At 34.8% G+C, this 72,089-nt stretch overlaps 2 protein-coding genes and 2 pseudogenes across 2 annotated transcripts; all 4 read left to right on the forward strand.

The window, feature by feature from the left end:
* Positions 1-8,589: 8,589 nt before the first annotated feature.
* On the forward strand, positions 8,590-9,502 carry LOC124225265 (putative olfactory receptor 8G3; annotated as a pseudogene).
* Positions 9,503-21,764: 12,262 nt separating this feature from the next.
* On the forward strand, positions 21,765-22,697 carry LOC124225185 (olfactory receptor 8G1-like). Its single transcript, XM_046637676.1, has one exon. It carries the CDS (start codon positions 21,765-21,767, stop codon positions 22,695-22,697), a length of 933 nt encoding a protein of 310 aa, XP_046493632.1.
* Positions 22,698-46,860: 24,163 nt separating this feature from the next.
* Positions 46,861-47,819, forward strand: LOC124225168 (olfactory receptor 8G1-like). Its single transcript, XM_046637653.1, has 2 exons — positions 46,861-47,282; positions 47,315-47,819. The coding sequence occupies exons 1-2, from the start codon at positions 46,861-46,863 to the stop codon at positions 47,817-47,819; spliced, it is 927 nt and encodes a 308-aa protein (XP_046493609.1).
* Positions 47,820-62,050: 14,231 nt separating this feature from the next.
* On the forward strand, positions 62,051-63,820 carry LOC124225593 (putative olfactory receptor 8G3; annotated as a pseudogene).
* Positions 63,821-72,089: the final 8,269 nt, after the last annotated feature.

Here is a 72,089-nt window from a genome sequence, read left to right on the forward strand (position 1 = left end):
AGAGGTCTTTCACCTCCTTTGATAAATATATTCCTAGATATTTTATTCTTTTTGTTGTGATTGTAATTTGGATTGTATTATTGAGTTCTCTTTCTGTTACTTCATTATTAGAGTATAGAAATGCAACTGAGTTTTATAAGTTAATTTTGTACCCTGCAACTTTGCTGTAATTGTTGATTATTTCTAATAGTATTCTGACAGATTCTTTAGGGTTTTCTACATATAAAATCATGTTGTCCAGAAACAGAGAAAGTTTCACTTCTTCCTTGACATTTGGACTCCTTTTATTTCTTTTTCTTGCCTAATTGCTCTGGCCAAAACCTCCAGTACTATGTTGAGTAAAAGTGGTGAGAGTAGACACTCTTGTCTTGTTCCTGTTCTCAGAAGGATGGCTTTCCATTTTTCCCCGTTGAGTATGATGTTGCCTATTGGTTTGTAGTATATGGCCTTTATTATGTTGAGGTAATTTTTTTCTATACCCTTTTTATTCATAGTTTTATTAATAAATGGATGTTAGATCTTGTAAATGATTTCTCTGTGTCTATTGAGATAATCAAGTTGTTTTTATTCCTCATTCTATCTGTGTGATGTATCATATTGATTGGTTTGTGGATGTTGAACCATCCTGTGTCCCTGGTATAAATCCCACCTGATTGTAGTGTATGATTGTTTTAATATATTACTGTATTTGGTTTGCCAACATTTTCTGGAGGATTTTTGCATCTATGTTCATCAGCAATATTGGTCTAATTTTCCTTCTTTGAGCTGTCCTTGTCTGGCTTTGATATCAGGACAATGTTGACCTCACAGAATGTGTTAGGGAGTGTTCCATATTCCTCAATTTTTTATAGTAGTTTGAGAAGGATAGATATTAAATATCCTTTGAATGTTTGGTAGAATTCACCAGAGAAGCCATCTTGTCCCAGAATTTTAATTTTTGGGAAATTTTTGGTTACTGTTTCAATCTCTTTATTTGTGATTGATCTATTCAGATTCTCTATTTCTTCTTGGTTCAGTTTTTGGAGATTATATGAGTCTAAGACTTTATCCACGTCTTCTAGATTCTCCAATTCATTGGCATATAGATTTTTATAGCATTCTCTTATAATCCCTTGTATTTCCATGGTATCTGTTGTAATTTCTCCTCTTTCACCTCTAATTTTATTGATTTGAGCCTTCTCTCCTTTTTTGTTAGTGAGTCTGGCTAATGATTTGTCAACTTTGTTTATCTTCCCAAGGAACCAGCTCTTTGCATCATTGATCCTTTCTACTGTTTTTTTGTTTGTTTCAGTTTCATTTATTTCTGCTCTAATTTTTTATTATTTCCCTCCTTCTGCTGACTGTGGGCTTTTTTGGTTCTTCTCTTTCTAATTATGTTAGGTGTAGTTTATGATTGCTTATTTGAGGTTTTTCTTGTTTGTTGAGATGGGCCTGTATTTCTATAAATTTCCCTTTTAGAATTACATTTGCTGCATCCAATATGAGTTATTATGGTGTGTTTTCATTCTTATTTATCTCTCTCTATTTTTTGATTTCTCATTTAATTTCTTTAATTATCCATTTGTTGTTTAATATCATGTTGCTTAATCTCCACATATTTGTCACATTCCCAGCTTTTTTCTTGTAGTTGATTTCTAGTTTCATAGCATTAAGGTCAGAGAAGATACTTGATATGATTTCAATCTTCTTAAATTTGTTGAAGCTTGCCTTGTTTCTCAACATATGGTCCATGCTTGAGAATGTTCCATATGCGCTTGAGAAGAATGTATCCTCTGTGTACTTTGCTGTTTTTAGATGGAGTGTTCTATATATATATCTATTAAGTCCATATGGTCTAGGTTTTCATTTAAATCCACTATTTACTTGTTGACTTTCTGTCTGAATGATCTATCCATTGATGTAAGTGGAGCCTTAAGGTCCCCTACCCTTATTGTGTTGTTTTTAATATCTCCTTTTAGGTTTGTTAATAGTTGCTTTACGTACTTTGGTACTCCTGTTTGGGGTACATAGATATATATGTGTTATGGCTTCTTGACGGAGTGTCCCTTTTTTCATCATATACTGCTCCCTTTGTCTCTCATTACCTGTTTTGTCATGAAGTCTACTTTGTCTGATATAGGTATGGCAACACCTGCTTTTTTTTTGTTTGGCATTAGCTTGGAGTACCCTCTTCCATCCCTTCACTCTGAGCCTGTGTTTGTCTTTGGAGCTCAGATGTCTTTCTAGGAGGAAGCATATTATTTTTTAATCCATCTCACCAGTCTTAATGCTGCCGTTTTGTCGTTCCTTTTCTGGTTCTTCTGCTTGAGCTGAGTCATGCATTCAGATATGACATTAATTCATGTTATTGAGAAGTTCAACAATCTGCTATCTGCAAGTGGAGACCCAGAAAAGGCAGAAGTATAGCTCCAGTTAAGCCTGAAGGCCTGAAATCCAGTGGGACTGAAAGCCCTACATCTAACAGCAATTTAAACAATTTTAAAGTAAATTCAGTTGAAGAAATTTATGGCAGTAACTGTCTCAAAATGATACAGCATTTAAAATTTTGATTAAAAACAAATAAATTTTGATTTCCAAAAGAAGTAATCATTACATAAAACTAAAATATTATCTGTAACATATATATTTCCACTGTTCCTCAATATCCCTTTTATATAAAAAAGGAAAAAATAATATAACTTCTTGTTAGGCTTTGTATTTATTTAGAATCCTGTCTCTCAGGCCTCAGTTATGAGATAAGCTAGTAGGCTTCCAGCACAGAAATACTAGACACCTCAGCATGTTGCCTCTTACAGAGCCCTAGGGATGGTAGTGGGTTAAAAACTCTTTCTTGGTGAGTTAGAGTCCCATAGGACCTGCAAGGATAAACCAGATGATCACCAAAGCAGGGACATTTCTGTGTCCCTTGGGTAACAGCTGCAAAAATTAGGGCACCAGATGAGGTACAAGTTCCTTTCAGGGAGTTACGGGCATGCTGGAGAGAGGCAGAAGGAGAGAGCAAAGATGGTGCCCACTGGCCACAGTTCCCAGAGGGTATTTCAATAGACCCCTGAGGTGTGTTGAATTAGATGCCTGTCTCTCAATCCAATGCTTTAAGATAAGTAAATAAGCCTCTTTCACAGAAAGTCTGGGTCTTTTTAATTGATTATCTCTGCACTAGCCCTGGGGTGGATGAGTGTGTGAGTACAAGCCCTTTAAGAGCTCTTTCTCAGTTCCCCACAACCTTGTGAGTCTTGTGGATGCAGTTTTGACTTTTAAAGCTAGGTATTTTGGGGCTTATCTCTCAGGTGCAGATCTTAAAAGTTGGGGTGCCAGATGTGGACTTCAGACCCTATGCTTCTCAAGGAGAAACTTAGGGCTTTGAGTTTCCTACCAATTGTGAGTTGCCATGCTGGGGTTAAGGTTTATGGCAAAGTTATGTCCCAGCTTCTCCTACCAACTTTGATGTGTGTTTTTTCTCATTTACTCAATGTCTAGGAGTCACTCAACTAGTTTTTTTCTCTTTTTTTTTTTTTTTCAGGAAGAAGTTGTTTCATACCTGTCTGTAGATTCTGTGTGTAAATGAAAGGAAGTGAGTTCTGAATCTATCTACATCGCTCTCTTGACCTGGAACTCCTAGTATAATTTATATTTTACTACTCTAAGCGTTCAATATACAATTACAATCTAGTGAATTTTTACATTGATACGTGAGAGCAATATATGGTTAGGAAAATTTTTGTGTTTCTAAGCACTTATTTTTGTGTTAAAACTGTAAAAAAGTGTTGCGAAAGATAAAAAATATTTGAACTGTCTCTAGTGAATCTGAGAACTGGTGGGAGACATGCTATTAAAATATTAGAATGGATATCAGATAGACTGCAATGTAGAGATGGAACTCTACCACAATAAAGGGAGACAAAAGACCTTAAGGAAGGAGACCTAAAACAAATGAGGAAAAAAAAATAATACATACGTTAATATTTATTAAGCACCATTACAGAAGGATATGTGAACGAAACTGGGACCCCTCTCCCTGGTCTAACAGGTGAATCTAGCAAGCAAGCTGTAGAGGCTTAAAGTCAGTACGATGAAGTCCATGCTGTGCTTGAAGCAGCCATGAAGACCTTGTAAGTCTGTGTCTAAATGGCCTTGCAACGTTTTCTCTCACGACTGAAAACACTAGCAGGATGAATCAGTAACAGGAAGAGATAATAGTTAACTCACTCTCATATTTCCCAACTATATTTCTGAAAAATTTAAGGAAAAAGTGATGACCCATGGTCCTTGCCTCCCTCCACACATAGATAGCACCAACGCACACCTTGTGTGACATATAACCAAGAGTTCTTGTTATCCTTGAAGTGGATGAATATTCGATGTGTAAGTCCTTTCCTGCATGGACACTGCTTTATTAAAGGGTACATAAACTGCATCAGATCTGTAGACCTTGGAGCAGTCCTCAGAATACTCCATTGGACTGTTTGCCAGAACTCGAATTCCTCACCTTCATTATCAAACAAACTCCTTCGTTTAATCTTTACCTAGATTCTTTATTTTGTTGACAGATATATGTCATCAAATGTTTAAATTATTGAAAAGAGCATGATAGGGTAAATGTATTACAACTCTAGGCACTATGATCAGCTTGGATAACGTTCATTAACTTTGATACAAGCATATATTAATTTCTAAAAGAAAACAGTTCCTCTCATATAGTTAGCATTTTCAAGGAACATTAATATGCCACAAGAATGAACTTTAGACAGAATCATTTTCTAACTTCTACTTTAGTTACAATTAGCTTTGCTCTATGTCACATATACACATGCACCATGGTGCCTTAAACTAGATGACTCAGGGTTGGTACAGTAGCTCATGAGATGCATAAGCTTCTTTTAAATTATTGCTTTGTGACTACAACACATAACTTCCAATTTTTGGTTTCAGACAATGATTCCATTCCATTCTTCATCTCCATCACCCACCCATCAGAAAGAAAAATGGAGAAGGAGAGAGGAATGTCTCCAACCTTGAAGAACACTGCCTGAAAGTCACAGATCTCACCTACACCTGTTTCTCATTGATAAGGACTTAGTCATATGGCCAAACCTAGCTTTAAGAGGGGCTAAGAAATATAATGGTTATCTCTATAGCTATGTGCCATGCTAAGATTCAAGGAATTTACTATTATGGAAGAAAGGGAGGATAAAAATTAGAAATTAGTTGCAGTTTATTTAATTCTTTCAAATATTTGTATTTAGCCATAGACAACTCTATGTTCTCTCTGGAGTTTAACAGTTGAATTTAGCATTGTATCTAAGAAGAATAATAACATGAAATGTAATTAAAGTGAAACATATAATGCATAAATAGAATATATTAATATTTCATGACTTTTGATATTTCCTCTAAAGCTCTCAATGCAGATCTAACAAAACCTATTACATCATTTTTTTCATTTTATAATCTAACAAGACAATGAATCGCACCTATGTGACACTATTAAATACTTGAGAGCTTAAGGGGATAAAGGAAAATTCTAATTGTTTCTTTTCCCAAGAGGTGATACTTGTGGTATAAGATCCTAGGGGGAGGCCATTATCATGATTTTTTTCTATCAGACTCTTAGCCTCAGTAGCCAGAGTATAAAATCATCATATATCAAGCAGCCTTTTCAGAGAGCCATCAGCTTCATCAGATATCAGGATCAGTGACTCAAAATTATTGCCACAGAAACTTTTAGGCTATGACCTACTCCACATCCAGAGGTCCTGCAAGGTTAGTACTCAGAACTAGCCTCATCAGAATCATTTTTCCCTTCAGAGAAATGGAGGAGGAAAATACATATCTCTGAATTTTTGGGGAGCAAGAAGAATATCTCTGAATCCCAGTTCTTGACTTTAAAATTTTAGAGTTCTCTCTACTAGCTCCCTTCCAGTGCACTTAGAGATGCACATAGTTATCTATCGCTACCTTTTCTAACTCTAATACTTGGACTTCCTGATGAGCAAAAGTTCTCTTATCAACTCCCTGTTCTCTGTTGCATAAAATTATAACATATGCTTCTTTGTTCGCTCACTTCAACTTAAGCAGTGTGAGGTACTTTTTCACTTATATTGAGTCTATGTTAACATATCTCTAACCTTCTTTCAATAATTTAATTAAAATCACATATTTATTGAGACTTCTTGTATGAAAGACACTTTGTCTAGCACTGTATTGAGTTTTCAGTCTATACAGAAGAAAAACCCATAAATAACTCATAATAATTAATAAGGAATTAAGTATGGCTAAACATAAACATAAGAAACATATTCATGAGCATGTAAAGAATGGTTTTATTAACTGGGGCTTTCATTATTAAAGCCCTTAACTAAAGGCTTATTAAATTGATTCCGTAGGATAGAGGGGATAAGATAAGAGAAAAGCTAATGAAATATGATGAGTCAAAAATGAAAGTCTAACAAATGCCCTTTTGTGAAGTAACTAAATCGTGTGATACTTGGGAGATAAAATATATATATATGTAATCTTTTTTTGTTGCCAGATGATATAAATATTTGAATGACAAAGAATTTGGCTTGGAATTTATTTAGAGACCATGGAAAATGTCGATAATTTTAGGAGGTTAATATTCAGTAAAATATTCCAAATCTCTGTATTATTGTACATACTCATGTAGAAAGGAATAAGAAGATATGGTAAACAAAAAAGTTAAAAACTCTGGTCATTCATTACAGGAATGAAAATGTTGGTTAAATAAAAGATATATTAAAGAGAAACTCAGATTAACATTAAAACAACACTGGCATTTTATCATTTTTTACCAATAGCGAGGAATTGTGTTAAGCATCTTGTAAACATTGTTTAGCTTAATTGTAACATGAGACAGATGTTAGTGTTTTTGTTTTTCAGAGGGTTGAAGAGTGAACGTAATTATTGTCAGGTCACCAACAAGTATAGAGTTTAGTTCAGGTTTGAATGCACATCTGTCTAACATAATATCAAGACCTATTAGAATGATAAAATCATGAAATATTGAAACCAGAAGAGATGTTTAAGATAATTTAATTCAACAACTCATCAGGTGCTTGCATGCTTAAACAACATCTGCTAATAAGTAATTATTCAGGCTGTACTCAAACATTTCTGACTGAAAGTTCAAGGTATGTCTGACCATTGAATGTTCATCTTTGTTGTGAAAATGAATACTTCTCTCCATGGTTTCAAGCAGCTAGTTTTACTTCCCTCTCTTGGAGACATACACAAAGAGACCAATACCGCTTAAATAAAACAATATGTTTAACACAGAGATAACTATCATGTGCCACATGAATTTTTGCTTTGTTAGTGAAACATCCTGTTGTTTTAGCCATTCTTAAAATGACAGCTTTCTAGATCATTTTCCTGAAGTTGTCCAGTTTTTATATATCATACAAAATATCATTCCCCAAACTGAAAATACTAATCCAACTACTATTTGTAAGTAAGAATATGAATTTCCATTTTCTAGAATCTACTCATTTTCTTTGCAAATATAAACTGAAGATAAATTGGTCTTTAAAAAATGCAGCATACTGGTAACTAGTATAAATTAAATTAAAATTTGTAATTGTATTTTGCATGTGCTCTACTAATCTACGTCACCATCTTCAAATTCTATAGAGACTACATGCAAAATACACGTTTATAAGAAAAGACCAGCATAAATGATACCTAGTGTCTGTCGGCACAAACTTTTCTCTTATTTTGGGAATATGAATAGTTTTCTAACCTTCACCACTTCAAACATGAAGTCCAAATTGCACAGATCAATCATAGTCCACTGCTCCCCTGGTCACAGTGGTAGAAAAAATGAACTAAATATAGGCCATTATATTATAGCCTCTGAGATTATCCAAATTAGAATGTGGGAGGATGGGTCCTTGGTATTGGAAAAGCTGCTGAGTTATAAGCATGATGTCTGCCAGCAGTTATGGTCCTGCTTTCCAGGGTAGTAGGCCTGGGTCAAAGGAGCTGGGACAAGCAGAGCAGCCAAATCTCAGGTGGAAAAATACGTCAGTTGCTCAGTCCTGATATTTTGAGTTGGGATACTAATAAGGAAAATAGCTCAGACCAATATAACTACTCTTCACAGACTTATGAATCCTGCATTTATTAATTATAGAAAGCAGACATTACTATTGTCTATTCAGAGCAAGATGAAAATATTATCTTTTTTTACGTGCATGACATTAATATATACATATAGAATATTGGAGAAAAGAGAAAAGTCTTCAGAAATAACGGTAGTAATGTTGCCTCTGACTGACTTAAAAATGAAAAATTCGTGTTTTATCTTAAAAAATTATGAAATATCTGAATTTTAAGTTTCTTGAAGTCTCTAAGCCCTTCTCTGGTCATTGGTTGTTCCAGAGCAGCAGGAGAAAAACAAGAGATCCCTGCGTTATGAATCTCCCCTGTTGAGTGTTAAAATAATGATCTCCACAGAATTATTTTCCCCCTCACACACACATACACATGTGCATACATTCAAATACATACACCCCCACACACAAAAGTACACTAATTTACTTTTTTTTAAACTTAGAACTTGCTAAGAGGATAATGGTCCCTGGAAATCATTCCATAGTGGCAGAGTTCATCCTCGCTGGGCTAACGGAACATGCTGACCTCCAACTACCACTGTGTGGTCACAGCACTGGGGAACCTGGGCATGATCATACTGACAGGACTCAGTTCTCACCTGCACATCCCCATGTACTATTTCCTCAGCAGCTTGTCCTTCATTGATCTCTGCCATTCCACTGTCATTACTCCCAAAATGCTGGTGAACTTTGTGACAGAGAAGAACATCATTTCCTACCCTGAATGCATGACTCAGCTTTATTTCTTCCTCATTTTTGCTATTGCAGAGTGTCACATGTTGGCTGTAATGGCATATGACCGCTACGTTGCCATCTGTAGCCCCTTGCTTTACAACAACATCATGTCTTATCACACCTGCTTCTGGCTCACAATGGGAGTTTATGTTTTGGGAATTATTGGATCTACAATCCACACAGTTTTTACGTTGAGACTCTTTTTCTACAAGACAAATGTGGTTAACCATTATTTCTGTGATCTCTTTCCACTTTTGGAGCTGTCTTGTTCCAGCATCTATGTCAATGAATTATTGGTTCTAGTCTTGAGTGCATTTAACATTCTGACTCCTGCCTTAACTATCCTTGCCTCCCATATCTTCATCCTCTCTAGTATCCTCCACATTCGCTCCACTGAGGGCAGATCCAAAGCCTTTAGCACGTGCAGTTCGCACATCTCAGCTGTTGCTCTTTTCTTTGGATCTGCAGCCTTCAGGTACCTTCAGCCATCATTTGTAAGCTCCATGGACCAAGGAAAAGTGTCCTCTGTGTTTTATTCAATCATTGTACCCATGCTGAACCCCATGATCTACAGTCTGTGGAATAAGGATGTCAAATTTGCCCTGAAGAAAATTCTACACAGTAGAAAAAGTTCATGAATAGGTTCAATATCATGGTGTCATATTAGAATCAGGCCAGAATGAAACTGGACCACTATCTTACACCATACACAAAAGTTAATTCAAAATGAATTAAGACTTAAATGTAAGACCTGAAATGATAAAACTCCTAGAAGAAAACACGGTTGATAAGGTTCTTGAAATAGGTCTTGGAGATGATTCTTTTTGAATCTGACAACAAAATTAAAAGCAACAAAAGCAAAATAAAAAAGTGGGGGAGTGCATCAAACTAAAGTGCTTGTGCACAGCAAAGGAAATCATCATCAAAATGAGAAGACAATCTACTAAATGGAGAAAATATTTGCAAATCATATATTTGATAAGTGATTAATATTCAAAATATATAAAGAATTCATGCAAATCAACCACACAAAAACAAACAATGCAATTTAAAAAAATGGGCTCAAGATCTGAGCATTTTTCCAAAGAAGACGTACATACAGCCAACAAGTACATGAAAAGATAATTAACTAACCATCAGACAAATGCAAATCAAAACCACAATGATATGTCAACTCACACTTGTTAGAATGGCAATCATCAAAAAGACAAGAAATAACAAGTGTTGGCGAGGATGTGGAGAAAAAGGAACACTTGAATACTGTTGGTGGGAAGGTAAATTGTTGCAGCCACTATGGAAAACAGTATGAAGTCTTCTTATAAAATTAAAAATCTAACTACCATATGATCCAGTAATTGCACTTCTGAGTATTTATCCAAAGAAAACGAAAACACTAACTCAAAAAGATATATGCACCCCCATGTTCATTGCAGCATTTTTATAATAGCCAAGATATGGAAGCAACCTAAGTGCCCATTGACCAATGAATGTATGAAAAATTTGTAGTATATATACACAATGAAGAATTATTCAGCAATAAAAAGAATGAAATCTTGACATTTGCAACAACATGAGTAGAACTTGATGGCATTATGCTAAGTGAAACAAGTCAGACAGAGAAAGGCAAACATGTATGACCTCTATTATATGTGAAATCTAAAAAGTAAAAACAAAAACCAAGCTCACAGATACAGAAAACAGATTGGTGAATGTCAGAGACAGGGAATGAGGGGTAGGAGAAATGGGTGAACTGAGTTTCTTTTTAGTTAAACAAATAAAAACATATATCTATCATCTATCTCTCTATCTATACATATGTACCTATTTTGTAAACAAAAACAATATCTAGCTCTACTAACAGTGAGATAACTTGTCAAGATGTGCCCTGGTCCTCTAAAACTTGCAATTCACAATGTGAATCATAAACTAATAGCTCTGGGTAGGAGACTGTAAGAAATTTTGAATCTCAAAACCCACTCAGATGTACTGAATCAGAATTTACATTTTAAAAAAATCCTCAAGTGATCTTGTAAACAAATCTTTATCATTAATTGAGAAGTTCAGGATTGGCAAAGAATCCCTATTGAAGAAAAAAGTTAGACAACTGGGAAATAACCGTTATTTCTTCTTTTCCCAAAAGCTTGTTTCCTGAGAAATGGAAATCCTTGGAGAGTTTTGTCTCCATGTTCTTGGGTGCCTGGCATATTTAAGGCAAGGACAAACCTTTACAGCACAGCAATCAGAACTGCTCAGGGGACTATGAAAGGTGATGACGTACATTGAAGCTGGAGAAACACAAATTGAAGTTGAACACAACAATTGAAGAAGCTGACTTGTGATGGAGACCAGCTTCAAAAGTGGCTCAGAGACCTAGGGCTGTGCCTGCCCTCTCAACACTAAAGGTATCAGAATGTTGGGTACCTAGGACTCCCAACACCAACATTAGTCCTATTGTCCTCTGTGTCAAAGAAAGCAAGTTGCAAATAAAATTTGGCATTGAGGTTTCCAGGAAGAAGAAAGGTGAGTGTGCTCATTTCACATTTGTGATTTGAGAATATTAAGTCTGGAAGTACTCACCTTAGCAATTTAAGCAAATATTCCTTGATACTTTCATTCATTCCTTCAAATATTAATTTATTCATAAATAAGTCTTTAACTTCCTATAATGTGCCAGATGTGTACCATTTAGTTGGAATACAGAGAAGAATAAGTCTTATATAGTCTATTATCTGGCTTATAGTGTATCTTAAGTCTGAAAAAGTGCTGCTTAGAATGGTAGTTTTCTGAACATGTACTAATAAAGTCCAATCAATGACAAGAAATTGGAGAATGTTTGAATGTTTCCATGATGACATCAATTTTAAATGAGATTTGAAATGAAAAAAAAATATTTATCAGCTAACAGAGGTAAATGGAATTGGTAAGACAGTTTTTTTATGTGAAAAAGATGAACAAATAAAATTGCAAATAGCTGATAGAATGTGACATATTCTAGAAACTGAAAAGTATCTGAGTTTGAAAGATAAGTTTCTGAAACTGAAAAGAACCAAACGTGGATTAAACCTGGCGAGTGGTGAAAGGTAATAAGAAAATCCTTTCTCCTTGTTCCTGAAAGTGCATCTTCACCTGATTTATGGTTGAGTACATTCAATGATTAGAAATAAGTAGATCAGTCTATTTCTAAGTACTCAACCATTGTTAGATTATTTTCCTTATCTCTACTAAAGGGTATATTCTAAGATCTTTCAAACACCATACGTAAAATAAGTTTGTTTCCCTTTAGATTCCTTTCAGATGTATGATAATATCTGCTAACTATCCCATTGCATTCAAACATTTTCCAACTTCTCAATAGTTTTTATTTGCCCTCCTTCTTGCCAATGTCTCTTCTTAAAATGAATATCCATAACTAAACACAAAACTACAAGTGTAATTTAAGTGTACCACACAGAGCTTCCTAACTTCACACAGAAAATGGTATTATTTGTGTGATGTAACAGGGATAATGGATCAGGCTGCATGTAGCCAGTGGTGATCAGCTAGGAGCTATGGATGCCACGGGCTCAACCCCACTCCATCAAGAGCTAAGAAGACCAAGACCTCAGCACTGTTATGATCCATTCACCATATGACAGTTTTATGGAACTCTAGTTGGGAAGCTATGTTATCAATCTTAACCAATCATACTCTAGATACTCTATTGCTATAAATGCAATCTGAAACTAACTGCTTTATTAACCAGCCATTTACTTTATGGGTTTTACTGAATTAATAAAGAATTGAGTCCTCAGGGCCAGCCCCAATTGCCTAGTGGTTAAGTTCTGCGTGCTTCACTTTGGTGGTCCAGGATCGGTTTCCAAGCGTGGACCTACACCACGCATGTGTCAGTGGTCATGCTGTGGCAGGGGCTCACATACAAAAAGAGGAAGATTGGCAACAGATATTAGCTCATGGTGAATCTTCCTCAGCAAAGAAAAAAGAGTATTTATATTTTTTACATGAATTACACCCAAAAGCTATATCCAGTATGCAAAGAATTGACCTTTTAAAAGAAAATTAAAAACATATAATATTTGCCCTGCTAGATTTCAGTTTGTTTGCTTTAACCATTTTCAGTGACCATATTCATTTGTCCAGTTGTTGTTGTCCCTTGTGGTATAGGTTACAGTAACTTGAGAGATTATGTTTCAGAGTGTGCAGTATACCATGGGGGATTGGCATCTCAAAGTCCAAGCTTAACTGAGAAAACGAAAATTTCACAGAAACAGTTTGAGTCCAAACTGATATTTTCCAATTATACTCCCTCTGATCCCCTTTACAATTCAAACAAGGTCTTTACCTTTTGGTAAAGACCAGAGGAAAATGTCTTTGATGTTCGATGTTCAGTGATTTCATTTCATATTCTGATGAAAGGATTTACAGCCCCACTTCAGTGGCTATGTTTACCTAATTGCTGTTGCTATATACACTCAATTATTAATTCTCTAGATAATATATATAATAATAAGAAAACCCTTATCTTTAATTGATCTTTATGTAAATAGGGGATATTAACTTGTTTCATAAGCAAATATATTATTCAGAACCTCATAGGTGGATCCTATGGAGATTAGTTAGAACAAACAAATAAGATATTTTGAGATAAATACAAATTTCTTTGAGACAAATACAAATTTATGAGAAAACATTTTGAAATAAATGCAAATTTCAAGACATTCAGTTTCCTAGCTCTGATTCCATTAGGGAACGTATTCATTTTTTATGCCTCTGTGACTTCACTTCAACTTTACTTTCATGTTAAACTTCATTATGGTGAATATTAGCTCTCTTTGATATTAAGTCTTGAGTTTCATGAGGACAGTAACTATGTTTTTGTGATTTTTATATTCTAGCCCAGAGGTCATTGTTTGGTATGTTACCATCTCATTAAGTTTTGATAAATAATAGAGGATTGAGAGAAAGAAGGAAGGAACTAGGAGAAGAAAAATGGAAAAGAGGTAAGGTAAGAACGGAAGAAAAGAAATGAAAAGAAGGTAATAGAAAAAAAGAAAAAAAAATAGAATTTCTCCAGTTCTTCATGTGAAGCATGCCAATACACTGACTTTGTATCTCTTAATCCAATAGTCCCCAAACCTAGATAATCATCAGAACTACTTTGCTAGTTTTGTTACTTGTTTTATTTGTTTTAAGTTAGTTTGATTTTCAAAAGGTCAGATCTTTAAAACCCTTGAAGATTCTGATTCACTAATTCTGGTGTTAGGATAGGAAATCTGTAATAAAATTTTATCCTGATGAGTTGAGATAATTTGGAAAGTTGATGATTAAAAAAAATTGAAAATATTTTTAAAGTTATAGAGCAAATAAGAAAGGAATTCTTAAAAAATAAAAGTTTCAAATATTAGAGTGAAAAGGAAGCCAGTTGCAATGATTTCACTAAAGTAACTGCATATGCAATACAGTAGAAAGTTGAGATAACATTTAAAGTTGATAATTCTGGAAATACCAAGATATGTGAATTATTTAGAGCTGTGGAGGTAATTCTCAGAAGAAAGAAACAGAAACTCTTTATTAGAGCTATTCCACAGAGATTAAGATATCCCTGGATTAAACGACTAAGAGTGTAGGGAGGAAGATTCAGAAACTCTTGTTTTTCATTATAATCATGTTTACATTTTTATCATTTTTGTAAATACTGTACTCTCTCTAGGTAGCTCTGATGATCAATTGTACTGGGAAATTCCTGCATTAATAAACGTTCTTTGTGTTCCAATATGTTCTCCTACATCTGACTGTAAAGCCACCATCCCACAGAGCTCTATCTTACCCACAAGCATATTATGAAAGCCTGGGCCACTTGCGTATATGAAATGACAGAGAACTGTGTCTATGTCATGTTTATGTTGATGACTGAAATATTGGCCTGGATAAAATCTTTTTGGCCTTGATACAGGTTAGACTCTAGAAAGAAATGCATTTACTGATCCTATATGTGGACTTTAATATATGTGTTGTCAAAGTAGGCACTACATGTGGATTTTAAATGGACACAGATACAAAGAGAAATGAGTACAAAGCATGAAGCCTAGCACATTAAAATACATACCATGAATTTCCAGATTCCAATTTGTAAGCTTTTGAGGATTATACTTTCCAGGATAGGTATTCTAGCTGAGCATATGTTTTTCATAAATTCTAAGAGATCACCAAATACAGCCAAATGATCCCATCAATACTTTTAAATGTTGTCTTAAGGTATTGTTTATCTGAGTTTAGATGATATTACCAGGGCTCATTTGGAGGGAAGAAAAACCAGAGAATAGTTGAGATCTGAAATGAGGCATACCTTCCAAGTTTGAATAGTCCCTGAGTGAAAAAGGCTTATAGCAGGAAAAGGGAAAGTAGATTATGTTTTTTATGCAAATATTAAAATTATCAAATGTTGAAAGTCTAGGGAGACATGTAGATTGACTTAGAAACAAAGACTCTTGAGCTATTAGTGAATGCCCCCAGGCATCAGGCATAGCATAGGAACCAAGGAACATGGCTGTAGAGAAGAAAGAACCATGACAAAAGGAATCTAGTATTCAGCAAACCTGGCACAGGGAGTGGTGAGTTGTGAGCAAGAGCTGTGATTTAGATACAGGACTTCATTCTCAGAAAAGATTGGAGGTAAACAGGTGGTAAAAATAATAGAAGTGAAAAAAGATAATATAATTATACTGAGTTCATATCAGTGGAAGACCTTTATTTCATTAGAGTAGTGTTTTGAAAACCTCCACAGATAGTGGACAAAATATTAACTCCATCTATAAATCCAATTATTCGTGGGCCTTAGAAAACATTAACTGTCCACTTAGATCGTTTCAGCTTCCTTAAAGATAGACCTGCTTTCGGCAATGGTTTTAAGATGACAGGGTGCAAAGATTACAAGTGCTTGAAGGCATTTCTGTACAAAGTGTGGTCACAGGATGAGGAGCGTGGACACCCGTATGATTGAAAAATGATGAATAAAATTTTGAGAATATTTTTGAAGTTACAATATTTTGAAGCACCAAAGAACTAAAATACAGTATACTATCAAGTATTGGATAAGGCGAGAGGTGTTGCTACTGGTAACTCCACATGAAATATAATAAAAAGTGGAAGCAATGTCAAAGTTGATATTTCTAATAATGATAATATAGTAATATTATTACAAATAGTAATATAATTTGTAAAACTTTGTTCTTCTTCAAGATTGCCATAGCTATTTTTGGCCCCATGAATTTCACATTGAAATTCATAGCAATCCACAAAAAAATTACTGAGATTTAAATTTGGATTAGATTGAACCTATAGATGAACCTGGAAGACTTAACATTTTTATAACATTGAATCTTCTAATCCATGAATGTCACATTATCTCTCCTATTATGAAGATTTTTTGAACAAATATTATATAATATATATTATATAATTTTATTATATAGACATTGTACATATTTGTTAGATTTATTTTCAGATATTTTATGCTTAATGATTGCTATTTTAAGTAATATGATTATTTTAAAACTTGTATTTGTACTTTTTGTTTCTTCTAAAAAACACATTTTAGTAAAAGCATATAGAAAGATTAAAAGGAGGACTGAAAGTGATATGCCATCAAAGCACTAAGCAAAAAATTAACATTTTGTTCTACTAAAATCATGTATAGAAACTGTAAGCATTGTGCTGTACCAGATATTAGGGAAACACTCCATAATGATAAGAGTTCAAGTCTAATATCCATACCAGAAAGGTCTCAGAATCCTAAATCTCTATGTGACCCAAAGCATAGACCCAAATTTTTTAAAACAAAAGTATTTATGAAATCAAGAAGAAATTGACAAATCCAAAATTTGTGGGAGACTTTCATATATATGCATCTCTCAATAGCTATTAAAATAGGAGGTCAAAAAAATCTCTATGTGTATAAAAGATGAACAACATAATTAATAGACTGAACTTACTAAAATATAGATTTCCATGAGGGCATTATGCTAGCTGACATGTAAGACAGAGGAAGACAAATACTTTTTGATCTCATTTATTTGTGGAATCTAGCAAAAAAAAATGTACTCCTAGGTACAGAGAGGAGATTGGTGTTTGCCAGAGAAGGAGTAGGAGGTGGGTCAAATAGGTGAAGATAATCGAAAGATAAAAACTTCCAAGCACAAAATAGGTAAGTCATGGGGTTGTAATGTACAATATTGGGGCTATAGTTAATAACAATGTTTCGTATATTTGAACGTTGGTGAGAGAATAAATCTTAAAAGTTCTCATCACAAGGAAAACAATTTTGTAATTATGTGTGGTGATGGATGTTAACTAGACTAATTCTGGTGATCAATTCACAATATGTACACGTATTGGACCAGTATGCATACATCTGAAACTAATATAATATTATATATCAATTATACATCAATAAAAAACAAGAAATGCATAAACCACACAACTCTGCAAGGATATATAACATATTTATTCAAGTGCATTTGGAATATTTATAAAAATTTACAAAATGTATGATAAACAAAACTTCAAAAAATTTCAAAAAATTAAATTCATGGTATATTTATTGATTGCAATGAAATAAAAACAGACATTTCAAAAAAGAGATACTTTTTTTTTTTTTTTTAAAGATTTTATTTTTTCCTTTTTCTCCCCAAAGCCCCCTGGTACATAGTTGTGTATTCTTCGTTGTGGGTTCCTCCAGTTGTGGCATGTGGGACGCCGCCTCAGCGTGGTCTGACGAGCAGTGCCATGTCCGCGCCCAGGATTCGAACCGACGAAACACTGGGCCGCCTGCAGCGGAGCGCGCGAACTTAACCACTCGGCCACGGGGCCAGCCCCCAAAAAAGAGATACTTTTAAACATCCTAATTTTCTGGGAAAATAGTAAAACATTTATAAATATTCCATGGGATAAAATAATTTAAAAAATTATCATAAAACATTTAAATGAAAAATAATGCCATTTAACATAGTAAAACTTGTCAGATGCAGCTAAAGTAGTAACTGGATGGAAATTTACTCCTTAAATGTGTATATTAGAAAATAAGGATGATTGAAGATCAATGATTTAATCTTCCATTTCAAGAATTTAAGGAAAAAGAGGAAACCAAACAAATATATATATATAAATAGAATATAATAATTAAGTTATTAGAAATAAGTTACATAGAAAATGAACACAATTTCGTAAAATCAATGTAGCCAAAATATATTATTAAATTGAAGAATAAAATTGAAAAACATCTATCATGAGGGATCAAAAAGAAAGAGAAGAATCACAAATTGCTGACGTAAGGAATAAAGAAATAGAAAGGACTGCATAGCTTATAAATATATAAAAAGGTGAAAGAGAAGAGTATTAAAACCATCTGATAATTTTCAAAATGGATGAATGCCTTGAAGTTTCAATTAGGGAGAAATGAAAGGCAAGGCAAACATCTGAAAATTGATAGTTATTGAATAAATTCATTCTGTTAGTGGAAACCTGAACACAAGGAAAACAACAGTTCTAGATAATTTCACTGTTGAATACCTCTAAATGTCTAAGTTAACTTTTATGCAAACAACTCTAGTGATAGAAAGAATGGGAACATTTTCAAAATCTCTTATGAGGCCAGCATGATTTGAAACAAAATTCTGAACACACATTACAAAAAAGAAAAATTAGGGATCTGTCTCTCTTATGATCATGGAAAAATATATTAGCAGTTTAAATCCAGTCACAGACAAACATACACACACAAACACACACACCACAAACTGTATACAAAGAGAGAAAATACATTTATTTCAGATATGCGCTATTCTCACATTCTAAAATCAAATATGACCTTGCAATTTTTTCAAATATTCAACTTGACATCTATCATTTTTATTTATTTTTTTAATTTCTGAGATTTTTTTCTATATTATTTTGATTTTTCTGCCTACTCAAGCATGTCATCTGTGTATAACACTTTTATTTCTTCCTTTGCAATCTGTATCAAATTTCATTTTTTTCTTGCCTTATTGAATCTGCTAGTATCTTAGTAAAATGATGAATAGGAACATAGATAGTAAGTGAACATCTTTGTCTCCTCATTACCAGAGGAAAGATTTCCGTGTTTCACTATCAAGTTTGTTGTTTGCTATACGTGCTTTTCAAATAGCTTTAAGAACTTGCTATCTAGTCTGAGTTTTCTAAGAGGTTATTTTATTTTATTTTATTATTACTATAGAATGTTGCCTCTTTTTCTATATTTTAGGAGAAAACCTGCAAGATTGGTATGATTATTTTCTTAAATGTGAAGACAGTGAAAATATCTTGGAAGATATTGTAACTTGTGTTATGAACTAGCATATAAACAATTCTTCAATGGTTCTATGTGCCCTTAAAAGAATATGGTTTCTTTAGTTACTGTATGCCATGAGATTATATACATATATTCCAATTTATGAATCATGTTCAGATCTTCTTTATCCTTGTTAATTCTTTATTAGGTTTTCTATTTTTATATTATTATTATTTTACTTTTATATATTTTGTTGTATTAATATTTTATTGAGATTATAAAAAGATATACTTTTTTCAAGATTATATCAAGAATGAATGTACTCATTCTAAGAATAAAATCCACCTACATAAGTTTTGACAAATGCATACACTATGTGCTGGTGAAACCAACACCTTCATAATGATATGACACATTTTCATCATCCTAAAAGTTTCTCTCATCTGCTTTCCCAGTCTTTCTCCCATGTCCCATTGCAGTCAGCCACTGACATCATTTCAGTCACTATAGATTAGTTCTGCTTTTCAGAATTTTATAAATGGAATTGTACAGTGTGTACTCTTTTATGTCTGGCTCCTTTTACTCAACATGATGTTTTCAAGATAATCCGTATTGTTGTATGCATCTGTGAATTATTACTTTTTATTGGTAAGTAGTGTTCCACTCTATGCATATGCCACAATTCATTTATCTATTCATTGGTTGAATATTTGGGTTGTTTTCAGTTTTTCATTGTTAGTAACAAAGCTTACATTACATTTTTGTTCAAGTCATTGTGTAGACACATGTCTTCATTTCTTTTGGGTAAATACTGTGGAGTAAAACTGTTAGGTTATGTTGGAAACACATGGTTGACTTTCTAACAAATTTCCAGTTTTCCAAAATGGTTAGACAAGTCTACAATTCTCCTCACTGGTTGTGTATGAGAACTTCAAGTGTTCCATATCCTCTCAAAACATCGGTATTGTAAGTTTTTGTTTCTTTCTTTTTCATTCTTTCTTTTTCTTGCCATTTCAATATACATATGTAGTGGTTTGTCATTATGGTTTTAGTCTAGTTTTCATTTCCCTTATAAACAATTATTTCCATATCTTTTCATGTTCTTATTAAGTATCCAATTATGTCCATCTGTGATATATTTGTTTGAACAGTTTTCTTATTTTTTACTTTGCATGACTGTCTTCATAGCCTTGTCTTGTTGATATTATTTATATATTTTGGATGCATATCTATACTTTAATTGATGTATTCTCTGTGGCTTGTTTTTAATTTTGTACAGGCACCTTTTAAAGAGCAGATTTCATTTGGATAAAACTGAATTTATAAATATTGTATATTTAGTGTGTGTGTCATAAGAAATATTAGACTACTCCAATGTGTTGAAGATTTTCTTTAGTGTTTTCTCCAGAAGCTTAATAGTTTAGCCTTTGGGCTGAGATTTAACTTTCATTTCAAGTTCATTTTTGTTCAGCTGTGAAGTAGAAAAATTTAATTTTCTAATTATTCTGTTTTAACTTTATTGAAATGGAATTCATTTGTAACATCACTTTTATGTAGATAATGATAAAAAACTGTATATGATTTACAGAATATAAGAATACATTTATGATTCTATATCCCATACTTTTATGACTATTTTTCATACTGTCATAATTAATGAAAGATAAAAGAGATGAAAGGGAAAGTTTAAACATTACAGTTGCTGTTTCTGTATTTTGAAATATGGAATTATCCTTTAATTTTCAATTGATAGCATGATATAAATAACAAAACAGCAGCAATTATTGTTATTATTATTTTCAGAGTGCTAATCCCTGCTAATTAGATAGTGAGGTTATTTTACTCATCCAAGTTTATCAACTAGTAGATGATGGGTCAGCATATGAACGCAGGCACTTGGACTTTAAGACCTACTCACTTAGCCACTACTCATAGTTCTTCCCTCAAGTGAAAGCAGAATATTTGGTCCAGGGATGACTAATCGAATAATAGTGAGTCAGTTCAGCTGGCACATCTGCACAATGAATGTTGTTTGTCCTGTTTCATGTCAAAAATAATATTAAAAATCTGAAGATTTTATATAGAAACCCCAAAATTTTTATTTTAATTAAGAAAAATTCCAAAAGCCTAGCAATAATGTGCTTCTTTTCATCCCTATCAGAAATAAGCTGTTGGATAATGAAGATACTGCACTATCACAAGATTTATTCTCTTCACATCAACTCTCAGCCAGCTTCTCTCATTTTCAATGGCTCCTCTATGTTTTTAAGTAGGCAAATCTCACTTTAGACAAAATTGGCTTGAAAATAATTGAAATGTTCAACATTGGGAGTGATCTTCAAAGACTTATCATTATGGCTAACATAATTTTATGTGACGTACTTTATTATATTGATATTAAAGTGTAAAAGTATTTAATTAAGATAAATATTACTTCAGTAAATTGATCCAGAGTTAAAATTATTAACAGATACCAAGGGAATATTTAAAGCACTAATTTTCTATATGAGGTACAATTTATTAAATGGAGAATAACAAGGAAATGTCTCCAAAAACTGTACCTTTCTCTTTCTTCTTCAGGAACTCCCTAGAGGAAAATGGCAGCAGGAAATCATTCCACAGTGACTGAGTTCATCCTCGCTGGGCTAACAGAACAGCCAGAACTCCAGCTGCCCCTCTTCCTCCTCTTCCTAGGAATCTATGCGGTCACAGTGGTGGGGAACCTGGGCATGATCACACTGATAGGGCTCAGTTCTCACCTGCACACCCCCATGTACTATTTCCTCAGCAACTTGTCCTTCATTGATCTCTGTCAGTCCTCTGTCATTACCCCCAAAATGCTGGTGAGCTTTGTGACAGAGAAGAACATTATCTCCTACCCTGAATGCATGACTCAGCTCTATTTCTTCCTCATTTTTGGTGTTTCAGAGTGTTATATGTTAGCTGCAATGGCATATGACCGCTATGTTGCTGTCTGCAGCCCCTTGCTTTACAGTGTCATCATGTCTCATCAGGCATGTTTTTCCCTGATTTTAGGAGTGTATATTATAGGCCTGGTTTGTGCATTTGCTCATGCAGGCTGCATGTTTAGAATTCATTTCTGCAATATTGATGTGATCAGCCATTATTTCTGTGATCTTCTTCCCCTCCTAAATCTCTCCTGCTCTAGTACTTATGTCAACAAATTACTGATTCTATGTGTTGGTACACTTAACATCTTTGTCCCAAGCCTGACTATCCTTAGCTCCTACAGCTTCATCACTGCCAGCATCCTCCGCATTCACTCCACTGAGGGCAGGTCCAAAGCCTTCAGCACCTGCAGCTCCCATATGTTGGCAGTTTTGCTCTTTTTTGGATCTGCTGCTTTCACGTACCTGAAGCCATCATCAGTCACCTTCATGAATCAAGGGAAAGTGTCCTCTGTGTTTTATACTATTGTTGTGCCCATGCTGAACCCCCTGATCTACTGTATGAGGAATAAAGATGTCAATGTTGCCCTGAAGAAAATGCTAAAGAGAAGAACATTGTAGTGATCAGAAATAATATGAGCATATATTTGATCTAAGTTAAGACAATACATTGTATGAATTAATATGTTTCATTTCAGTCCATATGTCAACAGTTTTCTTCATTTAGTAGGATTCTTTTGGCGTTATTTTGAATCTCCATGCCTTTTGATGCTATTTCTCTCTGAAGTTTTCTCTCATAACTATTGTTGAGAAACAGACTGGAAGAAATACTAAAGATGACCTGGATACATGCTCAAAGTAAGGCCATCACCATCATTTCCTCTCCTTTTCTTCCATACAATTGATAAAAGCACAATCCTCAACCATAATGAAATTACCATCTTCCAACAGTAATTATCTATCTACTTTCTTCTACCCAGTCAGGAAACAACATCAATTGTAGCAATATGATGGCTATAATCTCCAGTTTTTTGCATATCTGTATCCTGGAACAGTCTTTTTCCTGTCCTGTCCTGTCTTTCATTAAAGCTCACCTATGTGACATATTTCTTCCAGCCCTTACTTCAGAATTCTAATCAGAACTTAATATCTGAGTTAGACACTCATCCATGTGCTGTGATAGTGCTCAATCCAATAGGCCTCCTACTTTGTCATTTATTGTTCTGGTTTGTAGCTGCCTGCTTATTTTCAAATCTGCACTGGACTATAATCTCCATGAAGGTAGCCCCCTATACATATATTTCACTGTTATATCTGTTATATCTCCAGGATGTAGTATAGTTTCTGCCACCTCTTTGGTCCTTGAAAAATTTCTTGTCAATTATTTCCTTTTGTAAAGTACTTATGGGAAAACCATATATATCTCACATTCTCTTCCTCCATTAATCTCTCCAATTAGCTAGACATGCTTTTTTATTATTGTTCAAACCAATTAACTTTGTGTTTGGAGAGTTCCCCAAAGATCTGCAAGATGATTGATGACATCTTGACTTATTTCTGTACCAAAATTCAGAAGTGTTAATCCTGATTTCCTTCTGTCAAACCCCAGTACAGTTGTGATAAATTGTGAATACTTGATTATGAAGTCATTAAACTCTGACAGTAACTAAGAGGTCTCGGGAGCAAGAATTTTTTTTTTTTTTACTTTCAATCACTCAGCTTTGGAAGGTTAAAAAATAAGACACATATTTGATATCTGTTGGATAAACATAGCAAATCTGGTAGTAGAGTGATATGAGGAACCAAAACCACCGATTCTAGACCACCATAATTCCCCATACCCAGAGCAGAAAATAAATTTGCCTATGCTTTCATGAGAAAATTCTTTACTATGTAGACATTGAGTGAATTTATTATGTGTAAAGTATAGTTCAATAAAATTGAGAAGAGTGAGAGCGCACTATAGAGTTAAATACGATAACCTGTATTGCTGCATCCAAAGGAAATAATTTGTCATTTTTTGGTGAGGTTAGTTAATTTACTGTGATTTTATTCCAGTTTATGCAGTCTCCTGTATGTATCTTATTTAGAGACTCCTGCTTTTCCAAACTGTAGTTTGTTCAGATCTTTAGCAGGAGGGAAAGTAGGTGAATGGGCCATAGCTCTATAGTACTGTCCACTGAGAAACTGAAAAATGAGTCTTATTCAAAAGCTTGGGACTTCCTGTCTGAGCAGTCCATCAGTCATGGTCTCTGTTAGTCTCAGCCTAGGAAGACCCTACAGTCAATCCATTAATTCCACTTTAAAATGAGTTAAAAGATTTCTCTAAGCTAAAGCAACCTATTGACTTATCATCAGTGAACCTCAGGATAATCAGTGAAAAATTTAGCCAAATATGGTTTAGAAAAATAACCCCTTAAAGTCTGTAAGGACTTGAAGTTATTTCCTCAGAAAACTCATCTTTGAAACTCCACAAAAATTACTTTTCATGTCAACCCTCTATTCTCCCTCAGAAAAACTGGCTCTTTTTCTTCTTAGTCTGAAGTGCTTGTTGTAATTATATGATACTTTGAACGCTTATTCTTTTTATTGTTCCTGCCTCAATGAAATATAAGCTCCAATAGGACAGGGTATATGCACTCAAATATTCATTCATGATTGTACCGGACATCTCTGGTTTCCCATGTCACCTTCTCTCAGACTACCTCTGATTTCAGCAGCAGATACATTAGTTAGTTCTGTGCAAGCTGAAACTGAGCTTGCACTAAGGGTAGTTCACTTCATATCTGCAATAGGATCTTTCAGTTTCACCCTGGAGCCTTCTCCAAGTCCAGGTGTTCACTTGACTTATATACAAGTCAGCCCAGAGAGTTCTTACCCTTGGGTAAACCTTATCTAATGGTACTGTATAAATGCTGCATTTCCTGCCCCTCATGGCAGCTATCTTGAGAAATACTAGGCACACTCCTCATGAAGTGCTAGTACAATTAAACCCTCATTGCCCATTACAGCACCTCACCACTACACGCCAATGTTGGCTTTTCCTTAATTCCAATTTGACTTAAATGAGTAAATACTACTTTAAAATTAAAGAAATTAAGGGGCCTACCTTGTGGTCTAGTGGTTAAATTTGGTACATTCCACTTCTGCAGGCCCAGTTCATGGGTTTGGATCTTAGGCACAGACCTACACCACTCGTCAGCCATGCTGTGGCAGCAACCCACATACAAAACAGAGGAAGATTGGCACAGATGTTAGCTCAGAGCAAATCTTCCTCATAAAAAATAAGTACATAAAAATAAAAATTAAAGCCCATATCTAACAATAATTTAAAGCTTCAGTGTAAGTTCAACTAAAGAAATGTCTTGCAATTATTGTCTTAAAATGATATAGCATTTAATATTTTAAATAAAAACAAATGATTTTGATTTCCAAACAAAATACTTTAGTTTTTCAGTAGAACTAAAATATTATCTGTAGCATATATTTCCATTGTTCCTCAACATCTCTTTTAATTTTAGAATAAAAAATATCATCATCTCTCCTTTTAAGCTTGGTAAGAACTTTTCATGGGTTTATAGAATTATCTATCAGATGCTTTCATTCAGCTCACGAAATAAAATGTTCCAAGCATTACTGCTTTATAAATATTGTAATATTTAATTACAGTTACAATGAGTCAAATAATATATTTTTCAAAGATTACATAGTGTATTAGTTCCGAAGGCTGTCACAACCAAAATATATTTTCTCAGTTCTGGAGGCTAAAGGTCTGAAATCAAGGTGTCAGCATTGTTGGTTCCTTCTGAGTGCACTGAGGAAGAATCTGTTCCCTACTTTTCTTTTCACTACTGGTGATGGCCAGCAATCCTTGGCGTTCCTTGGCTTGTAGATGCATTATTCTAATCTCCACATCTGTCTTCACATGCTGTTCTCCCTATGTGTGTCTGTGTCCAAACTTCCCTTTTGTTTTTATAAGGATACCAGTCATATTGGATTAGAACACACCCTACTGACCCCATCTTAACTTGATTATATCAGGAAAGACTCAACTTGCAAATAAGATATCATTCACATATATCGATGATGAGACTTTAATATACTTTTTGGGGAAACAATTAAAGCTACAATATATAGCACAAAATTATTTTCCCTGATTTTATATTCTTCCTTTATGAAAAACACTTCAGAAAATCTCCTTAGTCTTTGTCTTCAAAATTTCCTAAAATTTTGAATTTTTAAATGGCTGAGCATGAAACCCTCTAGAGCTATGACAATATTAGTCACATTCTCATTTCCAACCCAAAATCTTTTAAGAGGAATAAATCAGAGATATGTGACAATATTAAACACTTGAGAAATCAAAGGAGATAAAGGGAAACTCTGTTTCTTTTCCAAAAGTGCACAATGGTTCCCTTTTTTCCATTGCCCATTTTTTAATCAGATCATTTTCTTGCTATTGAGTTATGAGTTCTTTATGTATTTTGGATATTAACCACTTATATAATGAATAGCAAACATTTTCTCCTCTTTGGTAGTTTGCTTTTGCTTTTAGTGCAAATCCAAAAGATCATCACCAAGACTGATGTTAACCAGTTTATAGTCTATGTTTATTTCTAGAAATTTTATGGTTTCAGGTCTTACATTCAAGTTTTTAATCTATTTCTAGTTAGGTTTTGTCTACAATTTTAGACAGTGCTCCAGTTTGATTCTTTTTCATTTGGCTCTTCAGTTTTCCCAGCAGAATTTACTGAATAGGCTGTCCTTTCTCCACTGTATTTTCTGGCTCCTTTGTCGTAAATTGGTTGACCATATATAATCCAAGTGTCTGTTTCTATGCCAATTTAATACTGTTTTGATTACCACAGCTTTGTAATATAGTTTGACATCATAAAGCCTCCAGCCTTTTTGTTCTTTCTCAAGGTTGCTCTGGCTATTAGGGTTCTTTTCTGGTTCTGTACAAATTTTAGAATTATTTGTTCTCTTTCTGTGAAAAATGCCATTGGAATTTTGATAAAGATTGCATTGAGTCTGTATATTGCTTTGGTAACATGGACATTTTAATAATACTAATTCTTCCAATAATGAGCACAGAATACCTTTCCATTTAATTGCGTATTCTTCCATTTCTTTCACTAGTGTCACATAGTTTTCAAAGTACTGGTCTTTTATTTCATTGGTTAAATTTATTCCTGTGTATTTTATTCTTTTTGGTGAATTGTTAAAAGAATTATTTTATTAACTTTTCATTCTAATAGTTGATTATTAATGTATTGAAACACAACAAAATTTGTATATTGCTTTGTATCCTCTGATTTTACTGACTTCTTTGATTAGTTTTCGTAATATTTTTGGACGTGTCTTTAGGGTTTTCTGTATGTAATATCATGTCATCTGCCAATAATGACAATTTTACTTCTTCCTTTCTGATTTGGATGACTTTTACTTCTGTTTCTTTTCTAATTGCTCTAGCTAGGATCCAAAACTATGTTAAATAAAAGTGATGAGAGTGGGCATCCTTGCCTATCTTATAGAAAAAGCTTTTATGTTTTCACCATTAAGTATGATGCTATATATTAGATTGGCATATATGGACCTTATTATGTTGAGATACGTTCCATGTATACCTACGTTGTTGAGAGTTTTTATCATAAATGGCTGTTGAATTTGTCATATGCTCTTTCTGCATCTATTAAGATGATCATATGATTTTTAAATTTTATTGTATTAATGAGGTGTATCATCCTGATAGATTTGCAGGTGTTGAAGCATTCTTGTGTCTCTAGAATAAATCCCACTTGATCATGGTGTAGGATCCTTTTAATGTATTGTTGAATTGGGTTCACTAATATTTTGTTGAGGGTTTTTGCATCTGTTTTTATCAGGGATACTGGTTTATGATTTTCTTTTTTTGTGGCATTCTTGTCTGTTTTCGGTATCAGGTTAATGCCAGTCTTGCAAAATTAGTTTGGAAGTCATTCTTCTATTTTGTGAAAGAGTTCAAGAAGGATTGCTGTTAACAATTCTTTGAAAGTCTGGCAGAAATCATCAGTGAAGCCATCTAATCCTTTTTTTCTTTGTTGAGAGGGTTTTGATTACTGATTGAATCTCCTTACAAGTAAACCATCTCTTCTGACTGTCTATTTCTTTAAGATTTAGTCTTCGTAGGTTGTATGTTTCCAGGAATTTATCCATTTCTTTTAGGTTGTCCAAACGGTTGGCATATAATTGTTCATAGTAGTCTCTTATGATCTTCTGTATCTCTGTGGTGTCAACTGTAATGACTCCTTTTTCAGTTCTGATTTTATTTATTTGAGTCCTCTGTCTTTTTTTCTTGCTAAGTCAAGGTAAAGATTTTAAAAAGTTTGTTTATATTTTCCAGAAAACAGCTCTTAGTTTCATTGATCTTTTATATTGTATTTTTAGTCTTCATTTCATTTATTTTCACTTTAATCTTTGTTATTTCCTTTATTTTTCTAATTATGAACTTCATTTGTTCTTCTTTTTCTAGTTATTCTATTTCTATTATTTGAGATTGTTTTTGTTTCTTGATGTAGGAGTTTAATGCTGTGAACTCTCCTCCTAGAGCTGCTTTTGCTGCATTTCATCAGTTTTGGCATATTGTTTTTCCATTTTTATTTGTCTCAAGGAATTTTTTTCATTTGGTTTTTCATTTCTTCTTTTACCCATTGGTTTTTCAAGTGAGTTATTTAATCTTCACATATTTGTAAATTTTCCAGTTTTCTGCTTGTAATTGAATTCTAGTTTTACACCATTGTGGTCAGAAAAAATTATTGATATGATTTCATCTTCTTAAAATTATTGTCTTGTTTTGTGGTGTAACATATGATCTATCCTGGAGAATGTTCCATGTGAATTTGGGAGAAATGTGTACTCTGTTGTTTTTGAATGAAATGGTCTCTGATTGTCTAAGTTCATCACATATAAGGTCATTTAAGGTCCATGTTTCCTTATTTATTTTCTGTCTGGATGATCTATCTATTGGTGAAGTGGGGTATTAAAGTCCCCTACTTTATTGTATTGCTGTCTATTTTTCCGGTTAGGTTTGGTAATATTTGTCCTATACATCCAAGTGTTCCTATGTTGGGTGCATAAATATTTAAAAATGATATATTCTCTTGTTGAATTGACTCTTTTATCATTATTTACTGTCCTTTGTCTCTTATTACAGTGTTTGTTTAAAGTCTATTTTGTCTGATATAAGTTTACATGTCCCAGCTTCCTTTTGTTTTCCAATTTTATGGAGTATCTTTTTCATCCCTTCACTTTTAGTCTGTGTTTCTCCTTACATCTGAAATTACTATCTTGTAGACTGAATGTAAATAGGTCTTGTATTTATCCATTGTATGTCTTTTGATTAGAGAATTTCATCCATTTACTTAAATTAAGTAAGTTCGTCCAATTTCTTAAAGTAATTTTTGATAGGTGTGTCCTTATGCCATTTTGTTGATGTTTTTCCTCTTTTTTTTGTAGTTCCTTTTTCCCTTTTCTCTGTCCTTTCTTCTTCTCTTTCACTTTGTGATTTGATAATTTTCTGTAGTGGTATGCTTAGATTCATTCTTTATCTCTTTTATATTTACTATAGGTTTTTTCTTGATGATTATCAGAAGACTTACATAAAATAACTTACATTTATAACTGTCTCTTTTAAGTTGATAACAACTGAAGTTTGAATGCATTCTAAAGTTCTACATTTCTACTGCCCCATTTTATGTTTTTAATACCAATTTACATCTTTTGATCTTGTGCATCCCTAACAAATTATTGTAGTTATATTTGGTTTCAGTCCATTTTTCTTTTAACCTTAATACTAGCTCTATAAATGATTAACCCCCACCTTTACAACATTTGATTATTCTGAATTGTACTACACATTTAACTTTATCAGTGAGATTTATACTAACATATATTTTAGTATTATTGATTAGTCTCCTTTTTTCAGATTAAAGATGTTCTCATAATATTTCTTGTAAGGTCAGTGTAGAGGTGATAAACTCCTTTGGCTCTTACTGATCTTGAAAATGCTATCTCTCCTTCAATTCTGATTAAATTTGCTGGATAGGTTATTTGTAGTTGGGAGTTTTTTTCTTTAAGCATTTTGAATATATTGTGTCACTCACTTCTGACTTCTGAAGTTTAAGCTGAAAAATATGCTGACGGTTTTTTTGGGGTTCCTTTTTATGTAATAAGTTGTTCATCTCTGCTTTTTAAGATTCTTTAACTTTCAACTTTAACATTTGACACTTAATTATACTGTGTCTTGGCGTGACTTCCACATTTTCATCTTATTTGGAACACTCTGGGCTTCCTGGATCTAGATATCTGTTTCCTTCCCCAGCTTTGGAAAGTTTTCAGTCATTATCTATAAATCAGTTTTCTGTCCCTTTCACTCTTCTTCTCCTTCTCTTATCCCTATAATGCAAATGTTGGTTCTCTTTATGTTGTCCAGTAAATCTTTCAAGTTATTTTCTTTTTTTTATAACTTGTTTTTCTTTTTACTGCTCTGATTGGGTGAGATTCATTGCCTTGTCTTCAAGTTCACTGGTCCCTTCTTCTGCGTCACTTAGTCTACTGTTGAACCTGTCCAGTCTATTTTCCAGTTCATTTATTGTATTCTTCAGTTCTGTGACTCCTTGGGTAGTTTCTTATATTTTTTGTCTCAGCAAGAGTCTTACTTTTTCCATCCATTCTTATCCTGAACTTGTTGAACTGCTTTCACCCTGTTATTTTGAACTCTTTATCAAGTAAATCACCTACTTTCATTTCATCAGGATCTTTTCTGAGTTTTTATTTTGTCCTTTTGTTTGGAACATGTTATTTTGTGTTTTTTTTTATTGTCATTGTCTCTTTGTGTTGGTTTCTATGCATTAAATTAGAAAACCAAGACTCTCAATCTTGAGGGAGTGGCCTTGAGTTGGATATGAACCTTAACATACAACCTTGCCCTAGGTTGGTTGTCTCGCAAACCACTGTGATTCTGCAAGCAGCCTACACTTTTTATTGGCTTCCAGTACTTGAGGGTGTGCCAAGCTGTCAGTGTATCAGGGGGAATTATCTCTGTCACCTCTTAGATTTAGGGTGATTGGAAGCTAGATCCTCAGGCAGCAGATTTAAAACTATGAAGATATATACAGTCTTGTGGGACCATGAGCGTAAGTCCCGCTGGCCACCACACCAGGTAATCTAGAAGTGTCCCCTGACATCAGCTGAAAAAAATCCAGGAATCCCAAATGTATGTGCAAGTTCTTTTTCAGGAAATGCTTGTGACCTGGAGCAAGATATGGGGAGAACACAGAGATGATGTCCATCAATGTCACTTCACTGTGTCTCCAGAGGCATGTCAAACTGCAAGCATTATTCTCAGGTTGAAGCTCCAGGACCAGCAAATAGACATTCACAGATAGACTGGGGGTGTGTTTCAGTCTGCTGTTTGTGCTGTGTCATTGGGACTGTAGCCGGCCAAGAACTGTATCTCTGATTGTTAAAGTCCCATAGGACCCAGAAATGCAAGCCCCACTGGACACCAGAGGCAGGTGATCAAAGAGCATCCCTTCAACTAAAGCCACAAAGACCAGGGCAGCAGATGTAAAAATGGGACACCACATAGTCCAAAGTCTTCTCTCTGGGAGACACTGACACTCTGGAGCATAGCAGTGGGAGAGGGTGAAAAAAACACCTGCCAGCCAAGGTCTCTGGGGAGGATTACTGTTGGTCCTTAGATGTGTCTTTAACTAGAAGTGTGCCACTCAGGCCACAGCTATAAAATGAGCAAATAAGCCTCTTTCAGAGAAATATTGAGCCCCTGTCTGTTGTCTCTTGTTGTGCCCTGGAGGTAAGACCTCTTTTTTATGCTGGTTAAGGACTTTTTCTCTGTTGCTTTATTCTTATGGGAACTGCAACCTTAAGCCTAGCTGGCTAACAGAGCCAGGTGACCTAGAACTGTCCTCTGGGCAGCAGTAACAATGATTGGGGTGCCAAACGAATGCACAACAACCTTTCTGGGAGATACTTGTGAGCTGAAGGGAAGTAGATGGAGATGCTAAAATGGCATCCCCCAACCTCTATCCCCAGACAGTATTTCAAAAGTCCCTGATGTGTGTTAAATTAGATACCTGCACATCTTGCTTATGTTTTAAAATAAGTAAACAATCTTCTTTCACAGAAAGTCTGGGGGCTTTTCAGTGAACGGTTTTGAACTAGGCCCTGGAGTGGGCACTTCTGCAAATGCAAGATCTTTAAGAACCGTTTCTCAGTTCACTATAGCCTTGTGAGTCTCTTAGAAAGAAGCCTCATTGTCTAGCAAAGCTAGATGTTTTGGGGGCTCATCTCTCAGGTGCATGTCTGAGAAGTTGGTGTAACAGATATGCGGTCCAAATACTTCAGTCCTCAGAGAGAAGTGCAGGGTTCTGAGTTCTCTCCCAATTGTGGGTGGCCACACTGTGGGTGTGGTTGACAGCAAGATTGTCAACCTCTCCTATCCAATTCCACGTGGGGTTTTCTCATTTGCTTGAAGTGTAGGAGCTGCTCATGCAATTTTCTTTTCAGAAGTAATTGTTCTGTATGTAGCTGTAGTTTTGGTTTGGTCATGGGAGGAGTTCTTGTTCTTCCCTGTTGCCGTGTTGAGCCAGAACACTCATGTGTAATTTTTATTTAATGCCACTCTAAGCATTAAAAATTCAACATTGAGTAAATTTTTCACATTGATAAATGATAGATAGAAATGACTATTTATGAGAATTTTTTGTCTTTCCAAGCATTTATTTGTGTATTAAAACTGTTAGAAGGTGTTAAGAAAAAGAAATATTTGAACAGTCTCTAGTAATTCTAAGAACTGATGAAAGACATGATATTAAAATATGATAGATGTCAAATAGATTCCAAAATAGATATGGAACTCTATCACAAAAAAGAGAGATAAAGGAACTTGAAGAAGTAGACCTACTACAAATGAGTAAAAAATAACAAAGATATAGGATTTCGTAAGTACCATTACAGAAGGATATATATCAAATGTTTTAATAATTGAAAAAAGTTGATAGAGTAAATGTATTATAACCAGAGGCACCACAATGAACTTGGATGATGTTGTCATACAGAGTTTATCCTTCATTACCTCTGAAACAAGCATATATTAATTTGTAAAGAAAACAGTTTCTAAGTGTGATGTCAGCATGGTGGCAGAGGGAGTTGCTCCCTTTGTCTCTTCCCTCTAAGTTACAACCAGTCAGACATCCATTGACCAAAAATGGACTCCCTGCAGAGCACACCAGAATGCCTGAGAGATCCAGGCATCTATACATATGAAGGTGGGTAGACTGGACCTCCAGGAGTCAGTAGAACTAAGGAATGAGCCCTCCCTCTTCCCTTGACAGCAAGGATCAATAAAGTGAATCCTCACACCGACATGTGCACTAGCAAACAGAGGATGCAAGGGCAGACATGGCACTTGTGGCTTAGACCCTGTTCCCCTCCACACAGAATGGAGACAGTGATCAAGCTCCTGCACACACCCCCCAGCAGTGGTGCTGGTCTTTCCAGCAGCAGGGAAAGTTTCTAAAACATAGATTTTCCTAGCTAGGACTGAGACCCCTTACCTGATGTCTAAAGTACATGAGCATGTGCCAGTGACCAGAGCTGCATGAGCAGCAATGACACTCACTAACGGTTTAGCTCCTGCTCCCCTCCCCAACAGTGGTGGCAGGTGGAGAACACATCCCAAGGATTCAAGACACAGGGCACAGCTGGTGATCCATCCTCCTTCTCCTCCCCTGGCAGTGATGCCAGTCTTACCAGCACTGGGGACTGTATCCAAAATGCAGATTTTCCTAGTTGGAGTGTGTCACCCTGACCAAATGATTCAAAGCACACTGGCACATGCCAGCATTCACATACTACACAAACAGCAACAATACTCACTTGTGGCTTACCTCCTTCCCCCACTAGTGGTAGTGGGTAACACTGTGACATGAAGCTTCATGCAACACAGCAGAACCCATGACTCCACCCCGTGGTGTGGCATCACTGACACTGGCTCTACCAGCAGTGGGGCTGCATACAAGACCCTGGGCCTCTGGCACTGACAGAGATACCTGTGAATCTCACACCTCTGACTGTAGTGCTGCCAGAACTTTCAGACTACCTGGGAGCAGCAGCATAAGTTGTACATGACACAGCAGCACTAGACTTTTCAGAGAGTCCATGGAGAGCCAGTGGGGGCACATAACATGCAGGAGACTTCAGAAGCAGCAGAAGTGCTCACAGCCTGGTGACCCTGGTGACAACACCTGAGATTGCAGCAACATTGTAAGTGTCAAGGCAGTAGCACCTCAGAGGCTCAGGCAGTACAAAGAGGCCACTGATGATGCTGATAGCAGAGGTAGTGGAGTATGGAAAGTTCAGGCTTTCAAAGACTACCAGGGGGCTATCCTGGTGGCACAGTGGTTAAGTTTGCACATTCTGCTTCTTGGTGGTCCGGGGTCCACCAGTTTGGATCCCAGACGCAGACATGGCACCACTTGACAAAAGCCATGCTGTGGTAGGCATCCCACATATAAAGTGGAGGAATATGGGCTTGAATGTTAGCTCAGGGCCAGTCTTCCTCAGCCAAAAGAGGAAGATTGGCAGTAGTTAGCCCAGGACTAATCTACCTCAAAAAAAAAAAAAAACAGGCAAAAAAGCAAAGACAACCAGAAGCAGATCAGAGCAAAGTAACCAAAACCTTACCCAAATAAGAAAGGTGTTTACTACCACAAATGTACCAGCAGAGGGTCAACTCATTAGGTAATATAAAAAAAAAATACAGTAACATAGCAGAGCAGAAAGAAAATGATGAGTCCTCAGAAACAAAACTTCAAATAACAGAAGACTGTGATTTGACAGAGAATTCAAAACAGCTATCATGAAGAAACTCATTAAGTTACAAGAAAACTCAGAAAGACAGTTCAATGAGATCAGGAATAAAATTAATGAACAGAAGGAGTATTTTACCAAAGAGATTGAAACTCTAAAAGAAAATTCAAACATAAATTCTGGAGAAGAAAAATACAATTAATGAGATGAAAATTAAGTAGAAACCATTGAAAATAGAGCAGACCATATGGAAGACAGAATTAGTGAGCTCGAAGATAGAAATCTAGAAATGATTCAAATGGAAGAGGAAAGAGAACTAATATTTTTAAAAATGAAGAAATTCTGCAGAAATAACCCATTTGATTAGGAAAAGAAACAAAAAGATAACAGATATCCTAGAAGGAGAAGTGAAGGAGAAAGCAGCAGAGAGAGTATTTAAAAAAAATAATAGCTGAGAACTCCCCATACCTTCGGAAGGAACAGGATATACAAGTACATGAAAGTAATAGAACTCCTAATTATCTCAATGAAAAAGACCTTCTCCAAGGCATATTATATTAAAATTGTAAAAATTCGATGACAAAACAAGAATATTAAGTGCACTCAGAGGGGAGGAAATAACTTACAAAGGAACCTGCATCAGGCTACCAGTAGATTTCCCAACAGAAATTCTTCAGGCTAGGAGAGAGTGGAATGATATATTCAAAATATTGAAAGACAAAAACTATCAGCCAAGGATACCCAGTAAAGTCATCCTTCATATATGAAGGATAAATAAAAAGCTTTCCCAGACAAACAAAAGCTGAAGGAGTTCATCTCCACCAGATACGCCTTACAAGAAATGTTAAAAGGAGCTGTCCTACTGGAAACAAAAAGGCAAACATTTAGAAAGCATTCAGCAAGGTGCTAAATAGACAGACATAATCAGAATGTTGTGACTTTATGTCAGAATAAATTAATAAACACTTAAATGTAATATAAAGGCTAAAGGGATTGGGAGCATCAAAAACAACTATAATTGCATCAATTTGGTCATAAACTCACAAGACAAAAAAAGATAACTTGTGACAATAAAAACATATAAAGGGAAGAGGAAAGGGATGACACATGCATAGGCTAATAGAGATAAATTTCTATCAGCAGAAAAAGTACTAGCGCATCTGCAAGATCTTTTATACAAACCTCATGATAACCACAAAACAAAAAATTCATAAATAAAAAGTTGCAAATCATAGATAATGAGAAAACTGTGAAAAACATCACAGAAGACCACCAAACCGAAATGGTAGACAGAAATACAAGTAAAAAGATACAATGGAGATATAAAACAATGAGAAGACAAAGATTAAATACCAGTATTAAGCTCACATATATCAACAATTAATCTAAATGTGAATGTATTGAATTTACCAATTAAGACACAGAGTAGCTGGACAGATTAAAAAACAAGACCCAACAATATGCTACCTCCAGGAGAAGCATCTCAACTCTAAAGACAAACATTGGCTCAGAGTGAAGGGATGGAAGATGATACTCCAAGCAAATGGCAATACATGAAAGCATGTTTAGCTATACTAATGTCAGACAAAATGGACCACAAGCCAAGAATTTGAGACAAAGATAGATACCACATAATGATAAATAGACATTCCACCAAGAAGACATAGGATTTATTAATATATATGCACATAAGAGCACCAAGGTATATAAAGCAACAATTAACAGACCAGAACTGGGAAATTGACAGCAACCCCATAATAGTAGGGGACCTTAACGCTCCCATTGCATCAATGGCTAGATCATCCAGACAGAAAATCAATAAGAAATAGTGACCTGAAATGAAACACAGGATCAAATGGAATTAATAGATATATAGAACATTCCATTTAAAACCAGCAGAATACATGTTCTTCTTAAATGCATGTGGAACTCAAAAATAAACCATATGTTGGGAAAGAAAACAATTCTCAATAAATTTAAGAAGATTGAAATCACATCAGGCATCTTTTCCAATCACAATGATGTGAAACTAGAAATCAGCTAAATGAAGAAAACCGGACAAGTCACAAATATGTGGAGATGAAACAACATGCTACTGAGCGACTATTAGGTCAATGAAGAAATAAAAAGAGAATTGAAAAATATTTCAGACAAATGAAAGTGAAAATACAAGATACTGAAACTTGAGGAATGCTGCAAAAGTGGTAGTAAGAGGAAAGTTTATAGCAATACAGGCTTATATGAAGAAACAAGAAAAATTTCAATAAAGAAACTTTCACTATACCTAAAAGACCTAGAAAAGTAAGAACCACAACCAACAAAGCCCAAAGTCAGTAGAAGGAAGGAAATATTAAAAATCAGAGCAGAAAGAAATAAAATAGAGACTAAAAACAATTAAAAAAAACATAGAAAGGATCAATGATACTAAGACCTGCTTCTTTTAAAATATAAAGAAAATTGACAAACTTTTAGCCAGACTCACTAAGAAAACATAGTGAAGGATCAAATAAATAAAATCATAAATGAACAGGAGAAATTGCAACAGATACCACAGAAATACAAACAATTATAAGAAAATAGTATGAAAAATTATTGAATAAACAAATTGGATAACCTAGAAGAAATGCACAAATTCTTAGAATCATACAACCTCAAAAACTGAATCAAGAAGAAATAAAGAATCTGAATAGATAAATCACAAGTACAGAGATGGAAAGAGTAATCAAAAACCTCCCAAAATACAAAAGTCTAGGGCCAGATGGCTTTTCTTGTGAATTCTACCAAACATTCCAAGGTTTAGTAATTATCCCTCTAAAACCCTTCCAGAAAATCGAAGAGGACAAGACACTTCTTAACTGCGTTTAAAAGGGCAACATTACCCTGACACCAAAACCAGAGAAAGACAGCACAAAATGGAAAATTACAGGCCAATATTGCTGATGAACATAGATGCAAAACACAACATTCTGATTATGTCTGTCTATTTAGCACCTTGCTGAATGCTTTCTAAATGTTTGCCTTTTTGTTTCCAGTAGGACAGCTCCTTTTAACATTTCTTGTAAGGCGTATCTGGTGGAGATGAACTCCTTCAGCTTGAGCACTGTTAGTGAGAACGTAAATTAGTGCAGCCAGTATGTGAAATAGTATGGACGCTTCTTATAAAATTAAAAATAGAACTACCGTATGATCCTGCAATTCCACTTCTTGGTATTTATCCAAAGAAAACAAAAACACTAGCTCAAAAAAATATATGAACACCTATGTTCATTGCAGCATTATCTACAAATGCCAAGATATGGAAACAACCTAAGAGTCAATCAATGGATGAGTAGGTAAAGAAGATGTGTGTGTGTGTATATATATATACATAATGGAATATTATTCAGCCATAACAATGAAATCTTGCCATTTGCCACAATTTGGATGGAACTTGAGGGCAGGATGTTAAGTGAAATAAGTCAGACAGGGAAAGACAAATACTGTATGCCTTCTCTTACACGTAGAGTCTAAAAAAACAAAAAGAAAACAAGCTCACAGGTACACAGAATAGATTGGTAGATACCAGAGACAGGGGATGGGGGGTGGGGAAATGGGTGAACTGTTTTTCTTTTTAGTTTAAATAAGTAAAGTCTATATCTGTATCTTTATCTCTATCTATCTATATGTATCTATATATGTAATTTGCAAATAAAAAAGGAAAAGTTTTTAGCCCTATTAACAATAAGATAACTTGTCAAGATGTGCTCTGGTCTTCTAAAAACTGCTATTCACAGTGTGGACTGTAAACCAATAGCTCTGTCTACGAGCTTGTAAGAAATGCAGAATCACAAATCCCACTCAGACTTGCTGGATCAGAACCTTCATTAAAAAACAAATGATCTTCAAGTGGTCCAGGGAACAAATCTTTATCACTAACTCATAAGTTCAGGATGGACCAAGAATCCCTTTTAATGGAAAAAGTTTGAGAACTGGGAACTGTCAACTGCAATTGCCTCTTTTCTCAAGAGCTTGTTCCCTGAGCAATGGAAATCCTTGGAGAGTATTTTCCTCCATGTTATTTGGTGCCTGTAATATGTAAACTAAGGACAAACCTTCACAGCACAGCAATCAGAACCACTTGGGGGGACTGTGAAACTTGAGCATGTTTGCTACCCTGAAGGTGGAGAAACACAAACTGAATGCTTAGCAATTGAAAATGCTGACCTGTGGTGCGGACACCAGCTTCAAAAGTGGCTCTGAGACCGAGGACTGTGCCTGCCTTCTCGGCACTAAAGGTAGCAGAATGTTCGGTACCTAGGACTCCTAATACCAACATTAACACTGTTCTCCTCAGTGTCAAAGAGAGCAAGTTTCAGAAAAAAATTGGCATTGAGGTTTCCAGAAAGAAGAAAGGTGAGTGTGTTTATTTCACATGGGATTTATAATATTAAGTCTGGAACTAATCACATTGAATTCCCAATCACATTGGGAATTCAAACAAATATTCCTAAATATCTTCCTTAATTCATTTATATGCTCATTTATTCATAAGGTAATTTTTAAATTTCCTATTATGTGCCAGATGTATCCTATTTACTTAGGATACAGAGGAGATAAATCTGATACGGTTCATCATCTGGCTTATAATGGAGCTGAAGTCTGAAAATGTGCTGTTGAGAAAAGGTAGATTTCTGAGCATGTAGTAAAAAGTCCAATCAATGACAAGAAATTGGAGAATATTTTCATGATGACATTAGTTTTAAATGAAATTTGAAAAATATATATGTACCAGATAACGGAGATAAACGGGGCTGAAAGACTATCATTTCATGTGAAAAGATGAGCATATAAAAATGCAGATAGCTGAGAGAATGTGACGTATTCCAGAAACTGAATAGTTTATGAACTTGAAAGGAAAGTTTCTGAAACTGAAAGGAACCAAATGTGAACTAAATCGGGAGAGTGGCAAGAGGTATGTGGATATTCATAGTTTATCTTAAAAGCAATGAAGAAAATCCTTTCTCAGTGTCCCTGAAATTAGATCATCATCTAATTAATAGTTGAGTGTATTCTATTATTAAGAATAATTACCTCAGCCCATTTCTAAGAAGTCAAATTTTTAGAATATTATCCCTTGTATCTAGTAAAGGGTATATTCTAAGATATTTCAAACACCATACGTAAAATAACTCTTTCTCCCTTTTAGATTCCCTTCAGATATATGACGATACACGATAATTATCTTGTTACTTTCAAATATTTTCCAAGTTCTTGACAGTTTTTAGTTGTTTTCTATCTTGTCAATATCTCTTGTTGAAAAGAATATCCATAACTAAACACAAAACTGCAGATGTAATTTAAGTGTAGCACAGTGCTCCTTAACCTCATGGCAAACATGGTGATTGGAAATATTTGTGTGATGTAATAGGGATAGTGGACCAGATTGCTTGTAGCCAGCGGTGACCAGCTAGGAGTCTATGGATGCCACAGGCTCAACCTCACTCCCTCAGGGGCTGAGAAGACCAAGACCTCGGAACACTTGTGATCCATTCATGGCATTCTAGGCTTATGGAACTCAAGTTGGGAAGCTACGTTATGGATCTTGTGAGGATTATTATCAATCATACTCTAGACATGGTATTTCTATAAATGCAATCTGAAACTAATCACTTATTAAACAGTCACTTAATTTATGGGTTTTACTGAGTTAATAAAGAATTGAGCCCTTACTTTTTAAACGAATTATACCCAAAACCAATATTCATTAAGAAAATTAATGATTTTTTAAAGTTAAATTAAAAGCATTGAATCTTTGCCCCACTGAATTTCAATTTGTTTTAACTGTTTTCAGTTTCCATATTCCTTTGTCCAGTTGTTGTCAGCCCTTGTGGTCTAGGTTACAGTAACTAGGCATATTATGTTTCATTCTGAGTGTGCACTGTACCATGGAGAATTAGCATCTCAAAGTCCAATCTTAACTGAGAAAAGTAAAATTTCACAGAAACAGTTTGAGTCCAAACTGATATTTTCCAATTACACTCTCTCCCATCCCCTTTACAATTCAAATAAGCTAAAGGGCAGAAAGAAAAGCCTTTGATGTTTTTGATGTTAAGTGATCTCATTTCATATTCTGATGAAATATTCTACATCCCTACTTCAGTGGGTATGCTTACTTAATTGACATTGCTATATGTAGCCAATTCTTAATTATCTAGATTATGTATAGGAAGAAAACATTTATAATTAATTAATATTTATATAAATAGGGGATCATAACTTGTTTCAAAAGCAAATATATTATTCAGAACCTGAGAAGTGGATCTTATGGAGATTGGGGTAAAAAATAAACAATTGTGAATACATTTTGAAATACATACAAATGCCAACACATTCAGTTCCCTAGTTTTGCATTCATTAGGGTATCTATTCAATTTTTTATGAACTCTGAGTTCACTTCAACTTTGTTTTCATATTATGTTTCATTATGGTGAATATTAGCCCTCCTTAATATCAACTCTTGAGTATTATGAAGGCAGTAACTGTGTTTTTGTGATTTTTAGATTCTGCTCCAGGGCTCATTGTGTGGTGTGTTGCTCTCTCATTAACTTTTCAAAATAATAGAGAGGGGAAAAGAGGAAGGAAGGAAGGAAGGAGCTTGCAAAAGCAAGATGGAAAGAAGGAAAGGGTAGAACAGAAGAAAATAAATGGAAAGAAAGTAATAAGGAAAAAAAGAAAATAAAAAAATACAATTTCTCAAGTTCTTCATCTGAAGTGTGCCACTACACTGACTTTGTGTCTTTTAATCCAATAGTTCCCAAAGCTAGATAATCGTCAGCATTACTTTTGTAGTTTTGTTAGCTGTTTTGTTTGTTTTAAATTATTTTGATTTTCAAAAGGTCAGATCATTAAAACCGTCAAAGATTCTGATTAACTAATTCCAGTGTTAGGATCATGTAACTGTAATAAACATTTCTCCAAAGGAGTTCGGAAAATTTGAAAAGTTGATGAATAAAAAGTTTTGAAAATATTTTTAAGGTTATACTGCAACTAAGAAACGAATTTAAGAAAACAAGCATCAACTGTTAGAGTTAAAAGGTAGGCAGTGGTAATGATTTAACTAAGGTAACTGTGTCTGCAATATAGTAGAAAGCTCCAATAAAGTTCAAAGTTGATAATTCTGGAAGTACCAAGATGTGTGAATTATATAGAGCTGTGGAGGTAACTCTCAGAAGAAAGAAAACAGAAACTGTTTATCAAAGCTATTCTACAGAGATTAACTTGTCCCCTGACTAAAACACTAACAGTGTAGGGATGATTCACAAACTTTTGTTTTTCATTATAATGTTTACATTTTCACATTCATCATTTTTGTATATACTGTAATCATCCTAGGTAATGATCAATCATATTGGGAAATTCCTGAGTTAATATACACTCTTTGGTTTCCACCATGTTCTTCTACATCTGACTGTAAAGCAAGCAGCACACAGAACTCCTTCTTACCCACAAGCATATTATGAGAGCCTGTGCCACTCACCTGTATGAAATGAAGATGAACTGTATCTATGTCACATTTATGTTGATCAACTGAAATACTGGCCTTGATGTAAATTTTTTCTGCCTTCACACAGGTTGGACTCTAGAAAGGAAGGTATTTACTGATCCTATATGTGGATTTTTGTATATGTGCTGCCAAAGTGAACACTCTGTGTGGAGTTTAAATGGACAGATACAAGAAGAAAGGGGTACAGAATATGAAGCCTAGCTCATTAAAATATCTACCTTGAGTTTCCATATTTCAGTATTATGAGGTCTTGAGAATTATGCTTTCCAGGATAGGTCTTCTAGCTGAGCTGATATTATTCGTAAATTCTAAGAGATCACCAAATACAGCCCAATGATCCCTACAATATTTTTTTATGTTGCCTTAAGGTATTGATTATCTTAGTTTGGATGTTATACCTAGAGCTCTTTGGAGCCAAGAAAAAACAGAGGAAAATTGGGGACTGAAATGAGACAGACCCTCCAAGTTTGAATAGTCCCTAATGGGAAAGGATTTATAGTAGAAAAAGTAGATTGCATCTCGTTTTATACAAATCTTAAACTTAACAAATGTTGAAAGTCTAGGAAGACATATAGATTGTTTTAGAGACAAGGTATGTTGTGCTATCAGCAAATGCCCCAGGCATCAGGCAGCACATAGGAACTAAGGAGCTTGACTATAGAACAGGAAAGAAATGTGGCAACAGGAATCTGGTGTTCAGTAAACCTGGGCCAGGTTGTGGTAGTCCTGAGCAAGATCTATTATTTAGATAATAGAGAGAAGAATCATAAATTAACTTTGGGAATAAAGAAATAGAAAGCACTGCATGGCTTATCAACATAAAACAAAGTACAAGAGAAGAGAATATAAACCATCTGATAATTTTCCAAATGGACAAATGCCTTGAAATTTCAATTCTGGAGAATTGAAAGGAAAGACAAAAATCTGAATAATCGAGAGTTATTAAAGAAATTCATTCTCTTACTGAAAACCTGAACACAGAGAAAACTATAGTCTAGATAATTTCACTTGTGAATACTTTTAAACATTTAAGGTAACCTTTATGCAAATTATTCTAGTGAGAGAAAGATAGGCAATATTTTCTAAATCTCTTAAGGGGCCAGCATGTTTTGAAACAAAATTCTTAGAAAAACATTACAGAAAAGAAAAATTAGAGGTCAATCTGTCTCATAATTATGGAAAAAATATTGGCAATTTAAATCTAATTACATTCAAACATACACAAACAAATGTATTACACACACAAAAACTGTATGCAAAGAGAGAAAATAAGTTTATTTCAGATACGCACTAACATTTTCACATTCTAAAATCAAATATGATCTTGTAAATTATTTTCAAATATTCAACTTTACATCTAAGATTTTTCTTTAATTTACTTATTAATTTAAAGATTTTTATTTATGTTTCCTTGATCTTTCTACCTAGTCATTTATGTCATCTATACTAACAGTTTTATTTCTTCCTTTCCAATCTTTATTAAATTTATTTATTTTTCTTGCCTTATTGAATTGGCTAGTATTCTTAGTATAATGATGAACGGGAATGGAGATGGCAAGCAAACATCTTTGTCTCCTTCCCATTAACAGAGCAAAGTTTTCCATGTTTCACTATTAAGTTTGTTGTAAACTATATGTGCTTTTCAAACAGCTTTAAGAAGTTACTATCTATTCTGAGTTTTCCATGAGGTTGTTTTATTTTATTATTAATGTTGGATGTTCCTTCTTTATATTTTAGGATAAAACTTGTAGGATTGGTGTTATTACGTTCTTAAATGTGAAGACCAGTGAAAACATCTGGGAAGGTATTGTAGCTTGTGTTATGAACCAGCATGTAAATAATTCTGTAAAGATTCTATGCACCCTTAAAAAGAATGCGTGCTATTTAGTTTCTGTATGCCATGAGATTATATATATACATATATATATATATACTTACGTTTATGAATCTCATTCAGATCTTCTTTATCCTTTCTTTATAGATTTTTATTAGATTTTCTGTTTTAAAATTAATATTATTAATTTTATTATAAATAATAATTATTAATTTATTTTATATTTTGTTATATTACTATTTTCCTATGATTATAACAAGGTATAATTTTATCAAGGTTACATCAAGAAGGAATGTACCCACTCTAAGAATATAGTTCAACTAAATGAGTTTTGACAAATGCATACACTGTGCACTGGTGAAACCAAAACCTCATTAATGATATGACATATTTTTATCATCCTAAAGATTTCTCTCATCCCCTTTCCCAGTCATTATCCCATGTCCCACTGCAGTCAGCCACTGACCACATTTCCATCACTATAGATTAGTTCTGCTTTTCTATAATTTCAAATGAATGGAAGTGTACAATGTGTGCTCCTCGATGTCTTGCTCCTTTTATTCAATGTGAGTTTTCAAGATTATTCCATGTCATTGCATGCATCCGTGGTTTATTAATTTTTACTAAGTAATATTGCACTCTATGCATATACTACAATTCATTTATCTACTCTTCATTTCTTTTGGGAAAATACTGAGGAGTAAATTGTTGGGTTATATTTAAATACATAGTTGACTTTCTAAGGAATTGCCAGTTTTCCAAAATGCTTGGAAAATTTTATGCTGTTCCTCACCAGTCATGTGTGAGAGCTTCGGTTGCTCCATATCCTCTTAAAACATTAGTATTATAAGTTTTTGTTTTTTTCCTTTCTTTTTTTTTTGTCATTTAAATATAGTTGTGTAGTGGTTTGTCATTATGGTGTTAGTGTAGTTTTCATTTCCCTTATAAATAATGATTTTAGTATCTTTTCATGTCCTTATTAAATATTCCTTTATCTTCTTCTGTGATATATCTGTTCAAATAGTTTCCTTATATTTTTAATTTACTTGATTGTCTTCATATTATTGTCTTGTCAATATTATTTATAATTTTGGATAAAAATTCATAGTTGGATGCATGTATTGTCTGTGGCTTGCTTTTAATTTTCTACAGGTAACTTTTGAATAACAGTTTTTAATTTGGATAAAATTGCATTTATCAGTATTGTATAGTTAGTGTGTATGTCCTAAGAAATCTTAGACTACTTCAATGTATTGAAGATTTTCTTTAGTGTTTGCTCCGGAAGTTTAATAGTTTAGCCTTTATACTTAGATTTAAGTTTCATTTCAAGTTCATTTTTGTTTAACAATGGAGTAGAACATTTTAGATTTTCTTTTTCTTCTTTTTTTATTTTTATTCAAGGGGAATTCATTTTTAATTTTACTTTGATGAATGTAATGATAAAAAAAATCCCTATGTGATTAACAGAATATAGGACTACATTTACAATTCTGTATCCCCTAATTTTATGACTGTTTTTCCTACCCCCTCAGTTGATTAAAGATAAAAGAGGTGAAAAGAAAGGTTTAAACAACGTATTTGCTGTTTTTGTGTTTTGAAGTGTGTAATTATCCCTTGTTTTCCAATTGATAGTATGCTGTAAGTAATAAAAACAACAGCAATCATTATTCTTATTATTTTCAAAGTGCTAACCTCTGCTAATTTGATAATGAGGTTATTTTAATTGTCCAAGTTTATCAACTAGTAAATGATGGGTCAGCATCTGAACACAGGCACTTGAATTTTAAGGCCTATTCACTTAGCCACTACTCATAGTTCTTCCCTCAAGCAAAGGCAGAATATTTGTTCTAGAGGTCACAAATTGCCTAACAGTGGGTCAATTCAGCTATCAAAATCTGCAAAGTGAGTGTTGTTTGTAGTGATTTATTTCAATAATAATATTAAAATACTCAAAAATATAAAAACTAATTTAAAAATATTCAAAATAGTGTTAAAATCCAAAGATTTTACATTGAAACCCAAATTTTCTCATTTTTATCAAAATATTCCAAAGGCCTAGCAATAATGTGCCTCTTTCACCCCTGGCAGAAATTAGTTTCTGGATTAGAAATGATACTGCATGTAATCAGGATTTGCTCTCTGCTCCGTGATGCTCAGCCAGCTTCTCTCATTTTCAATGACTATTCTAAGTTTTCAAGTCTGCAAACCTCACTTTAGAAAAAATTGACTTCAAAATAACTGAAATGTTTAAAATGGGTAGCGGCCTCTCAAAACATGTGACATGATCACCATATGGCTAAAATAATTTTATATGTAATAATTTATTACATTAGATATTATGGTGTGAAATATTTAATTAAGATAAATAGTACTTAGGTAACTTTATCCAGACTTAATATTATTATACGGAAACCAAGAGAATATCGGAAACAGTTAATTTTCTATATGAGGTATCTTTTATCAAATGAAGAATAGCAGGGACATGTCTCCAAAAAAGGTGTCTTTCTCTCTCCCTTTTAGAAACTCCCCAGAGGAAAATGGCAGCAGGAAATCATTCCACCGTGACTGAATTCATCCTCACTGGGCTAACAGAACAGCCAGAACTCCAGCTGCCACTCTTCCTCCTCTTCCTAGGAATCTATGTGGTCACAGTGGTGGGGAACCTGGGCATGATCACACTGATAGGGCTCACTTCTCACCTGCACACCCCCATGTACTATTTCCTCAGCAGCTTGTCCTTCATTGATCTCTGCCATTCTACTGTCATTACCCCCAAAATGCTGGAGAAGTTTGTGACAGAGAAGACCATTATCTCCTACCTTGAATGCAAGACTCAGCTCTATTTCTTCCTCGTTTTTGCTATTTCAGAATGCTACATGTTAGCTGCAATGGCATATGACCGCTATGTTGCCATCTGTAGCCCCTTGCTTTACAACGTCATCATGTCCTATCAGGCCTGTTTCTCATGTCCTATCAGGCCTGTTTCTCCTTGATCTTAGGAGTGTATATTATAGGCCTGATTTGTGCATTTGCTCATACAGGCTGTATGTTGAGGCTTCTTTTCTGCAAATTTGATGTGATCAACCATTATTTCTGTGATATCCTTCCCCTTCTAAAGCTTTCCTGCTCTAGTACCCACTTCAATGAACTGCTGATTCTAATCTTTACTGTAATTAATATCCTTGGCCCAAGCCTGGCTATTCTTAGCTCCTACAGCTTCATCATTGCCAGCATCCTCCGCATTTGTTCCACTGAGGGCAGGTCCAAAGCCTTTAGCACTTGCAGCTCCCACATGTTGGCAGTTGTGGTCTTTTTTGGTTCTTTAGCATTCACGTACCTGCAGCCATCATCAGTCACCCTCAAGAATCAAGGAAAAATGTCCTCTGTGTTTCATACTATTGTTGTGCCCATGCTGAACCCGCTGATCTACAGCCTGAGGAATAAAGATGTCAATATTGCCCTGAAGAAAATACTAGAGAAAAGTATCTTCTTGTGAACAGAAATAAATGAGGATGTTTTTGTAGGTCTAAATCATTGGCTATTATATTGTATGAATTTATATATTTCAGTTTAGTCCATCTGTCAACATTTGTCCTCATTTGTTGGGACTCTTGACAATATTTCATATCTCCATGGCCTTTTTGATGCCATTTCTCTCTGGAATTTTCTCTCATATATACTATTGAGAAGCAAATTAGAAGAAATACTAAGGATGGCCCAGGCATATGGACCCAATAATGCCATCACCATCATTTCCTCCCTTTTTCTTCCATACAATTGATAAAAACACAATCTTCAACCATAAGGAAAATACCATATTCATCAGTGATTACCTACCTCCTTTCTTCTCTAGTCAAGAGACAAAATAGTTGTTTTTTGCATATGTTTACCCTGGGGCAGTCTCCTTCCTGTCCTGTCTCTCCTCATATCTCATCTATGTGACTTATTTCTTCCAGCCCTTACTTCAGAATTCTAATCAGAACTTAACCTCTGAGTTAGAGGCTCATTCATGTGCTGTGATAGCGCTCAATCCAATATACACCTCTGCTTTGACATTTATTTTTCTAACTTGTATTTGCCTGCTTATTGTCCAAATCTGCACTGTATTGTAATCTCCATGGAGGTACCCCCTTTCACCTACATTTCACTGTTATATGTCCAAGATGTAGTACAGGTCCTGCCAACTAGAAGGTCCTTGATACTTTTTCTGTTATTTCCTCTTGTAAGATAGTTTTAGGAAAACCAAATGTATCTCATACTGTCTTCATCCATTAATCAATTAGCTAAATATGATTTTTTATTATTGTTCAGGTCAATTGAGTTTATATTTGGAGAGTTCTTCAAATATCTGCAAGATAATTGGTGATATCCTGACTTATTTCTATACAAAAATTTACAAGCATTAGTCCTGCATTCCTTCTTTATCAAACTCTAGCACAGCTGTGATAATTTGTGGATACCTGATTTCTTAAGTCATTAAATTCTGTGAAGATCCAAGAAGTCTATGAAGCAAGTCTTATTCTCTTTTGATTTTCAAGTATCAGGGGGTTAAAAAATAATGTTTTTTTCATGTCTGATAGGTAAGCATAGAAAATCTGGTGGTAGAGTGATATGTGGAACCAAAATCACTAGACTAGCATACCCAGAGAAGAAAATAAATTCACCTATCCTGGCATGAGAAAATTCTTTACTATGTACACATTGACTGCATTTATTAAATGCAAAATATAGTTCAATAAAATTGAAAAAAGAGAGCCCTCTAGAGCTATATACAATAACCTGTATTGCTGCAGCCAGAGGAAATAATTTATGTTTCCTTCTTTTGGTGAGGCTGATTAAGTTACTTTGGTCAGATTTTAGCTTATACAGCCTACTGTATGTATTTTATTTACAGATTCCTGGTTTTCCAAAGTGTAGTTTGTTAACGCCCTTAGCAGGAGGGAAGGTAGGTGAATGGGCCATAACTTATTAGTACTGTCATCTGAGAAGTCAAAACTGTATCATATAGCCAAGAAGTTGGGCCTCCTTGCTTGAGCAGGTCTCAATAAATTGTGTATTCTATTAATGTGAGGCCAGGAAGACTGTACTGTCATCCATTCATCACATGGTAAATTGAGGTAAATGATTTCTCTAAGCTAAACCAAGCTATTGGCTTATTTACTGTTACCAGTGAACCGCAAAATAATAAGTGGAATGTTTACCAGAATCTGATTTAGAAAAATACTCCCTTAATGTTTATAAGGACTTGGAAGTGATTTCCTCAGAAAACTCATCTTTGAAACTCCACATAAATTACTTTTCATGGCAACTGTCTATTTTCCCTTGAGGAACTAGCTCCTTTTCTTCTTAGCGTACAGTGCTATGGTAATTATATAATACTTTAAATTCTTTTTCTTTTTTATTTCTCTCACTTCAATGGACTATAAGCTCGAGTAAGGCAGAGCATGCACACTCAAATATTCATTCATTATTGTACCAGACACCTCTGGTTTCCCATATCACATTCTCTCAGACTACCTTTGATTTGAGCAGGAGACACATTTGTAAGTTCTGTGCAAGCTGAGACTCAGCTCACATTAAAAGATAATTCACATCAAACCTGTAACATGATCTTTCGGTTTCACTCAGAAGCTTTCTCAAATCGAGATGTCCTCTTGACTTAAGTACATGTTGGCCCAGAGATCTTGCCCTTTGATAAGCCGTACTAATGTCACTGAAGACTGTATAAATGCTGCATCTTCCTGTCTCTCATGGCGACCATTTGGGGAAACACTATACACACTCCAAATAAGGGACTAGTAAAATTAAAGTTGTTGCCAATAACAGAACCTCAACATTACACTTCAAGTTTTGCTTTTCATTAGTCCAATTTTGACTCAAATGAGTAAATATTAATTTAAAAGAAGGAACTTAAAGCCCTACATCCTGCAATGATTTAAAGCTTTCCAAAGTAAGTTCAGTTAAAGAAATTTAGTGCAATTGTTTTCTTAAAAGGATACATTCAACATTTTGAATAAAAAATTAAATATAATTTTGATTTCCAGAGTAATTTAGTCTTTATATAGGGTGAAAATACTCTCAATAACACATATATTTCCATTTTTCCTAAACGTATTTTATTCTGAGACAGAAAAAAAAATATCATCTTTCCTTTCAGGCTTGGTAAGATCTCTTCCTGGATTTATAACCTTATCTATCAGATGCTTTCATTCAGCCCACAAAATAAAATATTCCAAGCATTACTGCTTTATTAATATATCCATTTAAATACAGTTAGTAGGGGGTCAATGAAAATGTCTTTCAGAGATTACACAGCTTCTTAGATTTCCAAGGCTGTCATAACAAAGTGCCACAACCAGGATGGCTTTAAACAGCCAAAATTTATTGTGTCAGTTCTCTAAGGTAGAAGTCCAAAATCAAAGTACCAGCATTGTTGGTTCCTTCTTAGTGCCCTGAGGAAGAATGTGTTCATGCTTTTCTTTCCACTTCTGGTGATGGCCAGCAATCCTTGGCATTCCTTAGCTTGTAGACCCATTATTCCAATCTCTGCATCTGTCTTCACATGCTGTTGTCCCTATGTATCTGTGTCCAAATTTCCCTCTTTTTATAAGGATACCAGTCATATTGGATTAGAACACATGCTACTGAACCCATCTTAACTTGAATACATCAACAAAGACCCAACTTGCAAAGTAGATTACAATCACACATTTGGAGGACAAGACTTCCACATATGTTTTTGGGGAAACAAGCTACAATACATAACACAAAATTATTTTCCCTGAGTTTATATTCTTTATCTATGAAAAACACTTTAGAAAATCCCCTTAGCCTATGTCTTCAAAATTTCCTGAAACTTTGAGTTTTTAAGTGATTGAGCATGACACTCTCTGGAACTCTAACAATATCAGTCACATCCTAATTTTCAAAGCATAATTTAACAAGAGAAATAAATAACAGACATGTAACAAAATTAAACACTTATGAAATCAGTGGAGACAAATGGAAACTATGATTGTTTCTCTTTTTCAGAGTGCACAATGGTTCCCTTTTTTCTAAATCCTCACCAACACTTGTTATTTCTTGTCTTTTTGATAGTAGCCATTCTAATAGGGTCAAGCGACATCTCATTTGGTTTTTATTTGTATTTTCCTGGTTATTGGTAATGTTGAGCACCGTTTTATATACTTATTGGCCATCTGTATGTCTTTTTTGGAAAATTATCAATTCAGATTGTGTCCATCTCTTAATCAGATTGTTTGTTTGTTTGTTTTTGCTATTGAGTTGTATGAGCTCTGTATGTATTTTGGATATTAAACACTTTTAAGATATATGATTTTAAAATGTTTTCTCCCATTTGGTAGGTTGTCTTTGCTTTTGGTGTCAAATCCAAAAAACCGTCACTAAGACTGATGTCAAGAACCTTACTGCCTATTTGTTCTTCTAGAAGTTTTATGGTTTCAGGTCTTATGTTCAAGTTCTTAATCCATTTTGATTTAGTTTTTGTTTATGGTATTAGATAGTGGTCCAGTTTTATTCTTGTGCATGTGGCTGTCCAATTTTCTTAACAACATTTATGGAAGAGACTGTCCTTCCTCATTGAGTATTCTGGCTCCTTTGTCCTAAATTAATTGACCATATAAATGTTGATGTATTTCTGGGCTTGTGTTATGTTCCTTTGATCTATGTGTCTGTTTTTATGCCAATAGCATACTTTTTTGATTACTACAGCTTTGTAATATAGTTTGAAATCAAACAGCATGATGCCTCTAGCTTTGTTTTCCTTTCTCAAGATGTCACTGCCATTGAGGTCTTTTTTGGCTCCGTGTAAATTTTAGGATTGTTTTTCTATTTCTGTGAAAAATGCCATTGGTTTTGAGAAAGATTACATTGAGTCTGCATATTTTTTTCATAGTGTGGATATTTTAACCACATTAATTCTTCCCATCCATTAGTACAGAATATCTTTCCATTTATTTTTGTCTTCTGCAATTTCTTTCATTAATGCCATAATTTCAATGTAAAATTCTTGCACCTCCTTGGTTAAATTTATTCCTAGGCATTTTATTCCTTTTGATGGAATTTTAAATAGTATTATTTTATTAAGTTCTCTGCCTTGTAGTTCATTATTAGTCTATAGAAACACAGCAGATTTTTGTATATTGATTTTGTATCCTGTACTTTACTGAATTATTTGATAATTTTGAACAATTGTTTATTGAGTCTTTGGGATTTTCTATATATAATATCATATGTAAAATAGTGACATTTTTACTTCTGCCTTTCTATATTAGATGACTTTTATTTCTTTTTCATGTCTAATTACTCTGGCTAGGACTTCCAATACTATGAAAAATAAAAGTGGTTAAAGCAGGCATCCTTGTCTTGTTCTTGATCTTACAGAAAAAGCTTTTATCTTTTCACCATTAAGCATGATATTATCTGTGGGCTTCTCACATATGTCCTTAATTATGTTAAGGTACATTCACCTTACACTCACTTTGTTGAGCATTTTTATCATAAATGAATGTTGAATTTGCCGTATGCTTTTCCTGCATCAATTGAGATGATCATATGAATTTTATACTTCATTGTGTTAATGTGGTATATCATATTAATTAATTTGTACATGGTGAACCATTCTTGTATACTTGGAATAAATTCCACTTGATAATAGTGTATGATCCTTTTAATATATTGTTAAATTGGGTTTGCTAATATTTTGCTGAGGAGTTTTTCATTTATGTTCATGAGGCATACTGGTTTGTAATTTTCTTTTCTTGTGATATACTTGTCTGTTTTTGGTATCAGAGTAATGCTGGCCTTGTAAAATTAGTTTTACACTTCACTTCTTCTGTTTGTTGGAAGAATTTCAGTAGGATTGGTATTAATTATTCTTTTAATGTTTGCTAGAAATCACCAGTGAAGGTTTCTGGACCTTTCTTTCTGTGTTGGGAGGTTTCTGATTACTGACTGAATCTCCTTACTAGTAAACAATCTATTCAGATTTTCTAGTTCTTCATGATTCAGTCTTGGGAAGTTGTATACTTCTAGAAATGTACCTATTTCTTCTAGGTTGTCAAATTTGTTGGCATATAATTGTGCATAGTAGTCTCTCATGATACTTTGTATTTCTGTGGTTTCAGCTGTAATGTCTCCTTTTTCATTTCTGATTTTATTTAATTGAGTTCCCCCTCGTTTTTTATTGTTGAGTCTAAGTGAGGCTTTGAAAATTTTGTTTATGTTTTCAAAAAAACATCTATTAGTTTTATTGATCTTTTCTATTGCCTTTTTAGTGTCTATGTTATTTCCACTTTCATATTTGCTATTTCCTTTCTTCGACCAGCTTTGAACTGCATTTGTTCTTCTTTTTCTAGTTATTTTAAGTGGAAAGTTAAGTTTTTTATTTGAGATTTTTCTTCTTTCTTGATGTAGTTGTTTATTGCCTTGAACTTCCCTCCTAGAACTGCTTTTGCTGCGTTTCATAAGTTTTGGAATGTTGCTTTTCCATTTTTATTTGTCTCAAGGAATTTTTTCATTTCTCTTTAGATTTCTTCATTGATCCATTGGTTGCTCAAGTGAGTTGTTTGGTCTCCACATATTTGTAAATTTTCCAGTTTTCTGCTTGTAACTGAATTCAAGTTCCATTCCATTGTGGTTAGAAAAGGTGACTAATATATATTTTTTCTTCTTAAATATGTTAGTACTTGTTTCATAGCCTAACATGTAATCTATCCTGGAAAATGTTTCATGTGCACTTGAGAAAATGGGTATTCTGTTGGTTTTGAATGAAATGTTCTCTATATATTTGTTAAGTACATCCGATATAATGTTTTTAAGGTTGATGTTTCCTTATTGATTTTCTGTCTGGATGATCTGTCCATTGGTGAATGGATATTAAAGAACCCTACTTTTATTCTATTGCTATCTATTTCTCCCTCTAGATCTGATAATGTTCACTCTATATGTTTAGGTGCTCCTATGTTGAATGCATAAATATTTACCAATTTTATATCTTCATTTTGGATAAATTCCGTTATCATTATCTACTGTCCTTCTTTGTCTCCTATTGCAGTGTTTGTTTATTTTTATTAAAGTATATTTTGTCTGATATAAGTGTAACTGCCCCAGCTACATTTGTTTTCCCATTACATGGAATATCTTTTTCTATCCCTTCACTTTCAGTTTGGGTGTTTCTTACACCTGAAGAGTGTATGTTGTAGGAATCATATAGATGGGTCTTGTTTTTATACATTGTATTTTCTTATTAAAAAATTTCATCTATTTACATTTAAAGTAACCATTGATAGATATGTCCTCAAGCTATTTTTAATTTTTTTTATGGCTGTTTTGTAGTTCCTCTCTTCCTTTCTTTTTCTATTGCTCTCTTCCTTTATGATTTGATAATTTTCTCTAGTGGTATGCTTAGATCCTTTTTCTTTATTCCTTTTGTATTTACTATAGGTTTTTGTATAGTGATTATCATGAGGCTTACATAAAACAACTTATATTTGTAACTGTCTGTTTTAATTTGGTAACAACTTAAGTTTACTTGTCTGGAAAGGTTTACCTCTCCTTCAATTCTTAATGATAATTTTGCTGGCTAGAGTATTCTTAGTTGGAAGTTTCTTTTTTTTTTTTCCTTCAGCATTTTGAATATATCATGTCACTCCCTTCTGAATTGCAAGTTTTTTGCAGAAAAATATGCTGATAGTCTTTTAGGGGTTCCTTTATATATAACAAGTTGTTTGTCTCTTGCTACTTTTAAGATTCTCTTCTTGTCATTAAATTTTGACAGTTTAATTATGTTGTATCTTGGTGAGAGTCCTCACGTTCATCTTATTTGGAACTCTCTGGGCTTCCTAGGTCTGGACGTCTGTTTCCTTCTCCAAATTAGTGAAGTTTTCATCTGTTATTTCTTAAATAAGTTTTCTGCCCCTTTCTCTCTCTTCTCCTTCTGGTATCCTGATAATGCAAATTTTGGTCCACTTCTTGTTGTTTTAGAACTCCCTTAAGCTATTTTCACTTTTTAAAATTCTTTTTTCTTTTTACTGCTCTGCTTGGGTTATTTCTACTGCCTTGTCTTTGAGTTCACTAATCCTTTCTTCTGCTTCACCTAGTCTGCTGTTGAACCTGTCTAGTGTATTTTTCAGTTGAGTTATTGTATTCTTCACTGCTATTGTATCTTTATCATTACTATTTTGAACTCTTTATCAGGTAAATCACTTACCTTCATTCCACTAGGGTCTTTTTCTGAATTTTTATCTTGTTCTCTTGTTTGGAACATGTTTCTTTCTCTCTCTCTCTCTTTTTTTTTTTTATTGTCCTTGACCATTTGTGTTGGTTTTTATGTATTAAATCAAACCTCCAAGTCCCCTAATCATGAAGGAGTGCCCTCAGGTTGGAGAAAAACCTTGTGGTACAACCCTGTCCTAGTTTGGTTGTGATTGTCCAAGTAACCTGCACTTTTTTTAGTGGCTCCTAATTATTAAGGGTGTGACAAACCTGTCAGTGTCCCAAAGGGGAAGATCTCTGTCAGCTCCTAGATTTAGGGTTATTGGAAGCTGGACCATCAAGCAGTGGATGTTAAATAATGCAAATATATATAGTCCTATGAGACAATGAATGAAAGTCTTGCTGGCCACCAAAACCAGGTGATCTAGAAGTGTCCATTGAGTGTTAGCTGCAAAAACAGGGGCACCAGATGCATGTGCAAACTCCTCTTCAAGAGATACTAGTGATCTGGAGCAAGACATGGGGAGAGTGCACAGATGGTGTCCACTGACCTCTGTCCCAGGAGAGCACCCCAGTAGGCCTCCAAAGGTGTGTCAAAATGGAAGACTGACCCTCAGACTGAAGCTGCAGGACAAGTAAATAAGATTCTTTCATAGAAATACTGGGGGTATTTTTCAGTCTTCTCTCTACACTGCACCCTGTGGGTGGAAGCCAGCCGTAATTACCTGTCTGATTGTTATATTCCTATACAATGCAGGAATGCAAGCCCCACTGAATATCAGAGCCAGGCTATCAAGGGGCATGCCTGAGTAGCAGCCTACAAAACCTAGAACACCAGACATAAAAACTTGGGCACTATATGGTCTGAAATCTGCCTCTAGAAGATACTATGCTCTGGAGCATGGTACAGGGAAAGTGCAATAATAGTGCCTCAGCCAAGGTCTCTGTAGAAGATTACAGTTGGCCCTTGGATATGTGTTTAATTAGAAGCCTGCCCCTCAGGCCACAGCTGTAAGATAAGCTGATAGACCCTTTCACAGAAATACTGGGCACCTCCTTCTGTTGTCTCTTGCTCTGCCCTGGAGGTAACAGCTGATTAAGAACTCTTTCTCTGTTGATTTAGTCCTATGGGACCTGCAGGCATAAGCCTGACTGGCTACCAGAGCCAGGAGACCTAGATGTATCCTCTGGGAAGCAGCCAAAATAATCAGGGTGTCGGAGTAGTGCAAAACCTACTTTCTTGGAGATGCCAGAGACTGGAAGGAAGACAAAGATAATACCCTGTGGCCTCTGTCCCTAGAAAATATTTAAATAGGCCCTGATGCATGTTATAGCTGAATCTCTTGTTTATGCTTTAAAATAAACAAGTAAACCTCTTTCACAGAAATTCTTGGCTTTTCAGTCAGCTGCTTTGAACCCGGCTCTGGGGTGGGTAGGTCTGCACATGCAAACTCTTTAAGAACTGTTTCTCAGTTCACTTTTGCCTTGTGGGTCTCTTGGATAGAAGCCCCATCATCTATCGAAGCTAGATGTTTTGGGGGCTAAGATCTCAGGTGCATGTCTGAAAAACCAGGGTACCAGATATGGGGTCAAAACACTTCAGTCCTCAGGGAGAAGTGCATAGTTTTGAATTCTCTCCCAATTGTGGGTTGCCACACTTTGCTTGTGGTTCTTAGTAGGATTGTTTGTCAGCCTCTCGTATCCACTTCCATGTTGTTTTTTTTCATTTGCTCGATGTATAGAAGTTGTTCATGTAAATTTTTTTTCCAGAGGTAATTGTTCCATATGTAGCTGTAGATTTGGTGTGGCCATGGGATAAAGCGAATTTTTGATTTTCCTTTGTTGCCATCTTGAACTGGAACTCTCATGTGTAATTCTTATTTTATTACTCTAGGCATTAAAAAATCAACATCTAGTAATTTTTTTCACATTGATTGGTGATAGATAAAAATGACTATTTATGAGAATTTTTTGTGTTTCCAAGCGTCTATTTGTGCATTTAAACTGCTAAGGAGTATTAAGAAGGATAAAAAATATCTGAACTGTCTATAGTGATTCTGAGAACTCGTGGAAGACATGCTATTAAAATATAATAAATATCAGATTCCAAAATGGAGAAGGAGCTCTGCCACAAATAAGAGGAACAAAATATCTTGAAGAAGGAGACCTACTACAAATGAGAAAAAAGTAACAAATACATAGGATTTCTTAAGTACCATTACAGACAAATATATATTAAGTGTTTTAGTAATTGCAAACAGCATGACAGAGTCGATGTCTTCTAACAACAGGCACTATGGTAAACTTGGGTAATGTTGTCATACAGAGTTTGTCTTTCATTAACTCTGATACAGCAGATATTGTAGTTCCTATAAGATCCCAACAATGCTGCGTTCATTCCTATGACCTTGTTTCATTTATGCTGCTTTCCCATACTGAAAGGGCATCTTGACTCCATTCTCCCTTCCAAATTTACACAACTTTCAATTTTACACAGCTACAAACACAAGTGTTTAATTTCATGCATTTATGACCATTCCAGGCTATTATTAGGCACTCTTCTGGTTCATCACACATACTATAATAATGTTTTTTGGGTATTGTTTACTGTTAATGCATACTTGTGGATATTATCTTTATCAAAATTGTCAAATTCTTGAGGACAACTATTGTGTCTTGCGTTATTCCATATTTCTTGTCCTAAGGTTTGATAAAATTGATGAGCACATTTTTCATAGAATTTATGAATTATTCTGTTCGAAGTTTTTTGCCCTTTTCACAGAAATTTGCAAATCTGCCTTTAAAAAACATTAAATTCTCATATCTAACAATCATTTAAAGCATTATAAAATATTTCTTTTAGCCAAGATATGGATAAAACCTAAATGATGTGGTATATATATGTACGATGAAATATTAAGCCATGAGAAAGAAGGAAATCCTGCCATTTGCTACAACATGGATGGACCTGGAGGGCAACAGGCTAAATGAAACAAGTCAGAAGGCTGAACTCCTAGAAACAGAGAGTAAAAAGACAGTTACCAAGTGGTTATCGGGGAATGGGTAGAAGTTAGTCAAAAGGTACAAACTTCAGTTATAAGTTCTGGGGATCTAATGTAAAGCATGATAATTATAGTTAATAATACTGTATTACATACTTCAAAGTTTCCAAGAGAGTAAATCTTAAATATTCTCATTACTGAAAAAAAATGGTACTTATGTGACATCATGGTGACAGCTAACGATAGGGTGGTAATCATTTTGCAACATGTAAGTTTATCAAATCAACATGTTGTACAGCTTAAATTTACACAATTTTATACATCAATTATATTGAAAGCAAGAAAAAATAAATAACAAGATTTATAATTATTATCTCAAAAACGATATAATATTCAATGAATACTTTGAATGATATTATTAAATGCAATTTTTGTTTCCAAACAAAATAATTTAATATTTGTGTAGAACTAAAACAATCTCTATAACACATGAATCTCTATGTTGTTCCTCAACATTCCCCTTTTAATTTTCGAGGAAAATAAAGTCATCAACTTCCTTGTTAGGCTTGTTGGAACTTCTCATAGGGTTATGGAAATATCCAGCTGATGCTTTCATTCAGCCACCAAGTTAAAATATTCCAAGAATTACTGTTTTATGAGTATATCATGGTATCTAAATACAGTTATTAGAGGTCAATGAAAATAAAAACTTTTAGATCTTACATGCAAAGGTTATTTTCCATGATTTTCTATTTACCCTGGTCAGAAATCACTTTAGAACATTCCTTTAGTGTATGTTTTAAAAATTTCCTGAAATTTTGAACTTTTAAGTCGTTTGGCATGAAATTGACTGGAGTTCTAACAAAAAATATCACATCCTTGTTTCTGATTCATAATCTAAAAGAACAATGAATCACACTTACGTGGCACTATTAAATAGTTGAGAACCAAGAGCGAAAAGGGAAATTTCAGTTGTTTCATTTCCCAAGTTTAAAGTTTCCTTTCCCAAGAGTTGATACTTCTGGGATAAGATTCTAACGGGAAGTCGTTATCATATTTGCTCCTAATCAGTTTCTTAGGGTCAATAATCAGAGTATAAAATCACGATATCATATCAACCAGCCTTCGCAGAGAATCATCGGCTTCATCAGAGATCAGGACCAGCAATTTAAAATTATTGCCTTGGAGACTTTTAGGCTATGACCCCCTCAATACCAAGGAGTCCTGCCAGGTTAGTACTAGGAACTGTTCACCAGGATCTTCATAATCAATTCCCTTCAGAGAAATGGAAGAGAAAACTACACAGTGCTGAAGTTTTAGGAAGCAAGTGGGGTTTGTCTGAATCCTAGTTCTTGACTTTTAAAATTTTAGAGTCCTCTCTTCTAGTTCCTTCCCAGTGCACTTAGAGATGCATGCAAGTTTTTATCTATCTCTTCCTGTCCTCACTCTAGCATTCATACACCTTGATAAGCAAAGTTTCCCTGATCATCTACCTTTCCCTTGCTGAATAAAATTATGATAAACACTTCTTTGTCTTCTCATTTCAACTGAGACAATGTGAGGGCTTTGTTCACTTATATCGAGTCAATGTTAACATATCACTAGGCTTCTTGCAATAACTTATTTAAAACAGATAATTATTGATACTTGTAAATAAGACTGTGTGAAGCTCTGTATTGAGTTTACAGTCTAGTATAGAAGAAAAACCAGTAAATAACTCATAATAACTAATACAGAATTAAGTATATGCTAAATGTAAACATAAGAAACATATTCATGGGTACATAAAAATGTTCTTATTAACTGGATCTTTGATTTTGCAGACTTTAACTAAAGGATCCTAACTATTAAATAAATTATATAGGACAGAGGGGGACAGAATGAAAGAAAACTAAGGGAATATGATGAGTCAAAAAAGAGAATCTACCAAATGCTCTTCTTTGAAATAGCTAAATTATGTGATACTTGTTGGAACACAAAAAAGAAAACTTTCCTTCTGCTGCTAGGTGATATAAATATTTGAATGACAAAGAAATTGGTTTGAACTTTATTTGGAGACCATAGAAAATATTAATAGTTTCAGGAAGTTAATATTTACTAAGTAATTCCAAATCTCTGTATTATTTTATGTATTCATGGGGAAAGAAGCAACAAGAACATGTACTAAGGAAAAAAAAATAAAACTCTGGCAATCATTACAGGAATAAAAATGTAGGTCAAATAAAAGTTGTATCAGAGAGTAAACCAATACGTTAAAATTAAAATAACATCTACATTTATTAAGTTCTTACCAAGATCAGGAACTGTGCTAAGCAACTTGTAGGCATCACTTAACTTAGTTTTTACAAGCAAAAGATCTTAGCATTTCTGCTTTTGAGATAGTTGGACAGTGAACAAAGTTATTCCAAGGTCACACAGCAAGTATGGGGTTGAGTTGAGGTTTCAATCCACTATTGTCTAATCTAATATCAAGACCTATTAGAATTATGAAATCATGAAATATGGGAACTTGAAGGAATGTTAAAGATGAGTTAATTCAACAACCCATTAGGTGCTTGTGTCCTTAAACAATATGTGCTATGTAAGTGCTTATTCATGCTGTGCTCAAACATTTCTGACTTTAAGATCAGGATATGTCTGATGGTTAGAATGTTCATCTTTTTGTGAAAGCAAATATTTCTCTCTGTGGTTTCAAGCAGTTAGTTTTACTTCCCTTTCTTGGAGACATTATAGCATGAGGCCAATATCTCTGAAAGAAACATGTTGAACATTGAGATAACTGTCATGTGCTACGTGAATTTTTGCTTTACTCGAGAAATATCCTGTTATTTTAGCCATTCTAAAATGACAGATTTCTAGATCATTTTTCTGAAATTGTACAGTATTTCTATATCACACAAAGTATTTTTCCCAAAGTGAAAACACTAATCCAACTATTGCTTGAGTATCAAGCAAGAATATGAATTTCCATTTTCTAGAATCTATGTGTTTTTTAGCAAATCTAAAGATACATTGGCCTTTTTTAAAAAAGCACATCACCCTGTTGTATGAATTTAAACTAAAGTTTCTAATTATGTTTTGCATGTTTTCTGCCAATCCACATCTCCACCATCTTTGAATTCTGTAGAGAGTACGTGCAAAACACAGCATTATAAAAAAATATCAACATAAGTCATACCCAGTGTCTATCTTCACTTCCTAAACCTTTCTCATATTTTGGGACTATGAATAGTTTTCTGACATCCATCACTTCAACAATGATGTCCAAATTGCATTCACTAATCATAGTCCATTGCTCCCTTCGTCAAAGTGGAGGAATACATGACCTAATTCTAGGCCGTGATATTATGGACCCTGAGATTATCCAAATTTGAACAAGAGATGATTGCTCCTTGCTCTTGGAAAAGCTGATGAGATATAAACAGGATGTCTGCCGGCAGTTATATTCCTGCTTTCTGTGGGAGTAGGCTTGGGTTAAGGGAGCTGGGAAATGCAGAGCAGCCAGATCTCAGGTAAAATGATATTGGTAGTTGCCCAGTCCATCAGATATTTTGACTTGGAATTCTAGTAACAAAATAACCCAGACTAATATAAGTACTTTTCACAGACTTATGAATCATATGTTTATTAATTATAGAAAGCATACACTACTATTATGTATTCTGAGCGAAATGAAAATATTATGCAATTTTACATGGATGATATTAATATATACATATAGAATATGGGAGGAAAGAAAAGAGTCTTCAGAGATAACAGTAGCAATGGTCTTTCTGACTGACTTTAAAAATACAGAAGAGGTTGGCCCTGTTGCTGAGTGGTTAAGTTCGTGTGCTCTGCTTCATGAGCCCAGGGTTTCACTGGTTTGGATCCTGGGCGTGGACCTAGCACCACTCATCAGGCCGTTCAGAGGTGGCATCAGACATAACACAACTAGAAGGACCTACAACTAGTATATATACAACTATGTACTGGGGGGCTTTGGGGAGAAGAAGCATAAAAGAGAAAAGAAAATTGGCAACAGATGTTAGCTCAGGTGCCAATCTTAAAAGAAAAAATATTAAAAAATAAAAATACGGAAATCGATATTTTCCAATAAAATTTAAGAAATATATCAATTGTAAGGTTTTTGCTGACTATAATTCCTTATCTGTTTCAACCAGAATCATTGATTGTCCCAGAATAGCAGAAAAGACTCAACAGATCCCTGCATTATGAACCTCCTCTGATGAGAGATAAAATAATCATCTTCACAGAATTATTCTCCCCTTCACACATACACACTCATGGGTACCCTCATTTTTCTTTTTTAAACCTAGAACCTGCTGAAAGGATAATAGGCCCTGGAAATCATTCCACAGTGACTGAGTTCATCCTCCCTGGGCTAACAGAACATGCTGAACTCCAACCACCACTCTTCCTCCTCTTCTTAGAAATCCATGTGGTCACAGTGGTGGGTAACCTGGGTATTATCACACTGATAGGGCTCAGTTCTCACCTGCACACCCCCATGTACTATTTCCTCAGCAGCTTGTCTTTGATTGATCTCTGCCATTCCTCTGTCATTACCCCCAAAATGCTGGAGAACTTTGTGATAGAGAAGAACATCATTTCCTACCCTGAATACCTGACTCAGCTCTATTTCATCATGGTTTTTAATATAGTTGAGTGTCATTTGTTGGCTGCAATGAGATAAAATCACCATCTTGCCATCTGTAAGCCTTTGCTTTATGCCATCATCACATCTGCTTTTGGATCACAGTGGGAGTTTATATTTTGGGCATCGTTGGATCTACAATCCATGCAGGTTTTATATTGAGACTCTTTCTCTGCAAGAACAATGTAATTAATCATTATTTCTGTGATTTCTTTCCACTCTTGGAGCTATCGTATTCCAGCAACTACATCAATGAATTGTTGGTTCTAGTCATCAGTATATTTAACATTCTGACTCCTGCCTTAACTATCCTTGCATCCTCTGTCTTTACTTTCTATATTATCTTCCAAATTTGCTCCACTGACGGCAGGTCCGATGCCAGCAGCACATGCAGTTCCCACATCTCAGATGTTGCTGTTTTCTTTGGATCTGCAGTATTCATGTACTGCAGCCATCATCTGTGAGCTCCATGGCCAAGGGAAACTGTCCTCTGTGTTTCATACCATCATTGTGCCCATGCGGAACCCCCTGATCTACAGTCTGTGGAATAAGGATATCAAGTTTGCCCTCAAAAAAGATCTGGACAGTAGAAAATGTTCATGAAGAACATCGATGTCATGATGTAATATCAGAACAGGCCTTTGGTTTGCTGAAATATGTAATTTATTAAGTTTATTGTTCAAATTTTTGGATGTTGTGTGACATTTACCAATATAACAGATCTCCAAAATTCCCCTCTAGACCACCTCTTTTGATCCTGTATTACAGTGATTATGTACGGGCGACACTAAGAATAACATAAAAGACTCTTGAGGATTAAAGGTGACCTGGGTTTATTTTTCTTAAAATATTTTTATTAAAAGTACAAACAACAAAGTGATTGCTGGGAAGATTGTACCACAGGAGGACTCTGAACTCAGCTTCTCCAGGGACACAACATATTTTCAAGTATCATTGAAACAATGACCCCTGAGAGAACCAGAAGCTGGAGGAGAAGAATCCCCACAACAAGGGACAGTACTGACTGAGCAGGAAGGGGCAGAAATTCCTTTGTGGAGAAGAAAAAAAGCCACATTCTCGTGCAGTGCTTCAAGGCCAGGAGCAATCTTAAGGTACAAATCATTCCCTGGAGTAGCAGGGTATCTAAGCAGGAGAGCTTTGCAACAATAAGCAGCTTTTGAACTCACCACAACCAAGATGATTGTCTAAATATGTGGTTTTGCTGTCTATTAACAACAACAGGGAACACCCCTAGGAAAGCTATCAAATGTAAGACAAAGAAAGGCTTGCTCTTAAAGGGTCCATGCACAAGTTCACTCACTTCAGAAAGCAACACAACATCACCAGAAAGAAAGGTACACAGTCTTTTGGTGACAACAGACTCATTTGACAGGCTCTGGGCACATCTCAGGGAGGCAGGAGGTGGCTAAGACCACCTCCTCAGACACTGAGAGATTGGCAGCAGACATTATTTTGACCTTGTACAGGCATGCTGACACAGATACTGGCAGATGCCATTTGAGTTCTTCCCCCAGCTGGTTAGCCCAAGGGTTTATCTCCTTCATCTAGAGCACTGATTTCATTCATCTCAGCCAGGGCAGGCAGCCCACCCTAGGGATGGGGCACACCTACCAGCAAGCCCTCAGGCAACTAGTGGGCCTGCATAGGTGGGATGTGTGGGACTTCTGTAGCAGAGTGAGTAGATACACCTTAATGGGGAAGGGCATATGTGAGGGGTGGGCCTGTGTTGGTAGAGCGTGTAGCACCTGTGGAATAGGGCATGTGGATCTGCTTTAGTGGGGCATGGCATGCACATGGGGCAGGACTGCATGGTTGGAGTGTGTAAGCCTGCAAGATTTGGGGCTTTTCAGCTGCAGCATACTTGTGCTTCTCAAAAAGCCACATAGGGGATTTGCTCCAACTTCCAATGCCTGAAGAAATTTTGTACTGCCACCCCTGAGGCTGGCCCCACCCAGATGCACTACTGAGAGAGATGATAACAGCCTTGCAGACTGGAGGCCTACAATTGTGAGCCTCTGAGCCTAGCAACCAGCCACACTGTAGGCCTACTCACTTAACAGAAAAACTGCAGCAGGAATGTGCTATTAGACCTTGCAGCCAACAGTGTTGGGGCTCTCTCACCCAATGAGGTGATTGAAGGGACCATAGCAGCTGCACATAGCTGAGACTTACAATCAATCAGCAGAGGGACAGCCTAGCCTACTCATGCACCTGCAGTAAGAGCAACCCCACCTCAACAGAAGGACACATGTAGCCCACACAGGGGACACTCTTGGAGCACTTGGAACTGGTGATGAGAAGGAAACTGTGCTTCATAAGGCATCTCTTACATATAATCACTTCTCCAAGATTGGAAGATGGTGCTGATCTACCTAATACACAGATATGAGCACAGAGAAATAGGCAAAATGAGGAGATAAATGGATACATTCCAAATAAGGGAACAGGAAAGTCTTCAGAAAAAGAACTAAATGAACCAGAGATAAACAATCTACCTGATAAAGAGTACAAACTAATAGTCATAAGGATGCCAACTGATATTGGGAGAAGAATAGATAAATACAGTGAGAACTTCAACAAAGAATTGGAAAATATAAAAAATAACCAATTAGAACTGAGGAACACAATAATAGACATGAAAAATTCACTAGAGGGGATTAATAGTAGAGTAGATAATACAGAAGAAAGAATCAGTGAACTGGATAAAGAGTAGAGGAAATCACCTAAGCTGAACAGAAAAAATAAAATGAACTAAAAAGAATGAGGACAGTCTAAGAGACCTCTGGGACAACATCAAGTGCACTAACACCCGTATTATAGATGTCCCAGAAGGAGAAGAGCGAGACAAAGGGGAGGAGAATCTATTTGAAGAAATAATAGATGGAAACTTTCCTAACCTAAGGAAGGAGACTGCCACACAGGTAAAGGGAGCACAGAGAGCACCAAACAAGATGAACCCAAAGAGGTCCACATCAAGACACATTGTAATTAAAATATTAAGAACTAAAGATAAAGAGAGAATCCTAAAATCTGAAAGAGAAAGGCAACAAGTCACACGCAAATGAAACCCCGTAAGGCTATCAGCTGACTTCTTAGAGGAAAGCTTACAGGCTAGAAGGGAGTGGCATGATGTATTTAAAGTGCTGAAAAGAAAAAAAAAAAAACCCCATAGCCAGGAATACTCTACCCTGCAAGGTTATCAGTCAGAATGGAAGGAGAGATAAAGAGATTTCCAGACAAACAAAAACTAAAGGATTTAATCAAAATTAAAATGAGATATTACCTTAAGCCTGTCAGAATGGCTATAATTAAGACAAGAAATAACAAGTGTTGGAGAGGAAGTGGAGAAAAGGGAACTTTGATACACTGCTGGTAGGAATGAAAACTGGTGCAGCCATTATGGAAAACAGTACGGAGATTCCTCAAAAAGTTAAGAATAGAACTACGATTTGATTCAGCTATTCCACTGCTGAGTATTTATCCAAATAAATGAAAACACAAATTCATAAAGATATATGCACTCCTATGTTGATTGTGGTGTTATTCACGATAGCCAAGACTTGGAAACAACTTAAGTTCCTATCACTGGACGAATGGATAAAGAAGATGTGGTACATATACACAATGGAGTACCACTCAGTTATTAAAAAAAGATGAAATCTTGCCATTTGCAACAATAAGGATGGACTTGAGGGTATTATGGAAAGTGACATAAGTCAGAGAGAGAAAGTCAAACAAGGAATGATCACACTCATAAATAGAAGATAAAAACAACAATGACAAGAAGAAACAAACACAAAGAGAAAAAGATTAGATTTGTGGTTACTAGAGGGGAAGGAGGAGGGAGGAGGGTGAAAGGGGTTACTGGGTGCATGTGTAAGGTGATGGATGGTAATTAGTCTTTGGGTGGTTAACATGATGTAGTCTACATAGAAATTGAAATATAGCGATGTACACCTGAAATTTATATAATGTTATAAACCAGTGTTACCTCAAAAAATACAAACAGGAACAATGATGATTATGATGATGATATAATAATAGTAAACTATATCATTAAGATTTTATGAAATATTAAGCACTATGTCTAACACTTTAAATAGATAACTTTATTTAATTTTTACAGTATTCCTTCAAAGCAAGCCCTAGTATTATTTCCCTTTGAAAACTAAAGAAATTAGAACTTATTTAGTCTGAATAAATGCCCAGGGTCTCAAACATAATAAATTATCAGCCTAGAAAGTTTGGCTCTGGGACCCACAATTTTATTCAAAGTGGAACTTTGTACCCAGATAATTGTGGGTAGGTCTAAGAACTTTCTGAGAACTCTCTTCTACACATCAAGCATCCCCAGTCCATATATGACTGTGCTGCTTTCCTCCAGGTGTCTTCAATGGTATTTTCACTTTTTTATTTCATTTGGTGTAATGAATCAAAATCTTTCAATACTATTCTAGTGGAGGCAAAAAAGAGCAAAAATGGAAACTCGGTATAGTCTCATTGTGGACACACAGTACAGAGACTGAAATTATTATACTTGATAGCTACAATTTGTATACAAGCAGATCAAACAACATTGTCTTATTTTTATATCAATAATTCTGCAGTTATTTATGAAGCAACTGCTCATGAAAGCCAAATATCCTGCTAAGTTGTATCACTTTCATGCCCTTCATGCTGTTTTGCTTTATAGTTTACAAATACTTTTCATTTCATGTTAATTTTTTCTTTAAAACATCTCTTCCCTTCTCTCATATTGCATTTCTGCTTCTGTACATTTAACATCTTGTAACTGTGAATTCACAGGATATTCTAAATATTCGGTTGTCTTCTCTCTCCTCCCAATTCAAACTATCTTATTCTTTATGGCAGATCAGTTTTCTTTGGATAGTGTGCTATGTTATTCACCTGATATAACAAGCTGAGGTGTTTACCTGTAGTTGCCAAATATAGGACAAAAATGTATACTATATCTTTATCACCCTCGTACTCCATGATACATTCATTCATTGATGTCAGACATTTATTCTCAAAGAGCCCTCATATTTATTTGACTTAATTTTCATCGGTCCTACAAAGGAAATGAAAAATGCTACAATCATAACTCTTGTCTTAGGCATGATTACTAACCCAATGCTCTGTCCAACAGACACAAATGGACCAACAATGGACAAAGAGAGTCTTGGTGGGTTGACCCTTGAATTACTGGGACTTGATCTCACACAGAAAATACAGACTCAGTGAAAGGTAATGTGAAGATCCAGAAAGTCATATCATATTTAGGGTAATATGATCAAGCTACAAAAATAGAAAAGTAGACAGAAGACAGTTCATGAATTACCCCTGGGTCACTGTAAGATATAACTACTTTAGTGAAGTAATATTACACCTAAGTTGGTGTGGAAGATGGATCGAAAGAGAATAAAGCAGAATCCAAGATGGGGAGCAGTAATTTTATTGTTCTAAGCAAGATATTGCATGCCAGTGATAGTGAAACTAGAAAGAAAGGAGACTCTCAAGAGTTTTGTGAAAGGGTGGATTGCTCAGAGATGGCTAAATAGAAATGAGTTGTAAGTAGAAGAATGCATAAGGATGAAGGCAAGTTTCTAGTTTGAATTACTAAATAAAAGGATGGATGAATGTAGAATTCTCAAGATAGAGCTCACTAACTAGGTAATAATTCACAGCAAAGAAATTGGATCACATAAGACTCGGTCAAATTCAAACTCTCTCTCTCTGTGTCTCTCTCTTCATACATCTATAGTACCTATAATATATATATATTTCTTCATATACATGTGTGTGTGTCTTCATATATATATATAATATAGATACATATATAGAGAGAGAATATATATTATACATATATATATATATATATTCTCTCCTGAATCAGAACAAATACGCTGACAGAATTGAAAGAATAGCTTCCATGAGTTTCTTAGTAGTTTTCATTATTGTACAATCACTTATCAAAAGGTATGTTTATGTCTTTTCTATTTCTGACCTCAACCAGGCTCTAACTCTCTTTGTCACTTCTTTTATTCAGCACAAAGAAGTAACAGTCTCTTAGAATCATGCAGCCATTGTAATTCCATAGCTAAAAGCAGCTTTCTGATGCATGGTCATGAAGGACCTTGCTTGAATCTGAAACAATTATAAACAAAGGTCTTCAAAACAAGAGATCATCTAACACCTTGTTTCTCAGAGTGGTCCATAGACCAGTAGCAGTGGCAAAATCTGAGAGTTTGTTAAAAATGTATAGTCTCAAGCCATGTACTAGACTTACTAAATCAGAAACCACATTTGAACAAGATCTCTAGGTTATTCCTGTGCATATTAAATATTGAGAACTTTTAAAAAATATTGATAACTGACCTCAGACTCTAAGATTTTGATTTAATTGATATGGGATACACACTGTGTATTGAAATAAAAGGAAAATAAGATTTCTTTGATCATTTTAGATATGCATCCAAAATTGAGAGACACTAATGTAACCCAAGTCTAAACAGCTGTAAAGAGAATTACACCTGATCTAGCAGCCATGGCTTACCACAACTTCCTTGATGTGTCATTTTCAGTTTACCTTGATTCAAACTAATCCAAGAGTGTTTCTAATTACTCTTGTTTTGGAAAAAAAAAGTGAAAACACACAAGAAAGAAGAAGGCTTATGAAACATAGGTGCTTAATAACAAAGTATTTTTTAAATATACAATTTATTAAGTAGAATATTAATAGTGAAGTCCTCAAAAGGGTAAATATTACGTCAATATTTTGAATTCTTACCCCCAAACTCCAAAATCCAATTATGTATAGATTTCACTTTTGAATCGAGTAAATGTATTACCTATTTATACAGAAAATAAATTAAACATATTTTCATACAAGGAAACAAGTGGTTTAGTTCATTATTTAAACATTTCTAGCCCTATTAAAGGTAAGATAACTTTTCAGAATGTGCCATGGTCCTCTAAAACCAGTTATTCAGTGTGGACTGTGAACCAATAACCTTGGCTAGGAGCTTGTAAGAAATGCAGAATCTCAATCTCTCAAACCCCACTCACACCATTGGATCAGAATCTGCATTAAAATAAGTCCTTAGGTGATCCTGTGATCAAATCGTTAGCACTAATTGGTAATTCAGGATTGACAAAGAACCCCTCTTGAAGGATAAAGCTAGATAACTGGGAAATTTCAACTGTAATTGCTTCTTTTCTCAAGGGCTTGTTCTCTGAGAAATGGAAATCCTTGGAGAGTATTTCTCTCCAAGTTATTTGGGGTCTGGCATATCTAAGTCAAGGACACACCTTCATAGCACAGCAATCAGAACTGCTCAGGGGACTGTGAAGGGTGAGAATGTTTGCTATGTTGAAGCTGGAGAAACACAAATTGAAAATTTACGTACAGTTGGAGATACTGACTTGTGATGCAGAGCAGGTTCAAAAGTGACTCTGAGACCCAGGGCTGTGCCTGCCTTCCCAGCACTAAAGACAGCAGAGTGTCGGATATGTGCATCTCACAACATCAACATTAGTGCTATTCTCTCCTTAGTCAAAGAAAACAAGTTGTAAATAAAATTTCACACTGAGGTTTCCAGGAAGAAGAAAGGTGAGTGTGTTCATTTCACACTTCTGAATTGAGAATATTAGGTCTGTAAATAATCAATGTAAAAATTCAGGCAAATATTCCTCAATATATTGATTTTTGAATTATTCATAAAATACTTTTTTTTAATCCTATATAATGTGCCAAACACTGTGCTAGTTACTTAGGGTACAGAGGAGAGTAATTCTGATTGGTCCATCATCTGGCTTTCATCATAGCTCAGTCTGAAAACGTGCTGCTCAGAAATGACTGTTTTCTGTATTTAGAAGATCCAATCAATTAAAAGGAATTGGAGAATGTTTCCATGATGATTTCAATTCTAAATGAGATTTGAAAAGAAAAAAAAATATTTACTAGACAACAGAGAGAAAGAGGTGGTAAGACTATTTCATGTGAAAAGAAGAGCAAATAAAAAGGCAAATAGTAGGGAAAACCTGACATATTCTGGAGATAAGGCAAGCGTTCTGTGGCAGGAAGATTACAAAAACTAAGAGTGTTTGAGAGGGTCAAAAGAGTGCAGATTTTTGTATTTTATCCTAAAATGAATTAAGGAGATCTTTTCTCCAGTGTACGTGAATCATCATCTGGTTTATGGTTGAGTGCATTTCAGGAGAAGAATAAGCAGTTCATTCCATTTCTAAAAGCTCAAATGTTAGAATACTTTTCCTGACATTGATTAAAAGTGTATTTGTAAATCTTTCAAACACCATACACAAAATAAACTCTCTCACTTTTGCTTCCCTTAGGATATATAAATATGCCTGCAAGTTATCCCATTACCTTCAAATATTTTTCAAGCTTTTGACAGCTTTTCTATGTCTTCCATCTTCTCAGCATCCCTCCTTCACAAAGACATCCATAGCTAAATACTGAACTCCAGATATAATTTGAGAAGTATAGAACAGTACTTCCTAACTTCCTAGCACACATAGAAAACGGTAATATTGTTATGGATAATGGGGTAAATGGATGAAAGAGTTTGTGGCTACCGGTGACCAACTAAGAGGCTCTGGATGTCACAAGTTTATCCCCAGGACCTCAGGGCTAAGAATAAATAATACAGCACCATTGTGATTTGTTCATCACATTTCATTTCCATGGCACATGAGTTGGGAATCTATGTTATCGATCTTATGTAGATTACTAATCATCATAGTCTAGTATTTTTACAGATAACATCAAAATCTCCCATTGCTTTTTCATCACCCACTATTCTGTGGGCTTTATTGAGTTCACAAGGAA

The sequence above is a fragment of the Equus quagga genome, chromosome 14 (assembly GCF_021613505.1).
Source record: "Equus quagga isolate Etosha38 chromosome 14, UCLA_HA_Equagga_1.0, whole genome shotgun sequence".
Classification (NCBI taxonomy): domain Eukaryota; kingdom Metazoa; phylum Chordata; class Mammalia; order Perissodactyla; family Equidae; genus Equus; species Equus quagga.

Bases quoted from the DNA above. Each gene is read 5' to 3' on its own strand.
- LOC124225185 (XM_046637676.1), top strand. From the start codon at position 21,765: ATGGCAGCAGGAAATCATTCCACAGTGACTGAGTTCATCCTCGCTGGG.
- LOC124225168 (XM_046637653.1), top strand. From the start codon at position 46,861: ATGGCAGCAGGAAATCATTCCACCGTGACTGAATTCATCCTCACTGGG. The intron at 47,283-47,314 runs TTTCTCATGTCC...CTGTTTCTCCTT, and splicing joins ATCATGTCCTATCAGGCCTG to GATCTTAGGAGTGTATATTA.